General features: G+C 40.9%; 2 protein-coding genes across 2 annotated transcripts in view; one reads left to right on the top strand and one right to left on the bottom strand.

Annotated features, from left to right (window-relative positions):
- Nucleotides 1–17,875, top strand: part of WDFY4 (WDFY family member 4) — a 121,151-nt gene extending 103,276 nt beyond the window's left edge. Inside the window, exons 52-60 of the mRNA XM_017839592.1 lie at nt 2,583–2,795; nt 3,322–3,469; nt 4,267–4,424; nt 6,104–6,262; nt 10,117–10,296; nt 13,166–13,348; nt 13,965–14,052; nt 16,251–16,362; nt 17,330–17,875. Of these exons, the coding sequence (XP_017695081.1) occupies nt 2,583–2,795; nt 3,322–3,469; nt 4,267–4,424; nt 6,104–6,262; nt 10,117–10,296; nt 13,166–13,348; nt 13,965–14,052; nt 16,251–16,362; nt 17,330–17,396 (1,308 nt within the window). The 3' untranslated portion in view covers nt 17,397–17,875. The remainder of the gene's footprint in view (nt 1–2,582; nt 2,796–3,321; nt 3,470–4,266; nt 4,425–6,103; nt 6,263–10,116; nt 10,297–13,165; nt 13,349–13,964; nt 14,053–16,250; nt 16,363–17,329) is intronic.
- An 8,834-nt stretch (nt 17,876–26,709) lies between these two features.
- On the bottom strand, nt 26,710–64,043 carry VSTM4 (V-set and transmembrane domain containing 4). Its single transcript, XM_017804211.1, has 8 exons — nt 63,954–64,043; nt 58,102–58,500; nt 51,897–51,965; nt 50,153–50,260; nt 45,925–45,958; nt 40,826–40,938; nt 39,911–39,972; nt 26,710–29,283 (listed from the first exon to the last, which is right to left on the bottom strand). The coding sequence occupies exons 1-8, from the start codon at nt 64,006–64,008 to the stop codon at nt 29,158–29,160; spliced, it is 966 nt and encodes a 321-aa protein (XP_017659700.1). The 5' UTR covers nt 64,009–64,043; the 3' UTR covers nt 26,710–29,157.
- Nucleotides 64,044–71,829: the final 7,786 nt, after the last annotated feature.

Genomic DNA, 71,829 nt, shown 5'->3' with positions numbered 1-71,829 from the left:
CACTAGTATTTTTTAAAACATAGGGAGAAATGCTATTTCTTCTGTTGTGACTTGTTTGAAGAGTAAAGTACCGAGCTGTGCTCCTTACTGCTTGTGTAATGGTGAGCACTGCAAAGGCACTTGGATACGATGGAGAAATCTGCTTTTGCCTTGTACTTTGGAGTAACGGTGCAGTTTGGAAATGAATCTATAGTCATCCCTCCATAGCATGTCACTGTCGAGTGATCTCAGATTGTGTGAACTAGATTTGTTTTGGACGAAACGAAACAAAAGCTGCACTCCAGTTGTGCACTCCAGATGCTGATGGCATTCAGCCTGCGGGAGCAGACTAGGTTTAGTTGGAAGTAAAGCCCCCACAGTGCATGTAATGTGGATACTGGGCCCTCTCTACCATTTGTCTACAGAACTGCTTCCACTGAGCTGCGCTATTTAATAACATTGGCACAGCTGATAAACAGATTAATTCAAATCTCAGATAGGAGCAGCTTAGCAAATGAATGATTTGTGTTAACACATTTGTGTTCTTAATAATTTGCCAGACCTGATCAAACTTCACACATACTCAGGGCAATATCCTCTCTTCGACCATAGCTGGTATTAGGTATTACACAGGAGAATGCAAAAAATCTTGCTGTGGGAAATTGATTAGTCTGCCTGGGAAAGTTTGTCTAACCCTTAAGTGAAGAGTCAGAGATCTTGAATTCTGAAACATGAGGGTTTCTGTCTCCTCTGAAATCAACCACAAGGCTGAAAGTAGTACTTACTGATACCATGCCATTTTTAGGAGGCTTCACAATGAGTTTGGTGCATTAAAGGGATCCAGGTTCACACTGTTCTAAGGTTTGGCTATTGCTTTAAAGAATATGAGAGCAAAGAATTGTTCTTGACATAAAACTCTGAGTAGCTTCCTGTTTCATGTTTAATAAGTTAGGAATCTAGTCTACTAAATAAATATATTTACTTCCTCCCTAGACTACAAGTTCTCCCTCCCTGGTGGGGCTTGTCATAGTGCTCAGTGAAATACTGAGAGGCTGCACAGTTGCAGCTCTGTTGGTTGCTTTGTTTTGCTTTGGCAGTGATGCCAGAAAAAATTTACAGTTTGTAATTCATGGACTAACTGCTTTTATTAATAAGGATGAGTTCCGAGTCTGTTCATAAGTGTTTTCCCGTTGTTTGCAGGGGACAGATTGTACACTGTGCTTGTTCTCTGAGCTGCCCTGTGATCATTATAGCTGTGGGCAGGGTCATTTACACCAGCTGCACTGGGCTAACTGTCTGCTCTGTGAAATGAGCCATTGTTCTGGATCCCATTAGCTTGTTTATTTCTGCTGTGCTTTGGGTGGGATGGTCTGCTTGGGAGACTTTTCACTGAGCATCAGGGAGTATTATACAGTCAAATGATTTGGAGATAGGAAAGTACTTTTAATAATGCTTAACACTGCTGCTTGAGTCATTGGCCAAGACTATTTGGGAATGCACAAAAATTTGGTGAGGCAGGTGATGGCAGGAGCAGTAGCTTTTAGTGAAGCCTCATGGGTAAGACTCTCTAACCTGGTGGTGGGCAAAAGTTCAAGTTGAACTTGTGTCCACTGCTTGTGAACTTGCTGTCTGGGTCTTCCAAGCACAGGTTTTCCTCCATGATTACATTGAGCTTTCTAGGGAGCCCACATTTGGGTGGTCCCATTAATCCACGTGCCAGTCAGTATGGTGGCAAACCTAATCAAAGTCAAACATTTTTTGGGGGGGAAAAACGTTTAGACCCTGAATTTTTCAAGGATGAGGAAGTATGGTGCTGTGATTCTCTGCTTAAGCCCTGGAAGGGTAGCAAAATGTTTGCTGGTCAAACCCAGGCAGTCTTGAAACTTCTGTCATACAGCTGCCTTGATGGGCCCCAACTCTGCTACTGCAGCTATCGCATAACCCCTTCTCTGTCTTGGCTTGCAGCACCCTTTGCCATTTCACTACAAGCTCTACATTCTCTTTGCTGGTTCATGGCATGCAGCCTTTCCTGTTGTATCCTTCGGACTCAAAGCCCCTCTTCTAGTCGTCTCCCTTTCTAATCTATTTTTATATGTATTTTCTCAAATAAAAATCTCTGCTACTCAGTGTGACTCACAGCTGAGGTGTATGTCTACAAATAGAAATTCACCTGTGGTTTCTCTGTAAGGTGGTGGTACAAAAAGCTAACAAATGCTTTGCTTGTTTAAACCATCTCATGGCAGTAACACTGTTGGTGAAGACATGATAGCACAGACTTCAATGTGTGCTGAAAGCTGGAGGATGTGCCAAGGTCTGTGGAATGCTTTCACTTTGCTGTGTGAGCCCTACCTGTGTTGTCTCTGAGGATATTGCTCCTGGTGTCTGTTAAATCAAACATGCTGCACTCTGACCCTTCATTTCCCGTGGGGATCCACTTTGGTCTCTTTTGGTCTTTTGTGAGGATGTGCTGAGAATGGTGGTACCAGAGGAACTGAAAGTGTGAAGATTCTGTTGCAGAGAAGTCTCCAGCAAGGACTGGAAAACAGTAATGCATTTGTAATGGATACAGTCTAGTGAATTAAGTAATTTTCTTTTGGTTTCAGGCACTGGAAAGTGACTATGTCAGTGCACACCTTCATCACTGGATAGATCTTATTTTTGGCCACAAGCAGCATGGCTCAGCTGCTGTGGAGGCAGTTAACACCTATCATCCTTACTTCTATGGAGACAAGATGAACCTCAACAACATTAAAGATCCTCTGATTAAAAGCACTATCCTGGGATTTATCAGCAACTTTGGACAGATACCAAAGCAGGTACCACTTTACCATGAGACTAAAGAGCATAATTTATTTTGATCTTACAGTATTTAACAAGAAAGCAATGATAGTAACTGAAATCAGAAACATATTCTGATTTAAATCTGCTGAAAGATGGGCTATAGACTTTTCCAGGTTGTGTACTACACCAGTATGCAACCTCACTTTCTAACCATGCTGTTCCTGTTGTATGCCATAGAGATGCAGCATCAGCCCTGGGTTCTGCTCCTTCAGTACAGTCACATGAGAGACCACTAGTCTGGGAATGGGTATAGTCAAATAAAACCCAGCTCAAAGTCTCACCTATAGTTTTCTTTCTTGTCCAGAATTGCTGGGATTAGCTTTCTGCCTCTGTGAGGAAGGGATGTAGTTTGATTAAAATGTAATAAGGATAAGATTTTATTTTAATTAAGAGATTTATGTATGGTAGTTCTGGAGTCCGTGATTAAGGATTTAAATTACTGTTTCTCCTGCGTGATCTTGCAAATAGAGATTTTTTTTCAATGCCATTCCTTTGTTCTAGCTCTTCACAAAACCGCATCCATCCAGGAATGCCCAAGGGAAAAGCTCATCAGGAAGAGAGACTATGCTGTTCCATCACTCAGGTGGAATTCTTCCTCCTTTTATGAGCAGCCTGCAAAATCTGAAGCTCTCTCCAGTTACTCTAAAAGGTGCTGTACCTAATAAGTACATAATTCTTGGATAGGATGAATCTGGATTTTCAAGAGCACAAAAGTAGTCACACAGCTTTGTATGAGTTGGTTCAATCAAGATGCCTTCTGCCAATTGTTTTTTGTGTTTGTGTGTATTAGCAATAGACACTGAAAACACTCAAACATCTGTTGTAGAGTTCAGCATAGATTTTTTTTTATAAGACACCAGAATAATTTCTGCCTTCTACAGTCTGAATATTTTAAATTGAAACCTAAAGTTCATTGTCTTCCATTTGCATTCCCTCTTTTTATATTCAACAGCAAAGTAAGTACTGTCTGTCTTTCCCCACCTCTCAACCTTCAAATCTTTTTCTTAGTCTGCTACTTTTCTTACTATGAAGAAGCCTGGAACATTTCAGTGTGTCTATTTTTTCATCTCACAGCAGTGTTTTTTGTATCACACATCTTTGTGGGGACATTAGGCTCCCGTGGTTGTATTACAGAGGCTGTTGGTGACAATGCCTGTCATCCTCTGTAGTGCATGGCATAAGGCAGTCTGCCAGTGAAAAAGAACTTTATAACACTGCTGTTGAAGCAGTGAAACATGTCACTCCCTCTGCATGGATTTATGTGGTCCATTGGAGAGGAGTGTTTCCACTATTCTGTCTGGAATCTCCGTTTTAGAGTGGATTTTTGTCTGTGGGCCTGACCCAGATGTGGGACTTGCCAGCCTCACCACACAAACTGTGCAAGGAGGAAAGTTAGCATAAGTACCTTAAAACCAACAGAATTAAATGTTTTCTCTGTCTTGTCAGACTATCCCAAGGGAGCTATTGGGCATATTGTTCATACAGAGAAAGGCATTCTGGCTGTTGAAAAAAATAAAATTTTGATTCCTCCTCTTTGGAGCAAAACATTTTGCTGGGGATTTGAGGACTTCACCTGCTGCTTTGGCAACTATGGATCTGAGAAGGTAAATAAGAAAAAGTCTAAGAATTCCAAAAATGAATGATATGTTGTGGTCTTTGACTGATTTGGGCACCCATTTCCCAGAGGTGGCTGGGAAGCTGATTTCAGAGGATGTTTACAGGACTTTCTCATAGTTGAGTTTCTTGAGGAATCCCAAGTTGGATATCCCAAGATAATACAAAGTCATTCTACACTGCTCAAAACTGTGGCATTTTCCTCTAGATTATCTCAAGTTTTCCATCCAGTGATTGTGTTGTCCATCAAAATGAAGGAGAAAGCCCATTTCATAGGTTGTAAGGACAACAGAAGGTCTCCTGGTCTCTGATTAGAAATTTCGTTGTGCAGAAATTTCTTCTGGAATTAAGACAACCATCTGTCAATTCCTGTCTGGCTCCCAAGCATAGTCCAGTGCATTCATTCAAAATAGTAATGTCTTTTGTTGTAGAAAGTTAATACTCTTACTTCTTTGCTGGTAAAAATAAATGGTCTGTATCATCACACTGCTTGTTAGCACACTTGACAGATCCAGTTTCTTCCTCTACCACAAACACACTGATTTTTGGATGTGTTTGGGACAATACTATGATATGCAAAGACTTCTGAGTTAGCTTGGGTACCAGAATAGCATAACATGTAATTCAGCAAGATACTGACCTGAGTATTATTTGTGCAAGTGGCAAGGTTATGTTTTTACAGACCTACTCATAGTCAAAGGAAATGAAAAAGCCATGAAATGTATTTTACTTTCTACTCCCTGTATACAATTATTGAGAGTTCTCACCATTGATTTCAATTAAAATCAGTGCTTAGCAATTCAAAGTGTTGCTGCAGGCACAAATGATTTGGTTTGTCTCTTCAAAAGTCAGTGACACTGAGCGTAGTGAGTGTGATTACACAGACACTGAGAGTAGTGGTTGGGAGTCCAGCTTGAGTTTTCTCTGAGTCAACAGTGCCTCTGGACATGAGTCTATAAGAGATATTTGTCCTCGTTGTAAGTAGGTAAAGGTCTGTTCTGTCTGTGGTAGGGTTTTTGTAGCAGTGCCATCCAGCTCCACCAGAATCATTAGCACCATAGTATTGTCCCAGTTGTGTGGAAGAGAGCTAATGCAGAATGTGAGCAGGAGGATGTTTGTGATGTAATTGTAGCAATATGTAATAGACCTGACATTGCTTTAGTCTGGTTTGGGTGCTGCTCATGGAGCTGTTGGCACAGAATGAAATTTAGTGCTTTATCTTTTAGCTTTTCAATCCAAGTAAGAGGAGGGTTGCAGAGCCTGGCACTAACTGTTAGCAGTGGCTGTCACAACCTGAGCTTACTATTAAATTTACATTGAACGTTTGCATTCTGTTACTATGTGGTGGTCGAATGAGCTTTCCCAAAGTTATGTAGGAAGTGTGGCCCAAGAAGAATTGAGACTCAGGTCTTCTAAGACATAAGACAGTGACCTTTGTTCAGCCTTCTTGTTTGGCCCCTGGAAGATTGCACAGCCACATGCAGCCACAGCCTGTGCATGTCCATATGTTCACAGCTGTGCTTACACAGAGACTGGTTAAGATGATCTTTTTTTTCCTAGATTTGATGAAATGGAGACTCAGTTTTGAAAACCGAATCTGCAATTTGCTATTAATAAATGTATGGTATCACTAGATAAGCATTTGACTTAAAGATGCTTTCTTGTACAGAATGTGACTACATTTGAGTGCATGGCAGACTGGGGAAAGTGCCTCTGTGCTGTGTGTCCTTCAGCGACTACCATAATCACATCTGGAACAAGCTCGGTTGTGTGTGTCTGGGAACTTTCCTTGGTCAAAGACAAAGTGAAGTGTTTAAACCTGAGACAGGTACGTGCTGTGGCTCTTCTGCTATGGAAACTTAATGAAATCCAGAAGATTAGGTTTTATGTCTCAGATGACTGGCAGAAGAAACGCCTTTGGGTGAATCAAGAAAGCAGAAAAAACTCAATAATCAGCAGTATCATGTGACAGCCTGTTATCAGGTCAAGAGCTGATAATATGCCTTATACCAACAGCTTATAGTTATGAATGGCACTTGGTAGTTTTTTTCACTTTTGGCAGCATTGCCAAAGTTTATAATGATAAAAGAAACAGTGAAAATAAGGTACATGTTCTCCTCTCTTGAAGTGCAGCCAGCCCTTGGGTTATTTTCAAAAACAAGTATCACCTGAAGGTGCTTAGAATTTGTTTTGGGCTGCTATAGCAATGGACAGAATCTCCCAAACATCCTACGGACTTAGCTGATGGAGATGAAGGCTTAGCCAGGCAAAGTTCTTGATTCTTTTTTTCTCAACCCGAATTCAGAATACAAAAGATTTATCTGTCACTCCATAAAGTAGGGGTGCAACCTATAAGATTGATATGGTTTTTGTGTTCTCATTATCCAAAGCCCTTTAGTCGTTGATTGGAGATCATCTATAGTCATCAACCAGCTGTATATATGCTATTTCATTTTAAAAAAGTGGATTCTTATGCAAAATTCAGCTATGGTGAGTTCTCAGCCTTACAAGTAAAGCTAGAGTACACCACTGTCATATCTGAAAGGCAGCAGATTTCTTTCCCTGAAGAAATCAAGAGACCTAAATAACTCTGGTATTTAGCCAAACTATCAAAGGGTTAATTGATCAGCAAGGTCTCCAAGTGTTAAAAGCTTCTCTATTCATTTGTTCTGGAGGGATATTCAGATGATATTTCTGTGCTTTCCATACCCTAAGCTAAAACATATTTTGTTTGTAATTAAATGATGTGAAAACTTCACTGTCTGATGGGATGCCAGAGAAGTATTTAGTTTTTCATTTATCTCAAATTCTTGTGTGTTGAAACACACAAGAAACTGCGTGGGGAGCAGGGAAACTGTGTTTAGAGCAGTTTCCTGCTGTAGAAGACAGGAATATGAGATAAGATCTTCAGTGATGACCATTTAATGCAGCTAGTTATCACTCCAAATCAGGACCTGGACATAGAAATGGAAGAAATAGCAGTAGAGAAAAGCATAAGCAGTAATTTTCATCAATATCCAAACAATACTAGTCAGAGAGTCAGTTTGAGTTTCAGGCAACTGAAAAGGCTGTTTTTTATCTGCAATATAATGCCTTTCTCTTTAGCAATGTAAAATCAGCTTTGCTGATGTGTTCTTCTATGATTAATTTGGTATTACCCAAAATCCACAAAGTGGTATGAGATCATGCAATGACAAATTCTGTATTTTTTCCTTCACTTTGCTAGCAGAGGCTTTTTTTTTTTTTATGACTGTCTGGCATGGATGTAAACTTGAACTATGGTTCTAAATGTCTTCCAGTGAATTACTTGCTGCTTTCATGTAGCTCACTGTTTCATGGTGGCTGCTTTTTCTGCTGAACAAAAAAATTTCCTGAGAGAGTGAGCTTTGCTTAAGAAAAACTGATGTGCTATAAAGTGGATGCTGTTCACTTATCAGCTGTCTCATGGGACCTACACATTCTGGTTTGGAATGTAGTAAAGTACAGAAACTATATTTCAGCAGAAAAAGTAGCTTTTTCCTTCTCTAGTGGGATCTGCTTCCACAGTTTTGTGGAACACTAAAGATTGAGCATAATAGCCTCAGTATTGATCCATGCAATTTACTAGTTCCCTCAGTATTCACGAGCAGAGTGGATCCAGTCCCCAGAATTTCTGGACCAAGCGAAACACTAGACTGGGATAAGCATCTGGGCAAGATGTGCTGTCTGCCTCACAGACCTCTCAGGAAGTTGTCGAGGATAGCTGTGAAGTTTGCGTTCCTGTCAGCCACTTAATTTGAATGGTCAAACTTGGTTTATGTTTTCATGGACTAAACATTCCTGCAGTGAAGCTAGTCTTCTTTTTTGTGTTTTGATATTTGTTAAAATACTTTGGAGATAGGCCTCACAGTTCCTTCTGCAAATATGTTGCAGGATATTTCCCATAAGGGAAAACCTGTCAGTCTTTGCAGAGAGATGAGAAGATGGTAGAGAGCCAAAAGCATGTGGCTTTTTTTCATGAATATACATTGAGACACTGGTGGATTGAAGTTGATATTATAATTGGGTTCAGGTCTATTCCTCTCTTCCACACTCAGCTTGTATTTCAAGTGCTTCACTGCTGGGTAGGATCTTTATGGGTTAAAAAAAGAGAAAAGGGTTTTATTAAAACTTGTGCAGGAGCTTAGCTTGGCTTGACTTGGCAATTTGGATGCTTTCACAGTGGGTATGTTTTCTTTCATGCTTTGGAAGAAGGAAAGAAAGTTTTGAGCCCTTGAACCTGTCTTGTCACAGCCTCTTTTGCAGCAGTCTTGTGCAGTTCCCAAGTACAGGCACTTGGTTATGCCCAGTCCTTTGTAAAGAGCCTGTTCTACAACCAGTCCAAAGTTACTGCTAAACCTCCTTTTCCATGCTTAGGTGGGACTGTTTCTGACCTCTGAAAACCACTGTTAGAGACCTAATTTTGTGCCAGTATTTTTAGTTGGCAGTTCTTGGGAATGGAATAAATCACAAGCTGAAATTCATCCCTCGCAGTTGCAGGTCATAGTACATAGCCTGCTGCATCTCAGCTTCTTCACATTGGATTAATGTTTGAATACTCTTGTCCTGATGACCTTGGCAAATGGCAGCACGTTAGCCAGCAAAAGTTCAGTCTCACGCTGGAAGAGACGATAAGATATGTCTACAAACATCATGTGGGAAATGTAGCTCCCCTGCATCATGCTGAACTGAGATAGACCCTAATATCACAGAAAGAAAGCCAGTAGGGAATATGCATTTGCTGTTAAAATTAATATTAAAACTGGTGGGTCTGATTTTTTCCAAGTAAGGCAGCTAAAAAGTCAGCCCTTAAAGGCTTTGCAGGAAAGCTGTGAAGGACTTTTTCTCTGTTGCCATGCCAGCTTTACTGTTGTTGATGGTTATGCAGCAGGTGGTTATGCACTGCTGTCACTTGAGAATGCTGCATTAAACGATTGTCAGCAGCATACTTCAATCCATGCCTTCTATCTATGCTATTAAATTGCCTAAAGTGTATAGTATTTTTTTAAGAAACTGTTTAAATAAGGCAAAGTTAAACTGGGCACTCCTTAAGTCTCTGGAACTATAAAACAACAACAACAAAAAGAATGTTGTGTAATGATGAAAGAGAAAGGAATTCCTATATGGCTTTAAAGCCAAAAATCTCCACAAATGCTGTTTCTCTTCTTAACCAATATTAGAAATATTTTAGTATTTGTTCAGATAAACAGAATGATAAGACTGAGAAGGTCACTGTAATACATCCTGATAAGTTTCATTTCAAAAAGTTTTTTAAATATTGAGAAATAGCTTTTTAAATATTGAGAAATTTCCAAGCGTATATTTTAGTTAAAACTACATGGACTGAAGGAAAAATTATTTTTTGTTGCTGAGCATAAAGCACTGTCTTAGAGTCTGAAATGTAGGCCAAGGACCCTGAATCACTGTGCAACTTGTGCAAGTCATAAGATCTCTTGAACCCTCAACTTTGTTCAACAATGAGTTGAGGACAAAGGTGCTTCTCTGTAAGATCCTTTGGTATTTTTCCCTCATACCTACCCTTTTCAGTTCTCCAAAGAATGACTGGGTTGCTTGTTCTTGCTAAGCACATGACAGTAAGACTGTAGTTCCCTAGTAAATCAGCCTTCCTCTGCTGTGGTTTATTAGTTGGTTTTTCCCCACCAGGCTTTGTATGGACACACTCAGGCAGTGACCTGCCTTGCTGCATCTGTAACCTACAGCATCTTTGTGAGTGGATCTGATGACAGAACCTGCATCATTTGGGACCTGAACCAGCTGACGTACATAAACCAACTTCCTGCCCACGAGGCAAGCCTCTGTTCTGTTGCCATCAACAACTCAACAGTAAGATCTTCATTTATCATTTTTCTTCTGATGCATCCATGAACATTTCATGATAATTTAATGGGTGCTTTTCCCAACATAAAAACATCCTGAGAGTCTGATACATTGATTTTTTTTCTTTCTACAGAGATTGCTAATAGTGTTCTTAATGATGAGAGGCGAGCACTAAAAGCAACATCTTAGACTGAGTAGCTAAGTAGAAGCATCTTTGGATGGATAGATAGCAGGATTAAACAACTTTTAGTTTATGGAGAATGAAGTATTACCTTGGTACCTCCTGGACTTGGCTCACCCATAACCTTATTGCCCCTTTTATTTCATTAATTTCTCCTGACATTCATGCAGTAGAGCCACATCAGCTGAGACATGTTAGGCTGCAGTCTGCCACCTCAGCTGACAACACCTTACACCTTTGTGGGGACAGTGTTGGCATTTTTCTTTCTCTTCTACACCCAGGTGCAGAGGAAGCTCTTAATAACAGGGGGTATAAATCTGTTGAGGTCTGTGCCTGGCCAGAATTGCATGTGCATTGATAGGAAAATATTCTGCATTGGATTTTACTGTAAACACCCTGGATGAGATTTTTTTCCCAATCTTCTACCTCCCCAAAATGTTGCTTTAATATTTGTATTTTCTCTCTCTGTTAATACACTAGAGCAGGGTTACAGCTGCTTATACAATTCAAGGTTGGATCCAGTACTGGAGATTGTACAAAGGCAAAATTTAGTTCATAGCAGGAAGAAACCGGGCAGATATTCTCTACTTAGTCTGTGCCAAAACAGTCATCTCGTATCAGAGCTTTATTAACCATGCAGTCTGATGGCTAGCAATTTGAGGATGGGAATTAACTGGTCTGTTCAGTGCCAGCTCAGCTCCCAGCTCCAGGGGTCCTGGTTTGTGTAAAATGGCCAGTGGCTTCAGCAGGCCAGTTTAGAATATCCTGGGAGTCCCTTATGAAGTCAGCTGAAGCAGTGCCAAGCCTTCAGAAAATGAGTGGATGGGCTGGCACAGAGCATGGACTTGAGATCCCAAGTGGATGGAGTCCTCTTCTTTCTATGTACCAGCCAGTACATTGGCCTTGTCAGTTGGTATCTACTCTTCTGGAGCTGTCCAAAAATGAGATGGTCTGTGCCATGAACAGTCTGGTGACCAATCCAAGTGCAGTTCTCCATTTTATTAGAGTGCAAATGGTTAAACTGTTTGGATAATAGTCTACAGAAAGGTTCATTTAAAAGAGGAAAAACCTTAGGAAAGTATGACTGAAGCTTCAAGGAAAAAAAAGATGAAGAGATCTATCTCTTGTGGATGCAAAAATTCTTTTTGATGTTGGCAGAACAGAATACTTCTGAAATGCATTTTTGTTTCATTCTTCTCTATGTATTTATGTACTGTAATGTGAAGATAGAAACAAAATGTTTCCATTTTGCTACATTATTTTGACTGACATGAAATTACATGTTTGGTAACAACAGTTTTTTCCTGAAAAATTCAGAATTATTCAAAGCAAAGTTCTGAAGGGAATAAATTTCTGAACCACATACTTTTCTGTGAAATAAGAACCCTGTATAGCTCTACCTTATGTGATTGTTGTGTTTTGTATTTGCTTGAGCATCTAGAAGCTCCATCTGTAGATCCAAACCTCATGGTGTTTGTGTCACGTAGACACAAAATAAGAAGGCTATCCTTTATAAGCTAAGGAGGATTGTAAAAGTTTGAACTAACTAATGATTTCAGTTAGTTTTAAATCCCTTGTCTAGACCTGAAAAGCACGGTAGATCATTACCAAATGCTTGGACATTATGTACTCTCATGCAGATAAGGTAGCTGAAATTTAATCTCTTGAATTATTAGCAACTCTGTTTCGAACACGCCATCATTTTTTATCTGCAGAATTCTGCCCTGCAGTGTGAAGAGCCCTGGCTGCAAATGAGGCAGGGGTGAAGCAAGGTGTTAGTTGACTCAAACCAGATGCATGCTGCTAATTTAAGAGCACACTATCCTTTACCAGAATCAGATGACTTTGCCGATGGGGTTCTATTTAGCTGATTCTTAGTATGGATCAAGAGTGGAAAGGTTAGGTAGAATTTCAATTAATAATCAAAATGCACTTTTGATAAGATCATTTACACTTGCAGCTTTGGCTCTTGGTTCTATGTGTTTCTTGCCCCTAAGAAATTACCTCTGTATTTGCTCCTTACATGCAGTCTCTTGATAAGACTGCACCTGCATGGAATGGAGAGGAGAGATTCAGTTACAGAGGATGTTTCTGCATCAGAAGTGCAGGTCACTGAATGCAGAGCTGGTCACTGGTCAAACGCAAAACGCAGCGTAAAAATGCGATGACAGTGAGCTCCCTGCGAGGGGCAGAGGAGGATTGTGAAATCACCAAAGGCTTCCCAGCTAAGCAGGTGAACACCATGTCCTTGTTTAAGAGAAAGCTTATTTGCAAAATTTATAAGAGCACTAGTTCTAGCCCAGAACCTGTGCTAGACACTGCCTGTGCCCAGTCCCTGTCTCTGACAAGGTCAGTCTGTCAATCTGCTTTTTTACTAAAAGCCTGAATTTTACAGAAAATAGAAAGGGAATATTTAATTAAATGTTTTCATCTAAAAATGTAAAAAACTTTGTTTCTGCATGATCTTGCTAAATCTGAGACAGTTGTTTCAGGTTTCTGTTATGGAAAAATTTCAGAATTTTTCATGAGGAAAAAAAGCAATTTTTACTTTTTCTGGTTTGTATCATCTGCCCAGAAGAAAAACAGTGGTGAGAATTTAAGTCAGAGCAACTCTACAATTTCTAATCAGCACTTAAGATTTGTGAGGAGGATGAGTGTATGATTTTGAGACATTTCCTCTTTGCTGTGTTACAGGGTGATATTATCTCTTGTGCTGGATCTTACCTGTATCTCTGGACAGTCAATGGCCATCTTCTTGCAAGCATCAACACAGCCTGCAGCCCTACCTGCCGTACTGTTTGCTGCTGCTTTGCTGAAGTGATGGACTGGGACATAAGCAGCATCATCATCACAGGAAGCACAGATGGAGTGGTGAGGGTAGGTGGATGGAAGCAAGGAAGAGGGAATTCTGATTCATATCGTAGACCAGAGGCAGAGTTCTGAACTGTAAATGGAGGGACGGAGCTGCTAAAAAACCCATGTCACTTTCTTGACAGGGCAGAAAATGAAATCGGGGTAAAATACTTGCTTCCTATCAACTTTTATTCTCCTGAATGGAGGAGTCTTTACCGTTCAGGGATATTTTTGAAAATGTGCTTTCAATTCTGGAGTCGTTCTGAAAGGAAAAATTCTATCACCCATTGGAAATACGTTGAAGTCTGGTTTCTGAGAGTTGATTCACAGCTCTGTTTATTAAGTCATACTTTCTCGTGAGTTCTGGTGGTTCTGCCTCTAGTCTGGTAGGAGAGCTTCCTGGGTTACTAGGATCCTCAGCAGCATGTCAGCCTTGCAACCTCATCAGCTCCCTGCATACATTTCTCCAGTGTGACGCTCTGCAGCACAGTGGCAGAGAAACACAACTGCAAAATTGTGTTCTGGTGTCAGAAGCCAAATTTCCACCCCTTGCTGGGAAGTGTAATCAAAGCAGGAGCTGCATCTCTCTCTCATTGTTATAATTCATGCTTTTTTCATTTTTACCTCCTCACTGGCACAGCTGTGGAAGGCTGAATACACCAATAACCCAGACCAAGCTGCTGGAGTCAGACCACAGAAAGGTGTGATGGAAGAGCCAGGCAGCACAGGTATGAGCACAGGGTGGGCTGTGAACTGCAGTGTGACTGTGTGCTGCAAACCTTGTTTGGTTGTGAGGAAGAAGAGGGTCTGTGAGCCCAGTGGTGTGAAGGGAAGGTGATGTGGTGCAGCGTTACAATAACCAGCAGCAGCAGGGGTGGGTAGCAATTGCCCTACATTAGAGAGCATTCCTGAGTCAACCATCTCATGGAGACATCCTGCCTGGATGAAGCTGAAAGCTTCTTCATAGGCTCTGTCATGGGTTCTATCAACCTTGGTAGACCACCTCTCTGCATAAACCTGTGAAGCCCATTCCCTTGGCACCTCTGCTGATGGCTTGTGATGAAGTATCCTGGCATAATGTCAAAGTGGGCAGCGCCAGATCCTGCTCTGGGCTGGAACAGGGAAGTTTGTTGTCTTTGCTACCTTAAAAGTGGTCAGAGGTCCATCAAATTGGTGGGAGGCCAGAAGCAGGCACTAGTGCTTAGAGCTGCTTATTCAAGGCTATGTGAAGCTGAAGTTGAAAGCCCGGAGTTCTTGCAGAGCTGAGGTTAAAAAGACCATGGCTCTACAGTGCCAACTGGTACTAAAAACAGCTCAAGCTCACTTCTCTGTTTTGACAAATACAAGAGCTGAAACCTGCCAGGAAGCTTTAAAGGCACATCCTAAATAGCACAGCTTTCTTCTTTTCCCAGTGCTTTTTATAAGAGAAAGGAATTGTGGTGTTAGTATGTATAATTTACACCACTTATTTGCTGTGCTCCTCATTACAAACATTCTCTATTACTTCAATTTTAGGCATGCAATTTGCATAAATATAGAGCTATAGATGTAACATCTGCAAAAAAGAAAAAAAAGATATTATACAGTAATTGGGCATTACCACTGAGATCTTCAGAAATGCTGTTCATGGAACTTGGCAAGAACATTACTTAGATTGCTATGTGAAAATATTTCCAATATGCTTCTGTATATATAACTGCCAAACCAGATGCCTATCCAACCTTTTGTCATGTCTCAGAGTAGCCAGAGCCTGATGCTTCTAGGGAAGGTGCAAGAACACCCAAGATGCCAGATGTGAGATAGTCTGGCTATGGTATCTTCATATTTGATTTCGTTGTCATCTCTAATCAAAGATTGCTGTAAGTCAAAGCAAAAGATTTAACATTCTTTCCAAAATTGCTGTAGTGTTCTGTAGTCATTGTGTGGATTCTTTTTACATGTAGAAAAGTCTAATTTGTTTTAAGAATTTCCTGAGATCTTGTCCATAACTTCCCATGGTAAGTCTTTCCAGGTTCTATTTACTCAGGTACAATTGCATACACGTCTTTGAACAGCTTGAGATTTTAGCTATTCATAAGATGTATATCTTAAATAATTTTCTAAATAAGGACATAAAAGCTGTCAATGGGAGCACAACAGAACACTCTTGTTTGTGCCTTTTTCAAGGAGGATCATAGAAGACATGTGCTGACCCCAGTCACCTGTTGAAGTGTAGACACACACACCTGTTTGCACATGAACATAGGAGTGCATGTTTTCAGATGCATAGAGGAACAGCATTCTTTAATAAAGAGTTGAGAAGTGTAATCAAAGCAGTGTCGTACTCAACCTATTCAGATGATTTCAGAGTTATTTTAAATGACCAAATATTCCCACATCTCCTTCTGTACACTAAAGAAAATGAAATTAATACAAAACATAGTCATTAAAAAGACCGAAGTAACTGTGATTGAGTTATGTTGTTAGCTGTGTGTGTATGTATATATGTGTATGTGAAATGTTCACAGCATTTAATTATTGGTTCTGTTATGAGCAGATTTAGATAAGTTGATAATACCAGGGCTTTATGTAATTTCTTTTTACTAGGCAATTATGGGCTGTATTATATCCTGGCAGCAAGGTATTGTGGGGCATCTTATTAAGCATAGAGCCAGTGAAAACTGATGAACAATTTTGCTGAACTAGGCATGCAATTTAGAAAGCAATAATACACAAATCCAATTTAGCACACAATTGATACAGCCGCACGTCAGCACATGTAACTATCATAGCCACAAATTAAATTGGGATGGGCCTATTTTGCAACAGCACAGGCCAAGATTAAATATATTTGTTCTCAACTTAACAACTTGCTGACCGTAAATAATAACAATCCCATCCCTGCAGCCCCCAGACACTTTCTAAATATTTATTTTTAAACCGACAGGTAACAAGTGTGGAAAACATCTTGTTCTCTGTCGGGAACTGAATCCCAGCCTTGCCCTGACCGGCAAAGCGGGTCGGACGAGCGCGGCGGTGACGGCGCTCGCCGTGTCCAGGTACGGGCCGGGCGCTGCAGGCGGGCGGTGCTTCCCCCACGGAGGGGCCCGGGATGGGCTGGGCCGGGCTCAGCTGGGCGGGGCTGGGCTGGGCTGGGCTGGGCATGGGGACTGGGGTCCCTCTCTTGGTTCGGTTTGGGACAACTCAGGAGAAATAGCAGGTTTGGGCCAGAATAACTGTAGAGCTCAGCAGCTGCTACACCGTCTCTGAAACACAGAGATAACTCCTGTCCTAGGAGTTACTGGAGATACTATCTCCTTAAAATGTAAGCAGGAAGCTTTTGGCCAAAGGACAGCTTTGTTGTTCAACTTCCCTCGGTTTGCACACCCAGCAGTATTTTAGTATTTTAGTTTACTCGATCGCCCTCCTGCACTTTCATCTGGCTGCAATATTTGTTGTTGTCTCCTTCTCCAGGATGTTACAATGTACTGTAAAACAGTTCCTGCCTTTTTCTCCAAAAGTGTTGGCATTTTGATATTGACTAAAATGTTCCGATGTCCTGCATACTCACCTTTAGAGCACATAATGTGATGTTTATATGCTTTGAAAGTGGGAAAGTTTGGGGAGAAGGTTGGTTTCATTAGTGTTAGTGGCACTGCCTGCAACAGAGATTTCAGTGGCTGAAGCCATGACATTATGTGCTAACAAGATTCAGAATTCTGAATCTGGGCAGCAGATTATTTAACATCCATAGTGTAAGAGTTTCTGATCTAGCTGGAGTGTCCACAACTAACTCACGGAACTCCAGAAAAGTTTGGACCCAGTTCTAAGCTCAGTCTTTGAAGTACCAATCTTTGTCTATTCTATGTCATTGTTCTTCCAATTTAATATTCCCCTGAATATTACATCCTCCTAATTGCTGCACATGCAGGAAACAGCCTTGATCCTATTTATGTCTTGTTCTTAAACATGGTTTTCTTTTTTCTTTTTTTCTTTCTTTCTTTCTTCCTTTCTTTCTTTCTCAAGAAATTCCTCCAAGCTCCTAGTTGGTGATGACTGGGGAAGAGTCTGCTGCTGGTCTGTGGATGGGTAGGAAGAAATAGCCAAGATCTCCTGTTTTTTCAACCTTTGGATGGAGAGAAAAATTACCCTTCGGAGCATGAAAGAATCAGAGAAACTGGAAGCCTGTGGTTGGGGACTGAATCTCAAAGGAGTTATGGGACTGACCTTGCAGTCAAGTTTGATTTAAATTAGACAATGGACTCCAAAGTTGTGAGAGACACTGACAGACGTGCACATAGACAATTAGATTTTATAGTATTTTTCTGGGGAAAACTTTTGTATTTTAAATGTTATTTTCGTTATTAAATTTTACATAATACGTTGGATTTCACAAATATTAGCTAGCAAATAAAACTGCCTTGATTATGCCAAAGAGCAGTGTAGCTTAATAAAATGAACATGTTCTATTTTTAATATCATGAGATAAAAAAATATTGAGGTTTCAAAGAGAGGTTAAGTGAGTTTGTTGCAGTATTTTCATTCTTATTAGTACGCAAGGATGTTAGTATCTCTATTCCTACACTTCCTTCTTCCTTGATTCTGTAAAAAAATGTATGCATACCTTCTGAAAAGCTATTTTTTTTTTGCAAAGTGAAGCTTGGAATTCTCAGGTTGACGCTGGTGCCTTTATCCAGCCCCAGTGTGAACAAGTGTTATGGTGCAATGTTTCCTAATTTCTGACTATTTTTTTATAGTGAGTAAGGCAGGCAAAATGTATGGAATGGGTGAAGATGAAGATCTGATACAACTGGTCATATTCTTTTATTTTCCTCCTTCCCTTCCCTCTTTCCTACCCTTGTCCCTGTACTATCTGGANATACTTCAGGATTTACGTTCACAATCATCCTTCATGGTAGAAGTGAGTATTTGTAGTGTAAGGAGCCTGAGACTATAGGGTAATAGATTTAAGTGCCATTTGTGTACCTAGTGGAAATGGAAAAACTGTGAAAAATTAAATTGGGATGTGCCTGTTTTGCAACAGCACAGGCCAAGATTAAATACATTTGTTCTCAACAAGTTGCTGACCGTAAATAATAACAATCCCATCCCTGTTGCCCCCCAGACACTTCCTAAATATTTATTTTTAAACCGCACAACAGGTAACAAGTGTGGAAAACATCTTGTTTCTCTGTCGGGAACTGAATCCCAGCCTTGCCCTGACTGGCAAAGGGGGTCAGACGAGCCCAGCGGTGTCCAGGTACGGGCCGGGCGCTGCAGGCAGGGGGCGCTTAACATTTTAGGATAATTTGAAGGAGCTAAATTGATAACTCCCTCTCCCCAGTGGTCCTCCTTGACCTGGTAAGGAAATTGAGTATCTTATCTTACATACAGAAGGGCGAATAGCCACTTGGGCAGAGCAGCTTTCTGAGCACCACAGACTGGATCAGGGCAGTGCCAGGAAGAACACAAAGGACATTATGGCCATTAAGACCCTTTCGTTCATGCTGCTAAACACACCCTTGAACAGACAGATCCAGGAGACTTCCCTGATTTCCAGTGCACTGGGACTGTTCAGCACTGCAGTAGTGATGCCCCATGGGTGCTGTACTGGAAAGATGCTTGATAGCCCTGAGGAACATGAGGAACATGAGATTTGTCAGCATCATTAGGAAGGATCTGGAGTAGAAGACAGGTTTTTACCAGTCTTCCTTTAACTACACGATCAACTTTCTTCTTCTTGTAGGACACTGCTTTGCTAATAACTCCTTTGAATTACATTGCTGAATGAGCAAATCTTCCTATGGCAAACAGCCTCCTTCCCTACAGAATGCTGAGACATGTCCCCAGCCCACCCCACACCTCTAACCTCTGTAGTGAGTGAGGTAATTGCTTGTGGAAAACAAGCAATAGTAATTAGAGGCCAGCTCATGATGCATTATGTCTACACAGATGACCTGCCTGGTTATACGTTCTAACCTCCAAGTGCATGACTTGATGAGTCAAATACTAATCTTTCTGTGCTCAGGGGAACATACACTGAAAAGAGGCCAAAATACACCAATGTTTGGTAATCAAAGTAACCCTGTGGAGCAAATGTGCCTGTCTTTTCCTGAGGAATGGGGAAAGGTCAATTGTCAACAAAAGTATACTCTGCTTTCCTCTTCCCTCTGCACATTCCTTAAAAATAAGCTGTGATTTGGATACATGGACAGCAAGACTTGGACTCCTGTCCACTGAATACGACTTTACTGAACCACGATAAAGGTGATTAAGAGCTGTGAAAGTAGGTCACTACCTGTGTTTTCATTTATCTAGTAGTCATCTTCAATAGCTTGCTAATTATCTCCTCCTTTAGCCTTTTCATGTAACCTGTCTTTGCCAATAGCAGATGCTCCCTTTTCTAGAGCTGGCACTGGCACCCAGCAGCCTGGGCAGCTGCACTAATGGCTCCGATACTCTAGGCATCAACATGGCTTTGGTGTAAGAAGAGGCCAGCTGTAGGCTGGCTGTGCATGGATTTGACAGGCTCAGCTCCTTGTGCCTAACATCAATTTTCTTAAATCTTCAAGAGTTGCATCAGCAACTTCAGCCTTGAATCACAGAGAACAGATCTGGAGTGTGCATGTCTGAATGGAAGTCAGCAGGTTAAGAGTAAATGTGTTCCTGAGTCAAGCTTGTTCTCATCTTTAGGGAGTTGTAATTTGGGAGAACATAAAAGGCCAATTAATAGAAGTGGTTTGCAATTTCATCCTGGTAAAAAATTTGATTAGGAAAGATTTGCTGGACAACAGTGTTTGGTTGAGAAAGTTTTGGTTTCTTCTCTAGTTCTAGAGGATTTTTTTCCCTGGTGTCATAAGTCACGGAAAGAAATGCATCCTGTAAGTACCAAAAGCACTGCTCCTTGTTTACAGAGTTAAGGCACAAATGTAAAAATGCTGCAGTCCTCAGATTACGCAGGCCTGATACACCCAGTGTGTGCGACAGTGGTAGAGTGCTACCTGGTCATTTTTTCTGCAGGTAAGTCTCTGGGACATGAAGGTTTTGCTCAAAATTTGTAATATGTGGTTGAATGATCAGCTGAAATTAACCCTCTTATAAATATCTACTTCTATGTTTTGGTCTGCTACGTTTTTGGTAAATGATGAATGTCCATGAAAATGTCCAGGAGATTCCATTGGCTCTGGATGTGGAGGTAGCTTTCACTGACACATAGACAAGATTTGGTGCTAGTTCAGGGGCAGTAGTGGTGCCTACCTAGTGAATATCCTGATGTGATACACACATAGGATGTAGGGATAGCAGATCTAGAATATGCTTGAAAAATTAAAAAAGTAGAGCAGTTCTACAGCAAATACTTTTAGCATAACTCCATTGTTACTGTAAGTGGAACAGCGTGAACATCAATGGAGTATTGTAATTATCTCAGAACCAACTTTTGCAAGGGGTAAGTAGCTCAGGGTGAGAACTACCCTTAAAAAAAATCCAATCCTATTAGGATAAGAAAAGCGGAAATAAGGCACAGTTTTAACTTTGCCCTGTAGGGAAACCAAGAAGAGAAACATGGAACAGCACAACCTTTATGTGACTTTTAAAATCAGTTTAATCAAGTACCATAAGCCCTAGAATGCCTTAATTACACTTATTTGGTTATTGCACAGACTATCTTGCTTCCTTGTTCAGCAACAGAAGTCTTATAAATGTTACAGTGAGCATTAAGTGGTGTCTGATCTGTGGCATTCTCCTGGCTAGTAAACGCTAGTGAAGCTATATTTGCAGAGCTGCCAGTGCACTGCAGGGCCTTTGCATCCTCATAAAAAAGAATTTAAAGATTTTTTGAGAAATCTGTGCAAAGCAATCTGTAATTCCCACTGGAAAATTTTCCCTGTGATTCTCACCATGTGCTACTGTTACCAAGTCCTTTTTATACAGTATTCTCAAAATTTATTACAAGAGGATATTGGTAAGAAGATCATGTCATTCGTGATTGCCTATGCCTGTCACAAGGGAAGTTACCTGAGAGCCATGTAAGCTAAAATAATTTGCAAGAATATGCTCCCTTCTGCATGAAAATGCAACCTATTGTGCTTTTCTCTCATCTTTCAGGAGGGACATCCCAAGGAAGTTGAAAAAGAAGCCCAGGAAAGCTCTGGACCTGATCTCAGCTCTCTTGTCTCCTCCTACTTGGTACTAAGCACCTCCAAGCCAGGTAGCTGAAGTGATTTATTTCCTTATGGTCACACATATCACTCTGGGATCAGTTGTTGCATTGCTGGTGTCACTGTTCAGACATGTGCATGGCACTTACTGTCATTGAAGTCATCCAGGCTGATGGGGGAGTGTGAGAGAGTACAGGGCTGGTGGAGGACTGCCAACCCTCCCTATATTTTTTGCCTTATAGACATGTTGTCATCAGAGCTCTTCCCCAGTGTCAGGATGCTCATGCAAATTCACCACTTGAAGTTTTTGAAGGGGCTTGCTGTCATTGCCTGCACTAGAGTTGAGTGTCTTATGGTTAAATGTCTTAAATATCTGGTAACCAGAACCAGGCAGCCTTCAGCAGTACATCAGAATATTAGTGACCATGAATAATACTTGCTGTAATGAGTACTGAGCAAATGTAGTCCTCCTGATGGGGACAGCAGTGCCTCTGTTCAGTGATCACTCAATGTGTTTCATAATCAAGTGTTGTAACCCCATGCATGTGGAGGCTGTTGGTGCAGGGCAGTCACTGGGGGAGCAGTGGTGAGTGTGCTGGCTGAGTGGCTGGAGCTGAGGATGTCAGGTGAGTCCAGTGGTGGAAAGAACATCGTGAGATCTTACTGATGGGGGAGAAGTTGTCCCTGGGGATGACTGCAACAACAGTATAGGAACTTCCCCTATTGTCTCCTTGTTCAGTTTGGACAGGAGGCTCTCAGGACTTTGCTTCTCCCTTATACATCTGTTCCCTGGCCAGGAGGGACAACAAAAACTCATGCTCCCATATCTAATCCAGTTTTGGTGGGATGCTCACTCTTCTATGGAGAGTAAGCCACAGGAATGAACGCTGAGAATGCTCTTTGGCCACTCCTGTGTTCAGTCCATTCCCTACCATCTCCTGGCTGTGGCAGTCTCCAGTGGAGAAGTGGTAGCAAGTTACATCTCCTCTGCCAGTGTCTGTGTCTTTATACTCCTTATTTTACTGTCTCTGCTGGACTAACCAAAATAAAATGCAGTTAAGGTGCAGTCATTTAAGTTCCCACCTTTGACTGTCACAGTTGCAGATAACAGATCTGGTAAGCAAGCAAAAAGGCATATCTTTATGTGACAGTGGGACCATGAATGTTGTAAATAAGGAATTCCAGTAGTGTTATTGAAATAAGTAGAGTTCCTGACAGACTATGAGATTACTTGTTTGGGAAGGTGAAATCCTGATTTCCTTCAAAGCCTTCGTCTGCCTGGCAGGCTGGCTTCTGCCTACAGCTTGGCATTTGTTGATTTTAGTTGTGTAAGGACTCATTTGCCACCTTGCTGGGTGTAGCAGCCTGTGGTGTTCCTGTTGCAAGCTCTGGGCAGCTCTTGGCTCTTCAGAGCCTGATTATGAGCTGAATATATACTCCATATCTGGGCTGTATATTTACAGGCCCTTCCCTGTGGCAGTGCTGGGCCTGTGATAAGTGGGAGGAGGCCCACTGGAAATCTACTGAAGCAGATCTAATTGTACCAAATAGAGCAGCTCAGTAGAGTAGAAAATAGTCCTTATATATCTACCCGAAGAAGATAATGACCTTTTAAATAACAGAAGCAATTTTATTTCAATGCCCCAATTATTCTGAACTCTCAAATGTCAAAGTGCCAAGCACTTTCAAAATAACTTAATTTAGACATTTATAGCACTTAGACACTGCTAGTTTCTTATCTAAACTAATTATGGGTTGTACCGGAAATTGCAAAGCATCCCAATTAATGTTATTTTTTATAGTGATACATAGGAGTGGCCTTTGCCATTTGCCATCATCATGTGCACAGTGATTTACTAATTTTGGCTTTTGAATTAGTTCCCTGGCAGGATAGAGCTCTTCTATCCTCTGGTTGCTCTTTGAGAGCAAGCAAGGAGGAAGTAGAGGTAGAAGTGAGAATAGCCATGTTTGCCTGAGGGAGTTGAAGGGCATATTTTCCTGTGAGAGCAGAGTTCAGTTGCAAAGCAGGACCATTTAAGATGAAGAGGTGCCATGTAGAATAATAGTGGCTGGCTGGGAAAATTGTTGATCTTCCTCTGATCTGGGTACCTAGACCAGGATTCTTGTTGTGTTTCCCATGGGACTAGTTCAGGGGAAAGAGATGTGTAAAGCTGCTTAACTGGATGCCTGAAAAATCCCTTCATAGACAGTGCTGAGCAGTTTCCTTTCTAATTCCTATGCACAGCAGTCAGAATCAGAGGTGGAGGAAATGTTGCAGCACCACTGAGGAATATCCAGTGACTTCTTGTTTGCTTTCATGGTAAAGGGAGGACATGCGTCCAGTTACTGTGTTTGAAAGTGATAGCTGTTGCCCATCCCCGTGTGCTTTTTGCTCTGTATATTTTATGTGAAGTCTTTGTTCTGTGCTGTGCTCCCCCACCCTCCCCAGTGTCAGGAGAGACACTCTTAGCAGTCAGAGAAGTTCCTGTAGTCCTCTTCTTTTCTGAGGATGACGTGGGGTTGTGGGTAGCTATGTACTGAAGCTGCTGTCAACTGTGCCCAAGACAATGCCAGCCTGGAACAGGAAGGCAAAAGTCCCTGAAGGTGATCTTGTCTTGTGCTGCTCCATGTACAGAGCCCTAATGCACTGTTGTGTTCTCATTCACTTCCTTATGGTAAAATATTGCTGCAGACAAATAGGTAGGATTTTAACATGGCTTAATTCAAATGAAATCCATGAGGGGAAGTTTGTGTTTGACTCAAAAGCTTACATTGGAGAGGGGCACAGGGAACAGGCATGTAGGGAGGTGAGAATGTTTTTCCCTCGTGTTCCCCAATGTTTTTCCCTAGCCAGGACCACAACCCAAGTGAGATTGCATGGATACTGTGCATGTGACCTCCTACTTCCCTGGTGTGAGATATAAGAGAGTCTCGGATCCTCACAACAAGAAGAAATGCAATTGCAGTAACTAGCTCTCTTATGTACTAAAATGAAAACCTGAGAGGGTCTCAGCTGGGGCCTCAAAAAGGGTTGGCAAAACATTTCTGACCAGAGTGGTTGAAGACTCTTGTGGGGTTTGCAAACAGCCCAGCAACTCTGGTAAGGAACAAGAGAGACAAAATATGGTGCCAAGACTAGCAGGATTCCTGCCCTACCTAGTGTTATGCAGTCAGTGTAAGTTGCTTCACCATGTAGCTTCTGAGAGGAAATGCTGGAATATGAAACTGCTACAAAGTTTACTGTAAGAGCTGGGGCAGCCAGGGAGAGGAGTTGTTTGAGATCGACATGTAGGAACAATGGTGTTTTTTGTGCAGGTGTTTCAGCCTGGGCTGTGCTCAGAATGGTATCTGGGAAGCCAGCTCAGAACTCAACCTAATGATTCCCTAAATTTTCAGGGCTATTTTCTCTGGAATAACTTGTTAGTCTTTTCCAGAGAAGAATGCTGGGAATAATTTGTTCTTTACAGAACTGAGGTAGTTAATTCCTTTTTCAACCTTCCCTTCAATACTCTTAAACTATGGATAAGGCTGCTAAGACAAAAGGGAGATGTTCTGTATGTCTACTGGGTAAAAGACAGAAAGATAAAGTCTACATACTAGGAAACATTTTGAATGATTAGGGCTGTGGAAATGGATGGTGATGAGAATATGGAATCTTATCACTGTTAGTTTCTAAGAAGACGTTAGAGCAGCTTCTACCAAGGTAAGCTGGGCTGAGTTGGTCCAAGATCATGTAATAGGTTAGCTGTCATCTCAAAATCTGTCCTATCTCCACTTTCTCTTTTTGTTCTGAGAGGAATAACACAAGCTCAAGTATCTTCTATTGACATCCAGTCTTTCAATCTACCTTGCCTCCCAGCCGAGGTAGTAAAGTGGAATCAAACCAGCTGATGGAAGAAAGCACATGGAATGAGTATATTGCAGATTAGTGCAGAAAACCCAGAAGAGAAATTGTTATGCAGCAGAATTTAGGAATCTTCTGTTTTACCCTGCTAGGTTAGACTGAAGCCCAAAAGGATCTTTGCACCTTGATGTCACTCACCAGAAGTGTTTTGGAGAAGCCCCCAAAAACAGAATTTAGCCTACAAATTAAACATCAAATGCAACCTTATCTGGATTGAGTCCTGCTATGCCAGCAGAACCTGGCCAAACCCTGGCTAAGGACACAAGTTTACTGAACTTCTTAATGAAGAGAACCCCCAATTATGTTACAGTTATACTAAAACAAATAATTTGCTTGTAATTACAGAGATAATGACATGCTGACCACACCTACCAATTAGAAAGTTGTAATAAAGGGTAATAAAATACCTTTTCCTTGGGCTGCAGGATCAACCCCCACACAGCCTGTGACACTAATATGATTTACTCCTATTTGCTGATGGAGGATTCTAGTAATAAAATTTAATGTGGAGGAACAAGGTGCATTTAACCAAAGTTGTAAACATACCTAATTCTATTTAAAGCTATAGGGTGCAGTACATTAGCATTTAACAATCTAATACTAAATTGATGTGAAGCTAATAGAGCTGTATTTGTTAAAATTACAGCACTAGACCATGTTTTACCAATGACAACAGAAGGAGTAACCAAAATAGTATGACTCAGCAGACTCCAGCTGCTGCTTAATAAGGTATTAAGAGTCTTCATGGGAGCTCCTGTCATAAAAGAACAGTGGACTGCATTCAGCTCCACTGCTGTTCTCCTGAAGCCAGAGGAAGTTAGACCAGGGATTAATTTGCCCTTGCAGTTCCTCTTAGAAGGAGCTAAATCCATTTATTCTACAATTCTCACACTAAAGCATATTATACTCAGTGAAATTTTCTTCTCTGTAGTCTTTCAAGTAAATTGCTTTGATATTTAAAGATGGGCAATTAATTGCAAGGTAGATTATGATTTTTTCTTTCTCCAATGATATGATCTGTCATTATTAAATCTAGGTGAACACTGAATAAGAAAAGGCATAGGAAATGTCTGCTCAGAAAGATGAGTGTTCTCCCAAGTAATATTTCTGGCCTTGTTTCACTCAGCTGGTCTTTTGCCTTTCAGGATCTTGCTGTCATCAAGTTGTTTACAAATGGAAAACATTTGAAAAGCCTGGAGTTTTCTGAAGAATGAAGAATTTAATTCCAAATACTGGGATTTTCTAAATGCTGAGTAAGAGATAAACACATCCCTGAATCATTCTCTAGGAAACAATAAATCCTACACAGACTGAAAGAACATATCTTACAAAAAAGGGTAATTTATTCAGCTCAATTAACTATTACTTTTGGGAATTAGATATTAAACATAAACAAGAATATATAGGATATTAATACATAAAGAATGGTATTCATTAACATGCTGGGCATCAATATACAGTAGAGAATTCTTCTGAACAATGGGTACAATGGCCAGTTGTATGTAAAAGGAATGTTTATAGCCAAACTTGAAAGCTTTCACAACTAAATGGTTAAATCACTTACGTGTTAGCATTTTATTTTTAATTCCAAAGGAACAACTAATAAATTCTATACCTTTTAAAGGCCTTTTGAACAGCTGTATGTATAAGAGATGTCCTCTCTGAATAGTTAATCAAACTCTGGCTGTTCCAAAACTGATCCCTGATTGTTGGATCACACTTTAGCACCAGTTTGGTTTTGGTCAATGAGTTGATTGCTGTTGTCACTGCAAGTCCAGTACCCAATCAGAGAACAAGGAAAGATGCCATGCCCTTTTGGTGGGTGATGAACTCCTGGGATGGTGAAACAATAATTTTCTTGACAGCTCACAAATGGAAACATTAAAAATGCAAATAAGTATTAGCAAACCTATTGATAAAAGCTGGCCTTAGTTTGGAAAGAACTGTTTCACTGAAGGACTAGAACTGGAGTTAGTACTGTACATAATGATCAGCCTAAAAGCTTTTCTTAATTCTTTTTCATAGAAGAGATTTTTATGTAATGCGGAAGCAGGGGACTGCATTTTATGTTTGCAGATCCTGGCTAGGCAGTAACAGATTACGTGTGCTGCCTAATCTCTACCTCTGTTCATAACAGTTAAAAAGCAGTTTACATAAACTCACTTATTTTGGTGAAACCCTACAAAAGGCAGTGATGTGCTTTCTCCCTTGGTTGCATGTCCCCATCCTTGTATTGTTGCCCCTGCCCTCCTCTCCTGTACTCCCATGCAGTAACAGGAACAAGGGAATGAGTGTTCCTGTGATGATTCCCAGCTGTGCTCTGAGCCCTGGTGCGAAGTTGTGCTATCACTAAAAATGCATGACCTATAAGGAAGGAAGCAACCTGGACAACCTTAGTTAGGATTCCAAAACCCAAGGCCTGAAAGTGCTACTCCAAAATCCACATAAAATACTGCTGAATGAGTGGCATGTCACGGGGCTCCACCCCAGACCTGGAGAAGACCTGGCACATGCCAAGTATCAGATCTCCGTGACCTGATGGTGAGCTAAAGAATCCATGCTTTAACCTCTCCATGAACTCCACAGTTACTCGAGGGCTAAAGCTTCCCAAGGGCTGAAAGGTGTCGGGTATCAGACTTTCCCTGAGCTTTGGTGAAATTTGGACACTGGAGATACATGAGCTTGAAAACATCAGACCAACTATGCTTCATGACTGAAATGCCCAAGAAGCTAATTTGCCATGAATGTGTATCAAAGGTAAAGGAAGAATGCCTTCTCAGTTATCAAGGGGTAAAGAAAGAGAAAGGTAACTTTGTGTCCTCACATTGGACTCATTTCCCTATTTCATGAGCTCTGGTCTTTCCAAAGAAATAGCTCCAAAGTCAGCAGGGTGTTATAGAGTCTGCTCCATACTAAAGGAAAAACTGTGTGATTTTTCCTCTAAATCAGCAGCTCAGTAATGCAGGCCACAGGAGGAACCTTTTGCAAGTTTGGTAGCACCAAACTAAACCAAGGCCAAAAGCAGTGTCCTGGTTCTGCCAGTCTTTTACTCACTATCATGTTTTTCCTATTCCCAATCAGAATTAAAAAAGATCAACTGCTGGAAAATGTTCCCAAGCTATAAATATTCTTCCTTAAATCACTGCAGTTTAAGTGATTCCTTTGGATTATTTTTTAATATTTTATTTCAAGCACCTTACTAAAAGTAACATAAGTTTTTAAAGACAATGTCATTTAGGAATGGAATTTGAAAACATAGAAGACAAACCTTTTTAACTATTTCTGGAGGGGGGAGGAAAGCTGAAAAAGTAATTTAAGCTTTTCCTTTGCTGTAGAAAAGAGTCTCAGCTTTACTGAGTTAATATTTTCTGATGGGATAAAATGCATTAAAGTGGCCATTTTCCTAGCCAGTGGTCTTTGCCTTCAGGAGCAGGCTGATGGGCAGGATCCTGCCACTAGTCCTCCTGAGGCTTGTTAAGATGTTGATGTTTGCAGCTGGACTCTTCCCATTACCATTAAAGAAGGAATAATGTTTAGTGTGAAAAATGCCCCAAGTGGAACTTAGTTCATTTACAACAGGGATATAGAACTCTACAAAGGCTATCACTTGTAGACCAGCTGCTTTTTCTATGATTACTTTCACCTACATAGTGTTTAGAAGTCTCACAGAAAAATAGAAGTGCATGAATGGAAATAAAAAAATAAGGACATCTGTATGATTTTTATAAATAAACAGTACAGCAAGAATTAAATAGAACACAGACATAAGACATTTATACAGGCATGAACTATTACAGCTTGTTCTCCTCAAAGAGTATCTGTGCGTAGACTGTCGTACTGGGAATGCCTTTGGCTTCCTGAATCGGCTTCATAAGTTCAAGTTCAGCATATGTTAAATTCTCCTCTGCGATTTTTGGCTAGAAAACAGAACCAACAAATTAATTATAATGTCATTACCACTGAATGTAGATATTCTCTACAATGGGCTATATTTCTTCTCGCACCCATGCTAATTCTACTATGCTGTTAAATTCTGTCTACGCTGTTAATCAGTTTACTCTGCATTACAGTTAGTTCATAGAAGGTGAAATAAAAGTAAATAACATTAAAAAGAAGAAAGAAGAATAAGTAGGCTTTTCAGGTTCATTTCTAATTTCTCCTTGTTTCAAAAACACTGAACATTTTGACAATTCAAATATTGCATATTTGAAAGATGTATGTTAGCAAAATGTTCAGCCTCCTTAATACTAAATTTCCTGATTCTATTTATGGCAGATTTCACAGTTTGAAAGATATATGCCAGATTTACTTCCCAGCTGTAAACCTTGAACCAGTTACATCTCTAATCACAGTCACTCACAGTGCCTCTCAGTATGTTTCTTAAGAGAACAAAAGACGTTAAAAATACACAGAAGGCAGGAAAAAAAATTGACAGAATTACTGCCATTCCAATGGAATTTCACCCCTTTTGCCAAGCTATAGATGAGTTCAGAGTTTAGCACAAAGGCCATAGCACCGAAGCTGTCTGCTGTGTTACAGTGGTTGAGTTTTAGACTTAAAACTATAAAATTTAGCTAAGAGAGATGTCTATAAAAATGTACCAAACAAATTTCACATGCATGGCAGAAGCTGCCTATTGCTATTGGAGACTTCATCCAGGCTCAGGTGGCTTAGAGGAGGAAAATCTTTTCTTGTGCTCCTGTGCTTGACAGCTGCTCACACTCAGCGTTTCAGGTTGTTTCCCAGAGCTTGGAAAAGTTTATGCTTTTCCAGCATTAATTTGACCTTATTCCTTCTCTGCAGGTCAGATCCTCAAATACTTTATCTGTTTGCAGGGCTGACCTTCTGCAGGACTGGCATCTCTGCACTTCATTATTCTCATGGTCTTCCCTCCCTCCCCCACTTGCATAGGTAGTGCTATTTGATCTCAGCTTCTGGTCCTCATTCATGATGAAATGCTTCACTGTTGACAACACAGAAAATTTCCTGCTTTCATTGAATTCTCTGATGTAACGACATAAAAGGAATTCCTGTGGATTGCAGACAGATCTTGACTGTAACAGAAATAAAATCACACATAGCTTTTCGTTGTTAGTGTGTTAGGGCTGAACTGAACCGCAGTGTTTAGAAAGACATCTGCCCTACCCTGGCCTTGACTTAAAGAGTTAGAAAAAACTCTTGGTCAGCTGCTGTGATGCTTAATTAATTTTTATATTCCCTCTTCTTTCTATCCTGAAAGTATTAGCCTGTGTTTCCAGGCACTTAAGTTGTTTTTTGCTTTTTTATATGTTAAAGATTCCTTTTGAGATTTCAAAACTATATATGCTCATCTATTCAGTAAGTAGCACAGAGGCTAAATGCAGGAGTTGATTTTATTCTCAGTGTATGATAGCATATCTAGTTTCTGTCTGAAGGTATTGGGAGTTTTGCTGCCAGCTTCACTGGTTGTCACATCAGACCCTCAATACATAATGATACACTGCATGTGAAAAGCCACCTAAAAATGAATGTGATAAAACTTTACAAACAAACTCTTGGTCACTGCCAGAGTAAAACTCTACATTTCTAAGACTGACAAAGAGCATCTGTTGAGGTAGAAATGTTTTCATTGTTCCGTAGGAATCAGTTGCTCAGGGCAAGCCAAATCTGTATATGCTTTCCTCTTTGCTGTTTAATCATATTTCTTACATTTCCATTTAGAAAATGCTGCTTGTCCTAAAATAGCCACCCCAACACCCAGCTCATGTAAATTTTAGAAGTAAGATTTATGAAATCATATTGTCCAGGTGTTTTATTATATTATCTCAAAATTGCATTGTTTTCCAGTGTAGATTATCTTTTTATTCTTACTTTATTCTATTATGTTTGGATATGAAAAATAACACTAGGTTCCCCAAAACAAGTCATTGGGCAGTAGTGGCTGATGTGTTGCTTTCATACATTTTTATGATGTTCCTATAGTAAACATAATTTAATAAAGCCAAAACACACTAAATAAATAATTGCATCTAGAAAAGCAATAAAACCAAATAAAATTAGTACTTTCATAAGTGGAAAAGGTACTTCAATTACTGCTACAAGCAACAGCACACCATAAAATGTGTAGAATAATTTCCCTTATGCATATTTCTAGTATGTAATAATTTGATTGAAAATATGAGGAAACACACAGGAGGTTCAAAATTGTGAAAGGTATACAGTTTTCAGCAAAGGATGTGTAATAACAGTGCATGGAAGCCAACACTACTCTAAGTACCTATGGTAGCCAGGGTTTTATTCCATACACTCTTCTGCACTTCATTTATCAACCACGTGTTTAATTTAATTTCGCTGGATTGTTTGTCCAAAACCAATTTTTTTTTTTTGAGCAGAGAGGGAAAGAAAACTAATTCTACCATTTCATCTCTCATTTGGACTGGATCATGTTTTGGCAGTGTAAACCTGGAACCATGCCACCAGCTCCTTTTTGGAACAATCGTGTGACTTCAATAACTGACGTTACCGGTGGCACGGATGGTAGGGCAGAAGAGGAAGAGGCAGTGAATGACTGGCCATACAGCGTTTATCTTGTATGTCTGTTTTCTCATCTTGGGATCACACACTTTGCCACAATTAAGAAGAGTCATGATTTTCCAGTGTATCTTCTGGCAAATGCAAAAGATTCCTCTTCCAGATTTCTTCTATTTTAATTTTAGTTTATTCCAGTCACAGGGCTTCTCATGGGCAACTACTCAAAAGAGTTCACTTATAGGAACACTTTTCTTATTGAACTATCTGCAAGGTTTATCATGTGAATATTTAAAAGAAACTAAAGCATGTGTATATCTAGTTTTGGTTTTTATTGAGTTTGTCTATTTTGTGTTAGAAATTAATTAGAAGAGTTGGGTTTTGAATCAAAATTATTGTGATTTTTATGTCATAATTACCAGGAATGTCAATTTTGCTCTTCCTAGGCTTAGCTAGTTTGTTTCTTGGTAGCCTCAAGGATGTTTACTGATTTAACTAAGAGTACTTTTATCCAGATTTGTAATCAGGTATGAAGAAAACAAGCAAGTAAAAACCTCATATATTTAACTTGTCTGGAAAAACAACTGATGCCAACTTGCACTTACAGATTACTCTAACCTCACTGTTCCATGACTACCCTAGTTATCATGAAGTTGACAAAAAAAAAGTGAATTTCTAATTATAAAAGAAAAAATCCTTGATTCTATTTTACTATTAAAAACAAGCAGAAAAGGCCTGGCTTCCCAGTTCCTTTCAATCTTAAATATTTTAGAGACTAGTGCTGCAGACATTTGCCTTCAAATTCAGTGTCTGTATGCAATGCAGTTTTTGTTTAGGATATGATACAGAATGACTTTTACAAAGGGCCAGGGGGAAAAAAAAAAAACAAAAACAAACTATTGATGATACTGAATTTTCAGGTCTGAATTTTCTGGATTTGACAAGCATCTGTCCAAGTTGTGTCCCTGCCCATGGAAGGGAGGTTGGAACTAAAGACGATCTATAAGGTCCCTTCCAACCCAAGCCATTCTGTGATTCTATGAAATTCCAGTTAGAGCTTCACAGTATTTTTAGTAACTCCGATTTCCTGCAGGAACACTTGAAAATGAAATTCCACCCTCACAGGCGTGCCCTGCACTCATGGGTGAACGGGTTAGGTCAGCAAGGACAAACCTTGACAATTCTGCATATGTTTGCTGGTGTGATTGCCAGTACATGGCAAATTGCCACCTCTGGCCTGGCCATGCTGTCCTGTTGGGAGCACACTGCGGTGCCGGGGGATGCTGTAGGAAGTGCAGATGGGAAAGGCACAGAGTCAAGAGGTGGTGCTAAGGCTTGTTTGATAAATTTCTCTAGAAACTGTACTTCTCTCTAGGTTACTCCACAGCACAAAGAAAGCAGCCTTGCCCCAGTGCTATTAACTAGCTCTTTCTTAGCAAGCACATCCTGGAACTATGATTTTTCTCTCTCCCTTTCTATTGCAAAATCCAAACTTGAATCTTTGGCCTTCTTCCTTTCATGTTTGAGAAACATCCTGTTTTGTAGTCAGTCAGTAAAGAGCTCCACAGAAAAAATGCAGATACTGTCCAGATGGCACAGCTCAGGAGCATCCTGTGTCACAGCCTGAGCACACTGCATCAGAAAGGGTCTAGACAGGACTCTCCAGGCCAACTGCATGGGCTTTGACCACAGGAACAGATTGTTGGTTCTCTCTGCCTGAATGCCCAGAAGGGAGGAAACTGCATGCTGTATGCAGCCTAAGGAAAAGGGGATAGCCCATCTTCTCCTCTGCATATCTGCTTTTCAAAAGCATCTGTTTTTTGAAGCTGTGGGAGGGGATGGCATATGGCTGCCAGCTTGGCCATCACTGGAGGGTTAGTCATGGAGGTGAAGGTGAGGGTGGATTGAAATAAAGATCCAGCATGTTTGGTGGACAGGCTGAGCCACCAGGACCAGGGCAGAGAGCACATGCTAGCAGTGGGGTTAAGCACTGTAGCTTCAGAGACAAAAGTCTCTGGACAGTCCTATTTTTAAATATACACCAGAAAACCACTCTATAATCTGTAGTCTTTCTTGTGCTGAAATCAGTAGTGTTCCCGAGGGTCATAGATACACTTTATGCTCAAAACCTATGAACTTCAGTGGGATGACTCTCTCATTAAGGTAATACTTTAACTCAGGAGTCAGAAAGAGATTTTCTTTTTTTTTTTAAGATCTTCAACTCTTTACTGATGTCAGTGACTTAATTGCAGCCAGAAAGCCAGAGATTCCCCTAGAAACAGAGGAGCTTCAAAAATTACTTCTGCAGAAGTTCTGAAGCTAGATCTGCAAAATGAGTTATCCTCTAGAAATGCAACTACTGGCCAGTAAGAGTGCTGAAATATCAAGAGAGGCATTCAGTACCAAAATTAAGAAATACGATATTGGAAAATATGGAGATTAGGAAGTATGACTTCTAGTGGCACTATCAAGTTAAAAAGGACATTTTTTTTCCATTGAGATGCCTACTTTTTACTCCCTAAAGTATAAAATATTTCCCATACTCCCTGGGAACAATATCTACAACAGTTTGTGAAGGCTCTTTCAGCATTGCTTCTAAATTTTGCTGTTGAATCCCACAGAAGTTATGATAACAAAGTTGGGGACAAAGATGATTTAATAAGTCCCATTGAATGAGTTTTGAGGGAAGAGCATCCTCACCTTTGCTAAAACTCTATTCCTTTTACAGTTGCAGTTATTCCTAGATTCTAAGCCAACACTGCTGGAAATCAGGCTGATTTCTTCCTATCTTTCAAAAAAAAGCCAAGGAAGTAATTAAAAGTTTTCACTTCACTGGTGACACTTTTATCACACAAACAACATCTGAAGTAGGATTTTGTAAATACACAAGTCTCTGCCCAATTCCAAGAAGAAATTTTATGTATTTATACAAATTATTCCTACTTGGATGTGAAGATAGCAACCTCTGATCAGAATGGGAAAGCAGGCATAACTCAGTAGTTTTGATTATGTGGTGTTCTGAGTGTCAACCTGAATGTGCAAATGATATTCATGTCCTGTGGACATCTCACATCCTAAGGAGAGCCTGTAAAAAAAAAAAAGGATTATTCATCTTGCAGAGAGAGGAATTATGAGGACTGGATGGAAATTTTAAAGGATCCCAGGGAGTCAGGGGAAAAACTGTTCATCACTCCTTTGTATGTCATATGTACGGTGTCTTTGGAGATCAGTGCCTTAAGAAACTGGGAGCTTAAATCATCACCTATTGTTACATGTGGAGGAAAGAGGGTGGCACAGCTTTTAATTTAAAATCATCCAGAAGAAAGGAAGACCTGATTAATCCGAGATCCAGAATCACAAATTACTGAGCAGATGTATTTCACTTCCTTTTTCTTTCTCAAAGAAAGGACCAATTAAGTTAAGACTACTGCGGAATCCTACTAGTTGTGCAAAATACTGACAAGCCTACCTTTCCTAGCTAGCTTGATGCATATAGTATGACTGGCTAGAATGATGTAGTGCTTAAATGTAAGATGAAAAAGAAGACAAGAAAAAAATCAACTCCTTCATCAAGTACAACCTTGCAATGTGTAAATTTGCTCCCAGGTTGCTATGAGGGTGAAGCTGCAGGACAGCAAGCTGGAGCACTGCTTAGAAGGCACAAATTTCCCAGCAATGAGAAACTTAAAGCAGTTCTTTACATTTCACAGCTCTGACGTGGTAATCAGACTGCAGATTATTCACTTGCACATCTAAACCCCTTTCACAAAAGAACCCTAGGCTCACTGGTTCTAATATACAGTGGATCTGGTTGGTTCGTTTTTCAATGGGAAGTGCACGCCTGAAACCTCATAGTCAAAGGTTTTTCTTCAGGTGAAGGAAACCTAAGCTTCTGGGCAGCTTTAGGGGCACCTGTCTTCATTGCTTGATCCAGGAGTACACACTGATGTAGAGCTTGATTTTGCTGAGTACAAACAGATGAGACCAAGTCACAGCCTTCTCAGTTCCACAGGTATCAAACCTGTGTCAAGTTCCGGCTCGAAACAACACCCTTCTGCTTTGTGGACATGGCAGGAGCAGGACATGGCATTTCCTTTGAATGAATACTTATAAATTCCAGACTTTCAAACATATTGCTCACTACAGAGTAAGCACTTTCAGTGCAGGGACTGTCCTGACTTGGACTGGCTGGCACTCAGCACATTCTCAGCACTTAGCCTATAATGATAAATAAAGCTGCAGAAAGAAATGTAACCTTACCATTCCTGTTACATCTGTAAAAACCTGAGAATTCAGATCTCTGAGCTGGCTTTGCAAATGTCACCATAAAATTTATAAGTGGTGCCTGAAAAAGGCAAGTGGGTAGAATGGGTGCCAAAGATTACGCTTTCACTCTAAGTTAACAAAATTACTTCTAGAAATTTCCCTCAGTCTTAGATAACCATAATCCCTTCCTATTTCTCAAGTAGCTTTAACATCATCATCAAAGGAGATCTCAGTAATGGTGTAGCACTGAGCCATTGGTGATCCAATCCATGCTGAAATAAACCATGCTGTCTATGCTGTATGAGCTGAAGGCAGCAGGATGCTTCTCTTAAATAACTCAGCTATGGTGAAAGCACTCTGCTTCAGAAGTCACATAGGAACAATATGTATTCTGTGGCAGGGAACGAGAGAAGCCAGATACACTCCAATAAAGAGGTTATTCAAGAATTTAGTCAGTGTAGGAACAGCAGAAACCAACTCTTGTGTACATTTGAAGAACTAAGACCAAGGGGATCATTTGTAATACAGGATATATTTACCTGATTTCAAAGTGTTATGATTGTACGATTTAGGAGAGTGCACTAAAGTCAGCAGCAGAATCAGGAAGATTCCCTACAACCTGTCTTATCTATGCAGGTATCCCTACCCTTAAAATTTAGTGTGAAAATGAAGTCAACAGTAATTTTGCATAAGTAAAGATTTCAGGGTTTGGTCTAACCTGAAGTCACATCCTTTGCATTGGTTGTAGTGAATCTCATAGGAGCTCCTCAGCTTGGTGGTTCAAACCTTCATGTAAAGACACTAAAGCCTTTTCATTTAGATGGTATTCTATAACTGACACTCTTGGGCTATGACAGCTAATCTCTAGGAGGCAATAAATGCTTACCAGAAAATTTGGTTGAGGAAGTATAAGATTTATCTCTACCAACTCAAAGGGCTAAGTACTTAAGGCTATAGCAGAACAGCCCTTAGAGAGGAGTTTGTGGGTCCCTAGAATTTTCTTCTTTCTAATGACTCTCTGTGCTTCTTGCATGCTATAAAAAACATCCCTTTTTGCATTGCAGCATCTCTATTTCCTTTGATCTGTAGACATTTCTCATTGATGCTAATAGAGAATGACACTGATGGGGAATATTTTTGCAACAGAGGGAGCATAGAATTGTTATTCTGGCTCAAGCAAAAGCAATATGACTTAAGCAGAGTATTTAAAAGGCTTTACTCAAGGCTGTGCAATTGAACATGATATTAGGCTTTCTCTCTCTTTTTTTTTAATTTTCATTGAGATTATGTCCATATTTTATCCAGATTATTGTGTTCTTGTAAAATTATACTGCAACCCACTCTAGCACGTTAACAACAAAAGAAATTCTCTAGCTTATTATAAACATCTTTCAAGAAACCAGAAGCACATGTCCTCTGGAAATAATTTTGCTGGTATTTAGGTTATTACAAAAAAATTTCCCAAAACACTGGAATTATTTCGTAATGTTCCTTTATACTCTAGCTTGTTATCTTAGGTTTTCTAGAATATTCTCCTGGTGCCCCAGTACGGTACCTTCCTTGGGTTGCACAAGGAAGCTGCAGAAGTAGTCCAGAAGCTCAGCAATTTGTGTCTGCCTCTGCAGTGATGATTACCTAGTAACTGTGTACCATTCAGTGAAAAAAAGACCTAGTGTAGACATCAGCTGTGCAATACTTATAGTTTGAGAAAAAAGTTATTTTATCCTACTGAGATTTGGCAGAATGATGATAATACTTCTTTGCCTCAAAGCAGACAAAAAAATTAAAATCTGAGAGATTTTTGACAATTAAAAAAATGGAGTGACAAGTTTGCTGAAAATAAATAAAATGTTTCATTTAGATAAATTTTATATGTCTTTTTCTCTGTATTTAATAACATTTTTTATCTTTCTTGAAACTTCTTTTACTTCAATTAATTTTCTCACTGAAAAAATACTTTAAAAGCAGAAAAAATGGATGGTTTTCTTTTTTTTTTTTGTCCTGAGAATACTAAAACATAGAGAACTGTGTAGTAAAGGGAGGCGAGAGGAACAGAAATGGGAAACTGCTCTGAGGAGTATCCTGCTCAACTTCTGAATGTGCCTTATAGACTGACTTGTGTTTACTTTACTTTGTTCTTTATTGCACTTTATTGCTAGGTTACTTTTTGACTTTAACTCATATCCATAGATTGTGTGTTTTCTGAGGGCTGCTATGTCTCTCCAGGTGCACTCTGAGGTGAAATATGAAAGGGAAAAGAGCAACATATGGAAACAACTGCCAGAGTAAAGTCCAACAGCAAGGCATTAAACCAGAGTCTGCTGTGTGCGTGCGACAGGGAAGACAAAGCTGATTTCATTGTTTGGAAAGGCCTTATTCCTGCTCACCTTCAAAGTGTTTGAACCTTGACTGGGGTTGCACAGCAAGACGGGAAGAGCCAACAGCTATTTGAGGCCTATCCTTGGAATTATTCCAGAAAGAAAAAGCATCTGGAAACAGATTTACTTCAAGTTCAGCATGTGTTGATGTGCTTTATTGACCTGCAGAAAGAGTCTGAGTGCTTTAACGGGTGAGAGCTTTTCCTAAGAGGGCTGAAGACTAACTGATGTGCCTGGGCACAGGGATTAATGCAGCATGCACAGCAAAGGGTGGCTGTCACCCCTGGTCCCAAGTGCTCTCATCTGTGTCTTTGTCCTCTTAGCACAATTTTGGCCTGCCACTATTACCTACCTGGACATAAGGCTTTTGTCATGGACTTTTAAAACTCTACCTTTTCCTCTACTGAAACCTGACCTGTATTAGCAGAGTCTGGCCAGGGGGAAATCCCTGCAGGACCAGCAGAGGAGAGATGAGCTCCATACCCAAGCAGAAGAATTGCCTAGGATAGCTGAGCTATTCTGAAGCCACCTGGCATTACGACCAGTTATTCCAGTGGCCTAATTTTAGGCACCCACCTTCACCTAAGTTAGAGAGTTAGTCTCTCTGGGCTCTCTCTCTATTACCAGAGAAGGGAGAAAGGAATCCCAAAAGGCAATTCAGAGCAGTAGTCTGAATTACTGAGAGCATCAGGCTCCTACTCTAACTCGTGTCTCTTTCTATTGACTATACAGGGAGCCGAAGTTAGTTGGAGTAAAACTGTCTCTCTCTGCTACTGCTGGATGTCTGGTCCATGTACTGCTTTGTTATAAAAGCAGAGAAACATCTCACCATCTGTCTGGTTTGTCTGGCATGTATCTGCAGGGGTATTTTTCAAACAGAAACTCATATCCAAGAGAAACTGTCATATGAGGGTTTTTTTCCTTAGTATGAGCTATACAAATACATCATATTCCTGCAATTCAAGTTATTCCTGACTTACACCAGTGTAGTGCAGAATCAGGCTTGCTGTTTCTGACTTGAAAAGTCTCAAAAGCAGTTTGTATAATCATAACCAGTAGAGTTATGATTCTGTCAGTAACTAGTACTTTTTCCAAAGCACCAGCTGCCAGGAGCATGTGAGACTCAATAGCAGGTTTCATTTAAGAACAGGCTAAATATGTAGACACGACAACTGCTACAAAGCTGGAAAACATAATCCAGTGTAACGTAATGCTCAAAATGAAAAGAGCCAAGATAATTCCTAACTTGAAAAAATATTACTTAAAAAAAAATAGAACCTGTATGATTTTTAAGCCAATTTATAGTTTCTGCATCTAGAGTTCTGGCAACATTACAGCATTTGTGTTGAGAGAGAAGAATATGCAGAAAATGATGTCATAGAAAATTACTTACCAGGATCAGTTTTCTTTGAGGTTTCAAGAGCTTGGGCTTAGGGAAATTATTGGCAATTGGAGCTATAAAAATAAATGTTAAGGGGTCATTTCATATTATTATCATTCCCTGTAATTTTTAGTATATATATTAGCAATCTGTAAATTACAGATTAATAGCAAATAAGAAGCAAATACATGTATTTATACCAGAGATAAACTGTATTTCAGGTAACATATTTTACAATGAAGCATAATGCTCATGAATTAGAAAAATTCATAAGATTAAAGAATCTGATACACAAGACATGCTGTTTGCGTGCAAATGATACAGCAAATATACCCATTGAGAACTGATCACTTGTGATCTAACCCACAGTAAACCTTCAGGTCCTTTCCCTCCTGTCTCCCACTGGCTTAGCATTGGCAGTGGTGCTCTGAAAGTACACCCAAGAGTTTGCGAGACTGGCCCCAGAGTCACAAATCCTCTTTGAAAGCAAGGTCCCCAAAGGGGCTGGTCTTTATGTCCAGCTTGCTTGACTTTCCAAGTGCACCTGCAATTTTAAGTGTGCAATTTGCTGCCTTCCCTCAGAATACCCCCAACACGTAATTTCAACTTGCCTAATTTTAATCTTCTCTTTGAGAAGGGTGAATATTGCTACAGAGGTTTCTCTCTCTCTCCTCTGGTTAGTGGGAGCTGAGATCTCTTGCTTGGACTCAGTGAGTAGCTTCTCACGATGGCTAAAGCTGAAGGGAGATGAGTGCCTGGTCCCTGCAGCAGGCACAGGCCATTTTTTACCCACTGATGGGAGCAAGCACAGTTCACCTCACAGGCAAAGTCAGTGGCAGAGTGCAGGAATCCTGACATCCCATACTTTCCTGTTCCTCCATGGTTGTGCCCAGGACTTGAAATACCTTTGTGTCTCTGTTTTCATACCTTTTGCTGGAATGGCTGGTGGCTGCTCCAGTTTCTCTTTCTCTTTCTTTTTCTTTACCTTCTTAGGCTGTAGAGGAGACAGGCTTGTCACACTGGTAACTGTTTCCCCGGAACTGCAAAGCACAGGCTCATAAGTGGGGGGAAAATGAAGGCAATGGAGGCAAAGATGATTTGTCCTAGTGAGTTCATGCAAACACACCACCTTCCACTTGTGAGAATCCCTGCCCAATAACCTGGATTGTGATCTGGGGATATAATGAAAAACCTCTTATGAGGGTTTGAAATGCCCTGGGTCTTACATTTTTTCAGCTATACAGTGTGGCTGAGAAACTCATTGAGTTTGATTCATCCTGGCACAGAAAATGCAAACTGTCAGGTTCAAGCAACATTCATTTCATAGCACCTATTCCTTAGAAAGATGTATGACCCCACTGCTGCACTCAGGATGAACTTTTACCTGCCTGCCCTTGAGGGCCAGAGGCACAGACAGGTTAGGTGACTTGCATAAGCTCTCATGGAGAGTGTACAGCAAAGCAAAATCTTCAGTGCAGATTCTGGGCCAAGACTGGCTGGAGAGCATGTAGCATGTTTTCAGGCAGCTCACAAACCCACATTTGCAAATGCTAGCTTCTTCAAAGGGGCCAGCATGCTCAGGAAACACAAAATGGAGAAACTGTGCCCCAGTCTCTAACTCGGGCATTCTCCAATACATCTATGCTGAAAAAGTGCTAGTTGCTATGAGGGAAGAGTACAAGTTATATTTCAACAGATTCCTATCCAAGAGAGCTTCTGTGTTTGGACTATTACAGTCTAAAACCCTCTAGGTCTGGATTTTTTACCCTTATCATCTCCCAAAGCCTGAGGTCGTAAATCCTGCTTTGAATATTTAGGGCTTGGATATGCAGTCGGGTTGCAGCAATTGTGTCACCGTGTGTCAGCTGAGCTCTGCTAACTGACTGTGCAGGGGCTGCCAGCTTGCAGCTAAAGGGAGATAAAATTGTATTGGCTTAATTGGTAATGAAAGAAATTCTAACTTACAGCTGGAGTGGGAAGAGAATGTAAACCAGTTAGTTATGATGACTACAGTGATGGAGGTGACTTGGTAAGCAGTTGTTGCTCAGCTGGAACTGACCCTGGGCTCACCCTGGGAAACATTAATGCAGTAGGGTTGTGGGGACCTTTCTATTCTGTGCTGGTGAGTTCCACCACACAATGAGATCCAACCAAAGTCTCCATAGTCATAACACTGACAACACTGATTTCACTGAATTTTAAATAATTTGTCCCAAGTTGCTGTTCCTCTCCAGGTTCTTTTGCATAATGAAACATTCTCTCTATATTAATAGAATAAAATATTCAAATTGGGCCAAAGACGTAACGAAAAGTTAGATGTCTCAGCTATTGCCCACACAAGAACACCAAAATAACAGATATTACCATTTTACACAGTTGTAAATCCAAATGAATGTCACTTCCATTGGTAAAATCACTCTGATTACACTTGTGTAGATTACAAAAAGACTCTGGTTTGCTGATTTTCCTGAGTTTTGTCTCATGCATTCAGTGAAAAACATAGGTTTGCTGCCAAACTTTCTAAAATGTGTTTAAAAAGTAAAATATGTTCACAATTTATAAACAACTCACACCAGTTATGTAAACTAAGGACTGCACTGAACCAATTTCAAAGTCTGCCTGCACTATTATGAACTTATCCCACAACAACGGTTTCTGTATTAAAATCAAGATATAAAATGGTTTAAAACCAGCAGGAAATTAAACTGTCCTGCCTGGGTCCTTTGCCCAAACAGCAAGCTGCAAAGAAAGGACACCAAAAAGGGGTGAGAATGATTTTTTTTAAATGTTTTGGGGTTTAATAATCCAAGGTCATTCAGGCAGATGCATAGCTTAAAGATACTATTGTTCTGATACAGCTACTTTAAGCACAATAGATGAAAAGGTGTAGTGTCAATTCATTGCATTAGTTATTATTTGTGTGTTGCCAATAAAAAAGTGAAGCTACAGAAAAATTTATTTGTGACTTTTGTGTTTCTTTTAAATGCCAGGGCCATACAGGGTTAACTAACTCTGGGAGATACAATAACTATACTTGCCATCTTAGAACTGAGCTCCTCAAACCAAACAAGGAGGCTCAGAAAAGACTCCTTGGCTCTGAAACACTGCCTCTTTGTGAGCTTGTCTTGTTCTGTGTCTAAAAGGAAATTTAGTTTTTTATCTTCAGCTCCTCCTCCAGCCTCCTGGTTTCCATTTCAACAGTGTCACGTTGTGCATTTCTTGAAGGATCTAATGAGTATTTAGAGAGCAAGAAAAATACAAGAGTTTGTGAGAATAACCTGTGAAAGGTATCTAATAATCATGGAACCAAACCAGCAGTTTCCCTGGAGGTCACGGCTGTTCCAAGAGCTGGGAAACTACTAGAATTTTGGCTATACTATCCTTATTAGAGTATAGGATTTGGAACTTTTCTTGTTGTCATCAAAATCGGCTATTTTCCCGTGTCAGAAGTCTGCAGGGGGATGACAAAAAACTCACTTGAGTGGACTAGAAGCTGCTTAGATATTTTCCAGATAGGGGAGGTGTGTGAAAAGGTGGCAGGGATGGATTGGGTACGTGGTTCTAGTTTGTTCTGGCGAATTTGTTCCCATAATGTCAGACTGGCACTGTGGAACCAAGGTGTCAAGGTGGACAGCTTTCTGAGGTGAGCACTTTATTCACTTCAAATTATAAATTATTTGTCTCCAGAATAGCAGTCACTGAAGGACTAGAGAGTTCAGGCCAAAACAAATATAAAGGAAAGAAAAAAAAAAATCCTGTTTTCAAAGCTACACCTCCTGGTGGTTTCTGGAGTTGAAAACTGACAAAACGATCCAATAGCAAGAAAAATAATAATAAGGAGGATATTTAAAGAAAAGAAAACACCAGAAAATGGAATTAGGTGGTTTGGAAAACCAAAAATAACTTTTTTTTATTTAGATAGTTATTTTTAAAATGTGGTAAAGAAATGGGTTTTGGTTAACTCATTTTTTCCCCTTAATTTGTTATTGGTCAAGTAGCAAACCGAAACCTAACATTTGCTTTGTTCTACTCAGGAAATCTGGATTTAATTTTCTTTTCTGCCACTGCCATTTTGTGAGACCTGGCACAAATTGCTTAGCCTGTTGTGCTTCAGATTCCAATTAAAAGTAAAAATACCATTCTGATGTCAAGACATGAAATATTTTAAGATGCTTAGGTATTACTGCAGTGGGATTACAGACATTTCTTAGACACCAGACTATTAATGTAATTTTGAAACTGGATTCTGCTCTGTGTTTGAAATATCACTAAGGGAGTTTGAGTTGAGCCTCTCTAATCAAGGCTGAATTTTGCACAGCGAAGTAATTTTAAACTGCAAGAATCTCATTCAAATTAGTTAATCAGTTTGGCCTAGTGGGTATTTAGACACTGAGTTTTGGGTCTAAATATGTTGGAATAAGTTCCAAGACAAGGAATGTGCAGGTGAAGAGCAATGAGTTCAAAGGAATTAATGGTTTGCGTTTTGAGCAAAGGGTAGAAAATAAATGGTACCATGTGTGAAACATAATAAAAAATATTATATTGGTATAACTTTCATAGCTATTTAATTTTAATAAGTCAATGCATTTTATCCTTGCATTTGTGTGATCAAGGATTTCATTAGCATATCTTGTCACACTGAAATACATGAAACTGTATTTTTATCCATACAGAGTCATGCATTTCTTTCACTTCTGGAGAGTCTGTTTTACAGTGAAGAAATCACATTGGCTTGTTTTCTCCCTGCTATTCAGTCTCCTAATTGTAGTGTTTGCAGTAGTATCACTGCTGCATCTTCTATTCCCAGATAGGCAGATTTTGTAGTACGAGCCTTTTTATCTGACTGCCATGCTCCATTTTTTCAACCAGGTCTTATTTTTCTTCTCTTTTTGTGTTCTCTATCAATTTACTTTGATTTCCTCCCCCTCGCCATTCTTTTTTTGTTTGTTTGTTTTTATAACTACAACTTTGTCCCAGAAGCTAATAAAGAAGGGGGAAAGAGAAAACATCCAGGGGAAAACGAAAACTGCTGAGCTGTCTCTGTAAATTTTTAGTGTGTTGCAATGGCTGGTCAGGGTCACAGAACAAAGATCTTTCCATGAATAACATGAAAGTTTCAGTTTGTACTGGCCTCTCCTGAAATCTGTGTAGCTTTTTTGTGACTTCACTTCCATCTGAGTGTCAGTTAGATTGAATTCAGTGATAATCTCATGAGAATACACTAAAAATCATACTCTTGGAGGATCTACTGTGTGCTATACTTGGCATCAAATCCTGTAGTATCTAGAGATACTATGAGAAACAGTATGTGATACCAAGATGTATTGGATTTAAACTACAAGGCTAGAAACACATGGTTTATGTCACTGAAAACTGGGAAACAGCTGTGCTTCTGTGTTGTTATGAGGCACCCCTCTTCCATCTTTTTTGTTTGTAAAATACTTGTCATATTTTTTTACTGCAGTTCCAGCACAATGTATATCTCAGGAAAATCATGCAATAGAAACCAGTTTTATAGCACCACATCATCAAAAACTTTTGGCAGCTGGTGGTATTTAAAGGGACGGTGATTAATGACTGCGGCAGAAGTAGAATTTTTCCTATCACTTGGAGTCTTCATCTGGGAATAAGACTATGGGCCTTGAAAACCATCTTTAGTCCCGCTCCCTGTTCCTGGGTGTGGGAATCACTGGGTGACATTGAGATTTGTTCTATTTATGTGGATGGTGTAAGTCATTACCATCCGGTGAGGTGCTGGGAAACCCTAGGAAGCCACACAAGATGAGTTGGCTTCTTCAATAAGCAAATCAGAGTGTCAAGGGGAGGCTTGTCACTAAAGCACCTTCAGGACCTACAGCTAGCCCAGTAGATCTCCCTTTTCATACATAGCAGGCACATTCATGAGTCATGGACCTGGGACTCTATCTTTCTGTAAACATTTTGGAAAACACTTGTTCAGCACACTTAGCAAAACAAAACCAGAACTGGTGCCTTTGGTTACAGTAAAGAGATGTATAATCTCCTACCTGTTCTGGGGGCATTTCACGAGGTAATGCTTCACTGTTAAAGAAAAGAAAAACAGAAAGAAGATGTGGCTTCATATCAACACAGTTTATGAGTTACAAATGGGCACTGCAGATAGACCTGTGTTGCTGAGACTGTGAAGTTGCCAGATGGTTACGCTGGGAGAGCTACTGATCCTCACCATACATTACATTGTGCATTAAAACATAATCTGACTCAAAGACAATAGCTAGGCTTGGGAGAGGGGAATGTATCAAACAACAACAAAAATCTGCTGTGGAAGTCCTGGGCAACACACATTCCAGTGGTCAGCCCAGCCAAAAGACAGCTTGCTAAGGAAAAGCACAGCAGACCAGTAATTTTACTTTGAAGACTTTGATTTCCCTTGTGGTGCCTGTATTTATTTCCAGAAGCCTGAAATAAACCATTCACCCACAGGAGCCACTGCTATTCCTAATGTAAGTTAGATTGTGGCCACAGGCATAAAGGGTTTGCCTCCTGGGATCAGATCAGAGGTCCAGTCCAGCCACTATCCTGTCTCTGACAGCTGTGTGTGTGAGCAGTGTAAATCCTTCTACTTCATATTCCTTTGAGTCAGTAGTCCTGAGCAAGGGCAGCTGCCCCCGCTGCAGCCTTTTAGGAGCCAGGGTTATTAAGATGCTCTTTTGTGGCTTTGTGACTTCTATGCTTCTCTCAGAGGACAGACTCTGGCTCTTCTGGTCGACCTACTGCCAACTTATTTCTCAGAAGGATGAGAGGGTGCACCCCTGGGCCATGATGTGAAGTTGAATACAACATAGACAGGCCCCTCCCTTCTTGTTCTCTGTCCTTTCAAGGACCACGAAAACCAGAGAGCAGTATGCTCACATGACTATCCCCCTCTCTACAGGAAAGTTTTTGTATTTGGTCTTACCTAAATGCTCCCATTCCAAGGGAGCTACACAGCTCCTAGGAGGTGCATTTTGGTCCTAAGGAAAGGGGAGCTGGGAACACTAGGAGCTGGGGCTAACACAAGAGCCATGCCTAAGCCAAGCAAGGCAATGCTTCCATCTACTTGTCAGGCCTTTTTTAAACATACAGGAGAACAGTAGGCCTGATCTTTTGGGAGTAAGGGAAAGCTCACGCACAGTGTTGACACACTTTTGAGCATCACTAGGTATATGTTATTTTTTTTGCCCTGCAGTAAATACTGCAGTCCTTTGAACCAGGAATTAAGAAGAGCAATCACTCCTGTAACAAATGGGCAAAGGCTTCTACCAGAACCACAGAGGGACTGCCAGCTGCAACTGTTGCTGCTTCCCACAGCATCCCATAGCTCCCTGTGCTACAGGCCGGCCCCAGATGCAGTGCCAACCTAGTCAAACTGAGAGAGCTCCCTCGATGAGGAACTGGGTTCAGTGTCACCCTTCTCCTGTCAGAACCCTGATATGAGCCAGGATCTTCTCAGGTTTCATTCCAGAGGGATCACAGAATCATTTAGGTTTAAATGATATTATGTTAGAGGTAAAAGACCTCTAAGATCATTGAGTTCAGCCCTTAACCCTGACAATGCCAAGTCCACCACTAAACCATGTCCTTAAGTGCTACATCTATGTGTCTTTTCAATGCCTCCAGGGATGGCAACTCAACCACTCTCCAGCTTCATCTATGGCGAATTCCAACTGTTAGTTCAGGTATGAGTTCCACTATGTTCCAGATCAGGCCAGGTTGTTCTTGTAGAGGGTTGGGCAGTTTTCCCTCTTCTCCCTGTGCTTGGGCATCTGCCTCCACTCTGTCTGTGTGGGGCTGGGATGGGGCAGGGCACGTTATCCTCCTTGTTCTGTTTTGGCTGAGGAACTGGGGAGGGGAAGCTGGAACGGTGGGAGAGGGAAGGGAAGCTGTTGGTGTCTCTGTGGCAGGAGTGGGGGAACTATAGAGGTTCAGGGAGAAGCTCTGATGGAAATTTGCCCAGTGAGGTGAAGAAAGGAGACAGTTTTGATTGTCCTGACTTGGTCTCAAATGGAAGAGCAGAGTGAGGCTTGTCTTTTAGGGCTACTGAGGAAGTTGATGTGGCAATGCCTCATTACAGGTGGAAGAAGGCTGTACCTGGAGCCTGCTGAGAGGCTTAGGGTTATGCAGAGGGAGGACTGCTTTGCTGACCCTGTCTTTTCTCCTTTTCTCAGAGAAGGATAGACTTCATGATTTCACTGCAGGCTCTTTTCACATGAATACTTGCACCTGTCTAGCCCTGCCTAGATTGGAGGTACAGAGTACTGACAGTGGAGAGGAGATAAGTCATGGTTTTTAAGGAATAATGCCTTGTGCTAACAGACTGAATGACAGCACTGCTATTGTCTGTTGTGGTCAAATTGCAACCCCTGGAAGGTGCTTCTGGAGGTGGTAGAGCACTTGTAAAGGAAGAGGGGGCTCTCTGTGCCCCATGCCCATGTGCTGAGTGAAAACAGCAGCTCTCAGGGAAGTGCTGCTCTGTGGGTCAGAGGCTCAGGGCTGAGCTTGCTTCCATGTCCCAGAAGCTGTGGGGAGAAAAAGCAGTGTGGGCTGGTGGAAACTATGTCCATCACTGGCATTCTTTCAATGCTGCCTCAGAAATTTTAATACCCTGATTCTTGACTAGGTGCTGAGCCAATTATTGTGGCTCTGGAAAATACTCTGATCAGGTGGTCCCAGCTGAACAACTTGCCTGAAAATCTTGTAATTGTGTATGACTGGCTAAATTTTCTTCTGCAATATTTTCATTGAATCTGTAAATTTAATGCTGCCAGTGTTTACTGAATAATATTCAACACCTAAATAAAAATTCGGTGAAGCCTGCAATTATTCAGATATTAGTGTAACGAAGAAAAGTTTTAGTAGTTCAGAAAAAATTACTTTTTATTTGTTGTACACGCTTATTCTACATTGTATATTATTTCTATATTTAACTGGTGTTGGTTCAATGTAAAGAGGCATTTCCTCCAAGCTGCTTGTACGCTTACACCGATGTCAGCGGACAGAAACAGAAGCAAGAATTCTAACCCAAGAATTGGGTCTGCTAAAGAAAAACTAGGATGCATCAGTCTAGTGCTTGTGGCTTCAGAGTGACTCACCATGACCAACATACTTAAGTGTGGGTACTCCCCTGGCACAAAACCTTTGTCATCACTTAACAGGGTAGGAAGAATAACATCGATCTTGCTCCTTCCTCTTGGCAAGCAGAGTTGTTGGGTTCAGTTAGAATCAGAGTTACTCTACTAAGCGCATTACCAGGAAGATGCAGCCACAGGCTGAAATGTGTTTGTGGTCAGGCAAAGGCTTCTCTATACATCTATTTTTGGTTTACATGTCTTCTCATTTGTATATCTGAGTCACTCATTCCTTTGTGGTATGTGTGTAGTGCTGCAGAGGCACTAAAGTCATGATTCTCTCCTGTCATTAATAAGACAAATCACTAACCAAGCTCCTTCTGAAACCTTCTGTTCAGAGGTGGTCCTTATGCTCTCCTCTAACATGGTGGCTGCTAAGCATGCTGGTGTCTCATCCTTGAAGCTTGTGTGAGGTCTCCAAACAAACCACTTTTGAACCAAAATGAAGGTAGAGCCTGCACAGACTACTCCACAGATCAGAAACAGCACTTTTGTTTACAACAGGACTGCTTGGATGTAGATGCAGCCTCTTTGAGAAACCCTCTCTGAGGAAGAGAAGAATGAGACAATGATCCTTGACCTTGAAAGATTATTATGAAAAGGCAGACTTGAATATTGAAATGATACCTTAGTTTCAAAAAAGGCTACAAATGAGGGTGTACTGATAAAAATCCTCATATTCCCAAGAATATTGACAGCTACTCAGGAAGAGAGAATAAAACAGAATAGAGCAAGACTGCTTTGAAACCCCTCAACACATGTGCAGAAATGTGACTCATGCAAAATGATAGATTCTGGTCAGAATGTAACTTAATGATACAGCACTTGGTCTGCTTTGAAATAAGTTCCAACAACCTTCAATTTACATTTGTGCAAAGGTGAAAGATTTTTGAAAAAAATTAAAGTGAAATAGCTATTCAAAGGGAGGAAAATTACTTTGTTCTAGTTTGGTTGGCAGAATTTTTTCCTACCATTTTGTTTTTTTAAATTACAATCAAGCCAAGGAAATATTTATTTTTCCTGCTTCTTCTGCATTCTCTTCTCCCCCACCCCCTGCCCCACTTTTTGATAAGGACTTTACAGTCATCAAGAATGACATCTCACTCACCTGTGGATCTCCTCTTGTTCAGAAGTGACTGACAGAGAATGACAAGTGTAAAAAGGAGGACGCTGATGATTCCTATGGAACACACAAACACTGCATACACATATAGGTCTGAAAACCAAGCACAGATGACAGTCAGTGTTACAGCTGTATTCTTCATGATGACAGGATAGAAAAAATTTACATTTACAAGATCTAAATAGACTCTGGCCCTAAAGATGTAGGATTAGAGTTCAGAAATAGTTTAACTCACTTGAAACTTTCCTACAATATCCTGCTTAGTTTAAAATTTGTTTGAAATCTCCATAAATGCAAATAGGTGTAACTACACCTATGAGATCTGACTTTCAGGAGTAAGCAATGAACTGGTTTGGGTTGTTCCTTTTCTTATTTTTTTTTTTTTTTGAATGGCAACCCAAAAACCAAAAGGACTTCAGTTGGATTATTTCCCAGTTCAAACAGCTGTACCTTTTTTTTTTTAAACAAAAAAGAAAAAAACAAACATCCAAACAATAAAACATGAAAAGTGGCAGTGGGGGACTGCTGAGTGGCTGGGGAAGAAGCAAGAAGATCTGCAGTTGCTTTTTCTGCTGGCAACACTGGCTTGAATTTTTGTATTTTTTTTTCCCTTTTTAAAACTACAGCCTCAGTCTCCCTTTATGGCTTTCATTCAGGTGCTGTATCACATTCCCAGTGGAGCTGACAGGAGTTGTACTATGGCAGATCAAGATGAAGTATTTTGTTCAGAAGGAGAAGAAATCTTTAATCACTTATTTCTGCTTTTACTAGAACTCTTTTTAGATGCTCTACCCATTAATGTCTTGAAACGTCCTTAGGGGGGAATATTGGCTTCTTTCCTGCTTCACAGAGAGGAAACTAAGCCTCAGAGGTCAAGTGTTCTTGCAGAAAATAGCATTGCTGGAACTGTACCCCTGACCTGGAGTTCTGTGTTTCATTCCCCTTACGCAGTGCAACACTATAGTTTATAAATTACGGTTTAAAAAGCAAGGCTCTCCACAGAATCAGGGCCATCCTGCAAGCGAGCACTCCTGCCTGGCAGGAAGCACAGCAGTTGTAAGTGCTGTGCTGGCACTTCACTAGTGCTCTGGATTGTGGGGGGGAGGAGGAGGGAATCCTAACTGCATGCAAATTCTGGATTACAGACTCTTGGAACAGTTGTCCACTAATCTAAACAGAAAATATTGCTTGCCTTGAAACTCAATGGAACTTCAAGCTGCTCTTGCAGTGTAAAGTATGCTTACTGAGCAGTTTCTAAGGCCAGTAGAAGTGTAGAGTACATGGTACCTCTGCAGACATGCTGAACACCTTCCTGAATAAGGGTCTGCATTTGCATTTTGTGATTAGCCAGGCATGGGCTGCTGACCCTGAGATGAGCTCAGCTGGTTAGAGCGTGGTGCTGATAACACCAAGGTTGGGTTGTAGGTTTGATCCCTGTATAGGCCATTCATTTAAGTTGGACTCAATGATCCTTGTGGCTTCCTTCCAGCTTGGAGTATTCTGTGAAATTCCCATTGACCATAACAGATACACGAGAAACTGGAGCTGGACTCTTCCATTCTCTTTTGTCCAGCACACCTGTACTGTGGGGGATGGATTCTCAGGCAAGGGTCGGGTTTGCACAGAAACTAGCAAAATTGGTCCTGATTTGGAGCACTTCACTTGTCCTGTAGCATTGGACAAAACTAGCACTGTGTATAGAAGCAGTAGCAGTTAGATGCATCTTTACCTTCAAAAAATTTCCAAGCTTCATGATTTGTCTTGAAAATGGGATGATCAGAAGATTTTGATGAAATCACTGAAAAAAAAAAGCAACAAGAGTTGAAAAATTGTGTGGCATAAAAAGTTTGGACTTCTTGAAGTAAATGTATTCTGCTTTAGACTTCAGCACCAAGATCTCAAGATTGCTTTATCTCACAGGATAATTACCTTTCAATGAAACAATTTACACAACAGCATTATAGACATGTGTTCCAGCAAATCTTATATGGCTTGACACAGTCCACAAGAGCCGTATGGCTTGAGACTGCCTCCCTGTTGTCCTCTTATTCTGGGAAAGATGCAGTGTGTGACTCTTCAATCAAAAGTTAATTGCAGTGAAGAATAGGAAGAGAACTGAAATATGCATTAGAAGAGCCTAGGCCTTGGAATAGAGTGGTGATGTGCTTGTAAGGTCTGTAATGGCTTTGCAGGGTTGATCTGAGTACTCCAGGGGAAAAGCTGCCATTAATGCCGTATGTAGCTGGTTTTATTCTGCCTCTATGTTTCTGCTACTCAGAACTCGTACCTCTAGGGTTGCAGGTTGTGTTTCTGGACCGAACCATACTAATTCTGAGAGAGGAGATGAACAACTTACGCTCAAGAGAATAAGAATTTATTTTCCCTTACAATTACAAATAAGAAGTTTTAACACTGTAGTGTATTTCTAAGTCTTAGAAGTTAAGTTAAAAAATAATGGGAAGAACAGCAACTTTACTGAAGGACATAGATCTGAAGACTTCCTGAGAACTGACTGGGAGCCAGCCACATCAGGGACAGCTCTTTCGGAAAAACATGGAAGTTGTTCTAGGAATGTTTGGCACTGAAGTAAACTCTACCAACATGCTGATGACACAAAGCTGAGAGAAGTGGCTGATACCCCTGAGTGCTGCACAGGACCTTGACAGGTCTCCAACCATCTTAAATTCAAGAAAGGCAAATTCAGGGTCCTGTACCCGGGGAAGAAAAACACCATGAATCAATGCAGTGCTGTGTCCAGTTCTGGGCTCCTCAGGACATGAGACATGGAGCTCATGGAGCGGGTTTGTTGCCCCAGCAGAGGGCAACAAAGATGGTTGAAGGACTGGAGCATCTCTCTCACAAGGAAAGGCTGAGGGACCTGTGCCTGTTCAGCCTCAAGAAGAGATCTGAGAGGGGACCTCGTCAATGTCTGTAAGTATCTGAAGGGAGGGTGCCAAAAGGATAGAGCCAGGCTCTAATCAGTGGCACCAAGCAATAGGACAAGAGACAACAGGCAGAAACTGATGCACAGGATGTTCCACCTGAATATGAGGAAGAACTTCACTGTGCAGGTGACTGAGCACTGGAACAGATTGCAGAGAGAGGTTGTGGAGTCTCCCTCACAGGAGATATTAAAGAACTGGCTGGACAAAATCCTGTGCGATGTGTTCTAGGATGACGCTGCTTGAGCAGTGAAGTTGGACCACATGGCCCATTGTGATACCTTCCAACCAAACCCATTATATGATTCTGTGATTCTGTGATGGCATTTCCCCAGCTTCAGGACTGACTCTGTAGGCCCTGATCTTGCCCAACTTGCCTTCCCTCCAAAGCTCTTGTGGATGTCCCTTAGCAGGTCGAACTGCTCTGCAATTCCTACAACAGCACCCAAATAACACAGTGAGAGACCCAAAGTAAGAGCACTACTCAAAAGTTCTTTTTCTTTTTACTTTCCTCAAAAGTCAGCTTCCATGCTGTGCCTTTTAAAGATACATGGCTACGATACCTGCCTATCTGAAAAAAATGCACCCATGCATGCATGAACTTTTTGAAACTGTCCAAATGCTTCAGAAATTGCATACCTGAGCTGTAAAGCAGAACACACCTACTTACCCTCAGTGTCGTTGGCTCAGATGTAGGAACAGAGTAGGCTGAACATCTTAACTAATATAAAATGCTCTGTCATTGCTGTATCAATGGCCATTCACCCTTGAGTGCAGAACAGCTCAAGTTCTCAGCCAGCATAATTCCCCTGCCTATATGTGGCAGTTTTTTCCTGAGAATAAAGATTGCATGCCCACAAGTTGTACCAGCTCATCTTTGTAGCCTAGAAAAAGGGCTGACCGAATGACAATGTTCTAGCTCAATTAAGAGGGAAAATAGCTGTCAAGTTTGCACAGAATTGTCCTCTCTCTTTCAGGAGGATGGATGACTATCAATATCAAAACAGTTGTACAGCCTAGCACTAGAATACAAATGTTCTGAATGCTGGATCAGTGTTCAAAACCCTCTCTGCTCTCCTCAGCCAGATTGTTTATGCATGCTGATATTTTTTATGACATCAGATTAGATGATGTTCCTTATGTTAATCCATGGTTTTTCTTCTGCTAGCAATCGCTGTAATACAGTGGAAGTCTGGTGATGTCCTCCAGCTTGCCAGTGATGTCTGAACTTCTCAAAAGAGTTTCATGTGGCAAGTCATTAAAGAACTAGTATCTTACTGGAAAGGGAATTCATTAAGGAGTGCCCTGTAGGGATGTGAGGTGTAGGGCTAACTCAGTGGATATAAAACTTTTAGGACTAATGAAATCTGTTCAGTTGTGATGGGAAGCTCATCCTGAATATTTGAACAAATCTATTAATTTGTTTCATGGAAGCATCACATGTGTAGATTTTTGGCAAGTATTTCAGAATAACTTCCCTGGAAAAAAAAAGGGGGGTTTGTTCATTTTGAGGAAAAAAATCTTGCATTCCTACATTTTACCACATTTTTACTGTTAGAAAATGTCACATAAAACTAATATTTAACAGAACTCAGACTTTCTTCTATGGCAAATTCTGACACATAAACTTCCCAACAAGACAGATTGTTGTGATCATCTCTACTTGTTTCTGTTGTCCATGACAATAAGATTATAGTTGGACTGTCTAATTTTCTATGTTTTTCTCCCCAACAGGAGTAGTCTCTTCTCTTGGATTGTAAACCATTTGGAATATGTATTACTCTTCCTATGAGATGTGCAGTACCTTGAGGAATTACCTGATTATAAATGATGATTTGGAGGTGCTGCATGTTGTTCTGAGAAGGCTACTGACTATTTTGAATTTTCCAATAGGAAGGGAGTAGGAGAACATTTTTCTGATGCCTCCTTTTTCATTATTATTTTTCGTCTCAGATAAACTGTTTTCTGGTGCATTCTGTACTATAATGAAGACCACTAACTTGGTGTTAGGCTAACATTGACCACACAAGCCCAGGAAAGGAAACGACGCCTTTGATAAGAGGATGAGGGGAGGGGGAAAGGTTCGCCTCAGCTTAGACAGATGTTGCTGAGGCTGAAGAGGCTGAAATAGGAAACACTTCTTGGCAACATCAGCACATGGATTTCTCCTGGGTTTACTAACAAGATTTAACAATAGCCTTTTTATAAATCCTATTCGATGTCTTGTATTCCCCACATCTAAAGGGGCAAACTGCAACAGTTCAAATTTCAGCTGGACCTACTGAAAACACAGCAAACTCACTGTAGTTGACTGCATCTCCATCAGTGAGGCTTCTTTTCTGAAGAAATGTATTCTGGCCCTAAAGTAGAAGTCAGATATGTAGCTAAACTTTTAACTGCCATCATTAGACATTAAGGAAATATAGCCTGTAACTCAATTATTTTTCCACAACTCCAATATGTGTATTTGTATAAATTTATGTGTTTCAACAAAATATATTTGCAACTTCTTAATGGCCTACACAAATTTATGCCTGCAAACTTGCTAGCAAATAACAAAATCTCAATATAAATTAATAGCAGTAGATACAACAGATCCAGCTATCAGCTTGCTTCCAGAGCAAGTTACATTTTGAAGAATCAGAATGACTCTTTTCTCTCTGGAAATGTCTGTCTTCCACAGTGACCTCCTCTTCCTGTGTGAACTAAAAAGAAAAGGGTTTATGCTATTTCTACATCCACTTGATGTGCAAAGTCTTGAGAAATTTGCCTGGTGCTTTAGCATAAAGATACTATTTTGAATTTGGGGTAACTGCAAACATATTAACTGGAACAAAATGTTAGGCAACGCAGTAACTGTGATGTGTTGGAACACTGTTACCTTATTTGATAAAGCACAAGCAGTACAATTTAAGTATCCAAATGCTTCAGGCAATTTGTATTGCTCCTTTTGTTGCATCCTGGATCTAACTGTAATATAAGAAAATCCCTTTGCAATAAAAAGTATAACTGATCATAATATAAAATACAAAATGTGTTTGGAATAAAATTTCCTTGAAAAGCCTTTTCCCTGTCGGGAAAATTGGAAACTTTATCACTACTTGGAAAAGACTTGCCTTCCCTCCCAAGTGTAGCAAGTTCTGTACACTGAGAGTGCATTAGCAGAATGCTAGTAAAGACAGTCCTTTGTTTCCAGTAAAGTGGCTTTAAGCAGTAAAACAGTTGCTATGGCATTTAAAGATATGTCATTTTTCCAATAGCATTTGGTATCTTTAATTTGGATTTAGAATTAGAATAAATGCCTCACAGGGCATACTGTCGGTGTAGTTTACAGGTTGGCCAGCCTTCTCCCTTGACTCAGGCTTCCTGCTCTGCTTTGGGTCACATTTGAAGCAGAGAGAAGTACTACAGCTGAGAAGACAATGTGAAAATGATGAAGTCATGAGTCTCAAATCCCTACCCTGATTATGTATTCATAATTCATACTAGAAATTGGGGGCAAAGTAATATTTAAGGACTGGACTGAAAAGTTACAAATTTCCTTCTTTGCAATGACTAAATCGATCCAAACCCCACACTTTAGCTATGAAGAGCAATGAGATGTTTCGACATTAGCAATGGCCTGAGAAGCTATGAAAGATGCAGAGTAGCTTTTTGTGATAAGAGGTATGACAAGGGGTGTAACAACATTTTATATTGTTTTTTCTTCTGCTGCCACTTACTTGGAACATGCCATTCCCTTTCCAAGCACTCCTGACAAATCCATGTGTTTCACTATAGGCACTTAAGAACTTATTCAGTGAATGAGAAAACACTCTTAACTGCTTTCTGGCATTATCTCTAGAGCTGACCCTTTGGGAAATCAACCTTTCTGTTTATAAAGCCACAAGTGAGAGGTAGTTTGCCAGCTAACACTAATGGCCTGGAGTCTGTTCTCTAAATCCAGTTTCACCCATCTCTAAAAGTGTGGGTGTGGTGACATAAGATTTGAGCTGACCCATCCCAAAGAGATGGATCATTTTCAACTTGGTTCACATCCATCACTCATTGCTGGTAATTTTATCCCAAGTTCAATACCAGTAGGCTGGTCAGTGCTTTCCTAGCTCTGCTTTCTGGCTACAAGTGGTATAAACAATAGTACAGAAGTGATACTAGAAGTGCTACTTACCAACTGCTGCTAGACTAGAACTAAGAGCAAGGGAAACAGCAAGAGAGAGAGGCAAACCATAGATCTAAAATATAATGCTTCTATTTCTGACAGACTCACTGCATATTCTTCAGAAAACAAGTTAATTTCTCTCCTATTTCTGTCTCTTTGTATTTAAATAACAGTGGCCAGGACAGCTGACCCAAACTGATCAAAGGGATTCCCTACCATGTGATGTCTGCTCAGCAATAAAAGCTAAGAAGGGATGGGGAGGAGGGCAGTCATTATTGTGGCATTTGTCTTCTGGAGCAACCACTATGCATGCTGAAACCCTGCTTCCCACGAAGTTGCTGGACATCACCTGCTGATGGGAAATTCTTTTGTTTTCCTGTGCTTCTGTGCACGGCCTTTGCTTTTGCTTTATTAAACTGCTTTTCTCTAAACCTGTGAACTGTTTTTTTCCATCTTATTTTCTCCCCTTCCCGTCCTGCTGAGGAGGGGAGTGATGGAGTGGCTTGGTGGGCACCTGGTGTCCAGCCAAGGTCGACCCACCAGAGACCTGTAGCTGAATGGAAAGGAGTTTTAATTACTGCTATTCTGATAAAAGGCAATGGAAATAGACTATCTTCTACCAACCTTCTCACTTCTTTACATTTTATTATGGGCTGAATAATGTTTAAATTGTAATGAGTAAGTAAAGAAGTTGAGTATTAGATTTTCTTCTCATACCCACAGCTTACACTTAAAAATAACATAAGTTCAAATGTCTTATGGATGAACTTGCAAGAAAAAAAGGGATCGCAGGACAAGAAAAAATGATAGACTTGAAATCCGTAGTCTCTCACCTCTTATTTCAGTAGCTGCTGTGCCATTTGACCATGCTGTCCACTTATTCCTGTGTTTGCCAATTTCCTGGACTTTACATATATACCGTCCTTGATCTGTTTGCTGGAGACTTAAAATAAGAAATTTGTACATAGTTCCATGTTTCTCCTTAAGAAGATGAAGTCTTTGCTTGTGGAAATGATGAGTATAATTTCCATAATACTGGACAGATCCAAACTTGGTCATTTTGATCATCAGATGCTCCTGGGTAGGTGATGCAGCGAAGACCCACCGCACAGCCAACAAATTGTCTGTCTTTCTCTTTTGAGAAATGTGGCAGTAAAGAGTAGCATTATCTCCCTCGAAGTATCGCACTGTTGGTCCAGGAGAGACTGTCACATTTAAAGCCTCACAAACATCTGTAAAGAAAAGAAAAGATGATGAGAATCCTCCATACTGGCACAACAGCACCATAATCTGCCCCAGTGTGCAAGCCCACAGCAGATAAACTGATTGAATCTGTTTAGTGTGCAGCAACTTAATGAGCTTGTATAACTTGAAATCATCTGCTCCTCTGTGAATATTAAAGGTGGTATGAGGCCCTCCTTCAGAGAGTCTGCTCTAGTATTCTTGCTGTTGCTAGCCAATAATGCAGGGCTCATGTGGAGACCTTGCTGCCATCATAGGATCAACTTCATGCAATCTTTCATCAGCCTGAACAAATGTTGATCTAAAACTCACTTGGAGAAAGAGCCAAGAATGGCTTTTGGAAAGCTGTTCCATGACCAGCTCTTCTGACAACTTGCATCCTTCTTAGGGCTTCCAGGCTAAATGGCAGAATCACAGAATATGCTGAGTTGGAAGGGACCCACAAGAATGGCTTCAATAGCCAGTTTGTGCCCATTTGTTCCTGTGCCAACTTTAAGTTGAAACAGTGTTTTCTTCTCTCAGCTTGCTTCCTGACTCTATATAGAAAGCAATTATCTGGTGTCTCAGCCTTCCTTTGCTTTGTTGAGCTGAAGAAGCCAAGCTCTGTTAGTCTCTTCTAGTAAGCAGTGTCTTCATTTCCCTATTCACCTTAGCAGCCCTTCTCTGCATTGGTTACAGTTTAAATTTTGGGGTTGATTGTAATAATTTTAATTTTTTTAATGTAATTGACTGTAATTATAGTCAGTGTCTGGAAAGAAGCTTTCCAATGTCCTGTGGAATACTCACAGTATTTCTCAGATTTGACTGGGATATACCTTGCCTGCTATATCCTAGAATTATGGTGTACTTTTTCATGACACTTCCGCATGTGATTATATGCCAGTTTATAAATAAATAGCATACTTGCATGTTTTCTCTTCTTTGTCATTTGTGGTTCAGTCTCTAATGTATCAAAGAAATTCTTACTAATCCTCAAGTACGTGACTTTGCTTTACTAACTCCATTCCTGTGTCCGTCCTCAGTTTTTCCTACGTGCTATCTTTGTCTTTTGCTGATTTGACAAGGTCACAATTTCAACGTGCATGCTTCCATCTACTTCTTTTAGACATCATTTGTGCAAAACTTAAATCATACTGTTCCACAGATGGTCACTGAAAGACCAATGAACCCCCTATTATGCTACAGTTCCCCACGTCCTCTGTTTTAAGTAATATTCTCCTTGTCATAATTAAATGGTCATTTGAAACCTGGGCTAAATCTGTCAGATTAGTCCTTCTGACTACAATTCAAGTTAATCTGACATTATTTGCATGATAAAATATGACATGAGATCATATTGGGACAAATGATTATTTCATTGTTCCATTAATTTCTGATTCTTGTCTTTAATATTCTCCATCATGAACCTCACTTAGACCAATTGTTTGCCTCTTGTTTTACTTCTAACAACAGGTGAAGGTTGAAAGAAGTGTCCATAGCTGTTCATTAGAGGAAGATTTTCCTTTCCTGACCTAACTGATTTATACTGGACTGCTTTTTTTCTGAGCCATGGGAATCAACATTCATTTTATTTCCTTCCTAATGTACATCAAGAATGTCCTTATTAGTCATATCAGAGACTGATCTATTTTTGACCAATGGGGTATTGTGGCAATGTGTTCCCTACGTGATTTGTAATGTGTAATCTGCTAGTCTGAGGGCATCCAATAGAGAGAGAACCACATTTCAGCAGTGAGCAAGCACTCCCTGCAATGCACTCTGCAAAGCATGAAATGTCCTCCAAACTGTGAACATTAAGCTTCCTGTTATGTGAATACTGTACTGTACTCAAATACTGATGAGAATTTCAACTCTGAGAGAATGATATTTTCATTTTTGGACACTTTTCTAGCACATCAGCAAGCAACATTTTAACAAAGGGGATGTGCATTTTGGCAGAAACTCTTGTCTGACATCAGCTCCTGAAACACAAACACATATTTATCTTCAAAATAAGCAAGTAAAGTATTTCCATTCTATTTCTGAAGGAGTGCTGGAGGCAGAGATACTGGTTTTATGGCCCCAGTGAAGCTGTGAAATGAAGCAGTGAATTGTATCACCTTACTTAAAGTAAATTCACTAAATTAAAGAAGTTATATTGCAACCGTTTGAGAACTCTCTGAAAATGAATAGTATAATAATTATTTTTGTGTCATTTCAATAGAAAGCTCTACTGAAGAGTGTGTATTTTCTAAGTAGACATTATTTTTTTATTTATGAAGGAGAAAATAAGTTGTATAACAAAGTGGTTTAGGTTTTTTTAAAAAATCTCTTTAGGAAACTACAGCTAAGCATGGCTGAGATTATTGACAAAATTATCTCTCCTTGATGTTTCTGTCTGCAATTCATGCAAATGTCAAAGAAAGAGGTCATTTTGGATTGTAGAAATCACACAGGTAGAACACAATGCTGAAATTTAAAATTAAGGTTGAATCCCACCAAAAACTTTCTAGGCACGAAACTTCCATTACTACTCGCTGGAGTTACCTGACCTTAGTTCTTCACTGGCAGATGTGAAGCCCATAAATGGCTGCCTTTGCCATGAAAATAAGATTAAATTTTGAAGGTTGTGCTGCTTAGTAAATAAGGAGTAAGTTTAGAATTTCAACACTTTTTGGAGTCCTTAGGCAATAAATGTTTAATAAATCATTTATAAAATTATGGTTTGGGGAAATGAAAAACACAGACCTTTTTCCACTGAAAGTATGAACATGTCATGAAAACTGTAAAGAAAAACAATTATGTCATTTTCCTGACATGTGAACTTCTGGTTTGAAAAAGCTGGCTAGGAGTAATTGTGAAATAGAGTCCCAAAATAAAAGGCAAAAGAATCATTGTTTAATTTGAAACTAGGTGGAACATAGTGCCAAAAAGTACCCAAGAGAAAATACAGAGGAAGTCAGATATAGTGATGATGGAAGCCTCTGCAAGAAGATAAAGCAGCATTGTATGTGGAGTCTCTGACCCCCTTCTAGCTGTTTACACTCATACAAACATCGGTATTTTATATCTAAGTCTTCTACTTTTCCTCTGGGGACATGCCTTTCTATAAGCACATATCAAATTTTGCATCCTTCATGTTGTCTGATCAGTGGGACCCCATCTCCTTATCTTCCTTCTGTGGCTGCTATTGGTGCAGTTGCACAAATGCAGCAATGGGGAGAGTTTTGGAAATCCCCTGATGCTTTTACCATGATATCAGCTCATGTTGAACAGGGTCAAGTGATGCTTTATATAAAACAGAAAAACAGTATCCATTTGACTTAATCCTCCCACTGCCACTGAAGCAGGAACAGTGGTGGATTTAGGAGGAAAGAGTTTGTATACCTCTTATGTGGAAAGGAAAACCCTCTTCAGGACTCCCAGACACTAGTGGATATATTTCTCCTGTCCTTAGCAGGCACTGGATCAGTTTCAACATGAGGATTACCCTTGCAATGGGCTCCTTGCCAAAAATAGGAGACTTCTCCACAACTTGAGAGCAGGCTTGTGTGCCAACAGAGCACTGAATTTCTAGATTTCGGATTGCTATTTCAAATGAGGAATCGCTGTTTTCCTTCTCTTGCCTTCCCAATATAGCATGATGTAGCTGCTCAGGTGGAGCTCACCACAAGAGCTGTAGTTTTGTTTCTGCTTGGAAAGGGAAACTATTTATAGAAAGGGGGAGGAGAGTGAGTCAAAGATTTGAGGATTCCTTTGCAGTGCGCTTAATCATCAAACATGTCTCTGCTTTTCTCAAGCAGCTCACTTAGCTGCCCCCATCCAACCTTTTAGCTGTTTGCTTCTTTGATACCCTCCACCTGCATTTCTCACTAGCTTGTGGGGAGTCAGGAAAGGTGACTGCTGACTAAGCTCTGTTTTAAAGAATCCTACTATTTTGCAAATTGTCCACTTCTGCTTAGACCAGTTCAATTCCAAGAATTAGCTAGGTCCGGACTTTGCTGTCTGCCATATCACATAGCAAAACATTTTCACAGCACTGTCAGGAGTGCCAAACTATACTTCTAGCAGCCAGAAACTTGTTTCTGGGGCTAGACAGAGGGCTATCCCCTCTGTCTGTGCTAGAGCAGTGGCAAAGGCCTTACAGTCACTGCTTGGTCCTTACATGTGGTGAGCAGTTTCAGCATGGCTGTGTTTCTGTGGGACAACTCCAGTTACTTCAAGTGGAGATACAGGTGGAGCTGCTCCTGTGCACAACTGTTCACAGTTCGGGTTTAGTGTTGTACATAGGCCACTCTTCCTTCCTCCATGGAGACCAACAGGCAGAATCTACAACCAACCCTTCAGGACTGGGAGGACTGATAGATAGCTGGGGGACTAGAGAAGCATGCCACCGGGATGGTTACCTTCTGATCTCAAATTTGCATGACCACAAGCATATGGGATGGGTTTTATCTGTGTTGTAGTTTGTTCTAGGAAACTATGCTACTGTCAAAGCCTGCTTTATTTTGATTTCTCTACAATTAAAAAGAGCAGATGAGCCAGGAAGAAGTAAAGCTCTTTGTTTAAATGAAAATAATTAGGAGCTGGTTAGCAACAGCACCAAAAAGCAACCAGCTGTTTTCAGTTAACAGATCTGTCTTCGAGTTTCACAAGTCAGAGACTCCCTCTCGCAGAAAGCTTCTGCATTGACTAAAGATGGGCTTGAACCAAACATCTGTCTCCACCATCTCCTGCCCTTTTGTGGTGAAGATTTACATTCAACTCTTTCATTAACCTTGAAGGACTAGGGCTTCCCCACTCCTCTAACCTCACTGCATCTGGAAGTTCAGATACAGACTCTGTGTCCGTTTTGCAGCTTCAGGACACACAAGCTGTCCAATGCAAGTTTGGTTTTGGAGGCATAAAGGTCTTAAATGGAGGAGGCTTTTTACAAGTGGCCTACGGGTTGCATTTCCACCTGATGCCTATGGGATCAAGGCACCTGTGGAAAAAAACAATCTCAAACCTCCCTTTGTCTCGGCTTTGCCTGACACAGAAGACCGATGGCCGAGGACCCATCTCCATGATCGTCTGCATGGAAAGGGTTTTCTTTTCTAAAAAGGACCGGGTCGCTGTGCAGAAGCGCTGCTGCCGGGAGCCCGGGAAAGCAGCGGCGGAGCGGGGTCGGGACCGGCGGAGGGCCGCCCCTCCTGGCCGTGCTGCCGGGCTCCCCCGGTCCCGCTAAGCCCTTGTCCCGCCGCCCGAGCCCCAGCGCTGCCCCAGCGCCTCCCCGGTGCGGGCGGCGGGGGGATCTGGACCCGGACCCCGACCCGGAGCCGGACCGCGCTCCGCGGCGCGCAGGGGCGGCGGCGGCCCGAGGGGAACCCGGGGGCTCTCCGGGGGCCCAGGGGAGGCTGCCCCGTCCCGGGCGGGGGTTGCCGGGGCTGAGCACCCGCCGATGAGCACCCGCGGTGCCGCTTACCTGGGGCCGGGGCCGTGGCCAGCAGGGCGGCCAGCGCCGTGGCCAGGAGGCGCATGGCCCGCGGGGCACTGGGTCCGGTCCCGTCCCGTCCCTCTCTGACAAGCTGCCTCCCTCTTCTCCTCCCGGGCCTCTCGCCTCTCCCCCGCCCGGTCCTCCCTTCTCCCCTTGCTTTTCATCTCCTCCCCTTTCTCCTCCTTTTTTTTTTTTTTTCGCTTTCTTCCTTCTCTCTGTACTCCTTTATGCTTCCCACTGTCCTGCCCCCCATTCAACTCCCCCTCTTTTCCTCGCCTGCTTTCCCTGCCGTTTCTCTCCACCCCATGCCTGTGGGGTGGCACTAGGGCTAGACAGGGATGCTCCATCTCTAGTCTCCACGATCCCCCCCATGCAAAAACACATCTTGCCCAAAAGACACGGATCTGCGTCGATGGGAAGCAGCAACTCCCTCCCTCCCGGAGCACAGAAAGCTTCTCTACGAGCAGGTGAGGCAGCCCAGTAGCTGGAGGCTGTGGGATACAGTGCTGGGACGGGAAGGCTGTTTTGGGCATCCTCTCAGCTTTCCTCGAGGTGTTGAAAATTTTGCAAGCCCTCATGTCGGTTCCACTCATCCCAGTCCTTAACTGGAATAGGACCACCATTCCCTCACTGTTTTAATTAATGCTGTCTCCCTGTCCGTAGGCTCTGTTGGTGGGAGCATGGCCAGCAGGCATGAGGAAGAATGCTGTAGAGCGTTTAAGACACCTATGCCAGGACATTGTGCTCAGGGCTCTGGTGTTTGCCCTGTGCTGTGACATCACATTTACTGACCACTGGTATTTACTCTCTCTCTCTAAAGAAGTCTAAACAATTTGATATAGCACCTTAAGGTGCATCACCCCAAGGTTATTGTCCTTGTCTTGCCAAATGGTCCCACACTGCTAGGCCAGAAGGGACAAGGGAAGTTGTCACCTTGCAGCATTTCCCCTGTGCTGCTTTTGAAGTGTTTATCACTTGAAAGCCTACATGCCCAGAGACATGGATTTAATACTTTTACCAGCATGTATGATGGGTTAAGACTGATTATATATTAGGGTTGCATCAAGTGTGGATGATACAAACACTTTGGCATTCCTGCTTCCCTGGATAGGGCAATTAGTACGGATTTAGCTACTCCACCCCTCTTCTAGTAATCACTTAGGCAGGATAATACATGTCTGCTTTTAAGCATCACAGATAATTTAGCATGTGCTAAATCTGATCCTTATGAGACTGAACACTGCCTTTAAAATGTTACAATTTGTTTCCTCCAGGGACAGACTTCTGTGTCCACACAGCAAAGACTTTTCACAAGAGAATGACAGGTCTGGATTATGCACAGAGCAACCAGCAGCTTTGAGGAAGCAGAAGGAGTTGTTAGAAGTTATACTGCCTGGGGAGCTAATTAAAATTTATAGATTTGAATCTACTCCTTTAATACAGCAAAGGGAAATCCTATCAAAGAAATCCTATTTGAAAACAAACAGACATATTCACCAAAAAACTCTACCAGCAATTATTTAGTTTGATGGTCCTGATGGAAACTCCCTTTCAGGAAGTTCTTGGACTGCTGATTGAGAGGAAACAGGGGATGACTGATTTTGCATACTCTTTTTCAAAGTATCTGCTGCTTGACATTGTTTGAGAAAAGATATTAGGCTGGATGGATGTTTTATTCCTTCTCATGTAATTCTGCTAGGCTCAGTCATGCCTCACTCTATGTGTCTCATAAATGCCTTCAGTTTGCTAACCTCTTAATGGGGTGTACAAAATTCTGGTGTAAAGGTATCAGTAAGGGCTGCCTAAGCTCTCATGTAAGTGCCTAGACCCTACAGAGCTGAAAGATCCACTATGAGAATCAGTATCAATGTTTGTTGTTGTTTGTCAGTTACTGTTTGCACTAACAGTTCCTTTAATTACATCAAGAACCCTAATGAGCTTCGGGACAGAGCTAGATCAATTAAATGGTGAGAAGATTTCATAGAATCTATTTGCCTATGATAGAAGATAAGAGTCAGAGGCATACCTGGACTTCTGAAATCTCTTATGCCTGAGAGTTTACTGAAAACATATTCTTTCTGTTTTGCAGCTTGTGTTCTCTGTACTTTTGACAGTTCCCTGTGTGTTCAGGGTTTTTGTGTAGAATTATTTTGTTTATTTCTCCCATTCTGAAAGTTCTTCAATAACATAAGAACATAAAAAGTCATTCTTATTCTCAAAGGGATATTTATTCTAAAGTTTCGAATGTACCTTTAAAAGTGGCTTGGGCTGAAAATCTTTTTGACTTTTCATTTCATAAATAAGCTCAGGTGAAGCTGCCCTTTTAGATTTTTCACCAAGGGAGAGATTTTCTTCGCACAGCTTGGAACAGGACTGTAAGCTGCTGTGCATAGGTCTTCATTCTGTCACTAAAATGTACTGCTAGCAGCATTCATTAGGCAACCCAGCACCTAACATACCTAATAAATCTACATTTTGCCAATCTCTTGGAATATACTCATGAGCCAAACAGCACTAGGCGAGTGAGTTGTGGAGAAACATAGACTTTTGACCTCTCATCTTCCCAGATTCAATGCTGACTTGGATGATTTTATGCAACAAGTGATTTTATGCAGAGGTTGTAACCTCTGTGCTGCAGATGGGTGATCTGTAACCTTCCTTTGTGCCTGGATTGGAAGGGTTTGCTAACGGAACTGGGGCAGCCAGTATCAAGGGTTGCATCTGCATGATTTGCATTACTTCACTGTTAAAATCTTCCCTCCCTTCCACCCACTTGTTGCAGCTGAGATATTTCTGCTTTTGTAAAATGTTTATTCAAGACTTTTCGTGCCTCTTACCTGACATCCTGACAGTTTTACCCATGTACCAAAAATCCCAAAGGCCAAATGAACATGCCTTTTTCTCCCACAGGCTGGGCGCACAGCTCTCTCTGTAAACCAGTGCACCTCCCTTAGCTGCTCTGGAAGTACGCTGACGCACGCGAGCGGAGCCTCTGACCCGCAGGATATGGCTTTCTCAGCTCTGGCAGCACGTATGTGGCCTCATTTCCTGCTGAATGGGTCTGCTCTGACGAGGAAAGTGCCTAATCAGCACTCTGGTGCAGCTGACACAGCTCAGACTGACTGTTTGCTAGAGCCTGGAGCCCCTCGCTCCCTGGGGCAGTGTTATTGAAATCATCAGCCTCAGTCGCTCTGGGTGAGACCTGCTGTGCAAATTCCCTTTGCCTCTCTGCAAAGTCACATCTGTCAGGAGAGGTAACCACAGCCTCTTGGCTTTTGCTTCCTGTCCTCCCTCCCTGGCTATTCTTAACCTGCCTTCTTTCTTTGAAAGGTCTTACTTGCACCCGCAAATCTGCCTCCAGAATCTGCTGCAGGATTCCTGTGAGTGGAATTGTGTCTTTCCCTTACAGCAGCATTGCAGTGTGGCAGAGAGACACAGTGGCACCCACTGCAACTCACACAGGTCTGCTTTGGCTGTGCTCTAGCACTGAGAAAAAGGTCTTTGCAAGGCTGCAACTCTCGCCATGTGTTGATGGGCTGGGGTGGGCCTGCTTTCATACCTGGGATGCTGTTAAGAAGAGTTATGCTTGTTCTGAGTGATGTATGGGAGTTTGCTACCCACCTGTAGCAGTAAACTGTGTCTCTGAACTTTTCATCTTTACTTGGACGGATCAGGGCAACTACAGCTTATCACCCTCCCACACCTCATCCAGGCAGCATGCAAAGATGCTACCTTGCCTGCCTGAAACTTGTAATTGGAGACATAAGTTATGACTGAGTCTTCTTCAGAATCCAGCAGCTGGTAGCTCCCATGGCCCAAGGAATCCTAACTAAAAATTAATGTTTGCGATTAGAGATGAATAAGATCCAAACTGATTCATGTTGCCAAGCATGGAGGGTGTTTGGATCTGTATCCAAACTTTCCCATTCATTTAATGGGCAAAGTTACCTTTCAACTGTAACAGTCCAGAGCTTCTGAACAATATGGTTTAGGATTAAAAATTCTGTCCCTGTATTTTTCCATGGCTATTTTGTGGACTGACATGTCAGAAATATTGTTTTGTGGATCCAGCTCCATGTCAACAGGAAAAACACATTAGATCTTTCAAAATGTAAGCATCATGCTTTTTAGGTCTCTGAATGTCATGCAGTGTTCACACCGTGTTTGGGGCTATGGTGCTATTGCCATTTGTTTCTGACTCACTGGCAAATTGCTGGATAGGGTGATGTTGTTAACTGCAGATTTCCTTTCCCCCAGTGTAAGGTGTCCTTCTTCCATTCTCTTTTTCTTTAAGGGTTATGAATGAATGATATATCTGTGTAGGACCTGAGGTTTTGTGGCTGTGGTGCAGCCATACTTTCATGAATAAGTGAAATCCTTATTATCGATGCTATATTGTATTTTTTGTTTTCTCTTTCTTCAAATGAGAGCACTTTTTTTTGTTCAGAAAACTTGCTTTTGTTACTACTTTTATGATTATGTTTGGGACTGCACAAAAGCATAGGGGATTTAGTATGTTTTTCTTAGCTTTTGCTTGAAGTTTGGTTGTTCCAATTTTCAGGGTGCTGCTAATCCTGAAAAAAATGAGATTTGTAGATGTTTTGCAAGAGTATTTGGAGACTAACTTGCATAGTTAGGTGTGTGTAAGAGTTGAAACCTTATTAAGTCTTGCTGCACATTATCATGTACAAAGACATAGCTTCAGCTTCATCTAGGCGTATATAGCAGTGTCATTTGAGGACCACTAAAAAGTCCATTGCTGCTCCAGTTCTCCAAAAATATTAAAATGTCACTTTTAGCTGGCCTTATGTCTGGCAGTAGGTGAGCAAATGTCATGCTAAGATGGATTTCTAAGGCTTTTCAGTGCATTAGTATGTTCTGGCTATGCATTCTCATTAGGCACCTGTCCCAGTTAAAACATTACTGACAGTACTTTGCTCAGCTACCCACTGTGAGCCTGCTGATCCCACTGTGCCCAGCTCAGAGAGGGCATGGACTGCAGAACCTCATGGTCAGTGAGAGTTGCCCTGACAATGCACGGTGCCATCACTTGTTTTGGCTTGCCTCCCTCCCCAGATAAGTATTGCAGCCAGGTTTGGGGAAGAACAAGTCTCTTCTGAAGACCACACGGTTGTGGTTTGTCTGTGAAGTCTCCTGTTTCATGGAATTTGGTCTGTGCTTTCCACACAGCCTGTGCCGGCATCGTATTTAAAACTTTGTATCCATAACTTGTCTCTGGATCTTCAGTCTAAGAGACTGACTGATATAAGAATTACTCTGCTGAGACAAGGCAATGATCCCTCTAGTTCAGTGTCCTCTTTCTGACTGTGGCAGTTGGCAAATACTTAAGGACAGGGCAAACACACAGTACTGTGTTCCCAGGAGACTTTTCCAGCTTCATATGGTTTGCAGCATGCGCTGCCTCAGCAAGATGTATTTCAGAGCCTCACTGATCAGACCCACATTATGTGCTCCTTTGTCACCTTGTTCTGGGCTAAAGAGACAGATGTTTGCCTGTGCATTCCTCCTTCGTGGAGAGGGTGACTGCATGGCTCCCATGGTACTGGATGTGGCCCTTATAGGAATAAAACTTGGTGGTTACAGAAGGAGAACCTTTTAAGACGAAGCTTCTCATGAAACAGTCACTGCACCCACACAGGGACACTCAGCTACTGCTGTCAGCTCGTGGTACATGGCTCTTGGAAAGTCACACTACAAAAAGCAGTGAACTAAAATCAGAAGGTATAGTGTACTTGTCTCACATTTGTCGGGTTATGTTTGGATTTATTAAGTTTTCAAACGTCTCTTCAACAAATTTTCCAAATTAGCAAATTTAGTGTTGCTGTATCTTAAGAATAAAGGCTTCCACATAAATTCCTTTGACCTATGTGCTTCTGTTCAAACCAGAGATGTTACAAGAAATGCACCCCTTGCCTGCACCTTGTATTCCTGATCTGCTCTTACCCAGTCACCTGGACTGAGAAAGACAGAGATAGTTTCTAAGCAGAGAAATTAATGGTTCTGGAATGCAGGATTTCCATGAAGGTGAATTAAGGGGAAGATGTGGATGAGATATGAACCAAAACTTCTCAGGTATTGCTCCTAACTGATATTACATGTTTTATTCCCATGCATTAGTTATCCCTACATGTACAACTTGCCTTCTCCAAAAAGTCTGTTTGAAAAATTTACTGTGAAGCTTGTACTAACTCTGTTACTTAACAAGCAGAACCAAATTAATCTCTGCACTTTAAAAACTAAATTGCTAGCTCACCTTTGGAAAGAGCTGAAGTACACATCTGGAACACAACTACAAACTGGTAAAAACATATGCACCAACAGTGGGGATACATTGAAAAACTGGGCTTACTCAGTAAGGCCTGGGAAGTGTAATAAATCTCCAGGTATTGTAAGGCTCTTGCAAAGAAAGGGAATAAACCATCTGTGTCCACTGACATTAGAATGGGAAACTGCAGATCTGTACTGCAGGAAGCAAGATTAGATATTAAAAAGTGCTTTCTAATCATGAGGTTCGTTAAGGGCTGGAATAGGGAGGTGAGGGCCCTCCTTATGAGGAGTTTAAAAATATAGATTAGACAAATATTTGTCAGAAATGCTCTAAGTGTATCAGGTCAGATTTTCAGAGGATGTTAGGCTAAATGAGATCTGAAGAGCTCTTCTAGCCTTGTTTTCTTTGAGACTGTTTTATGCTCTCTGTATATTGTCTCCCTTAGTAGAAATACTAAATCCTTGAACATGACACAGAAAAGACATTTAAGCTCTTCATATCCCAAGGAATAACAACATTTTATATCTGACCTATTTTGTCCTTCTCAGACATAGATAGCATCTTGCCCTCTTATCTCCATTTTCTACCATGTCTCCCAGGACTTTTTTCTGTTTCTGCTTTTCTTAAGCTTGGATAATAAATCCTATGACTCTGTACTTTGCATTTTTTAAAAAGTTCCATGCTGAAAACAAAGTACCCACACACATACAACACAGAGTTTGCTGTCAGAAAAGCAGGGAATCCTTCCCTAACCTCAGGAATGTCCCTGGAAGATGTGCTTGCCTTTTGCTCTGTTGTCAGGAATGGTGGTGTTATACTTCGGCAGCTGCTGACTTTTAAATGGATTCTTTAAACTTAAAAATAGAAGTAAAAGCCTACTGTTTCTTAAGGAATTCTTTCAGTAAAGATCTTTACCAGAGACAGTTTAATCAGGAAACTTTGGTTAAATTTTGTATGCTGTATATGTTTGAGTAGTGGCTGAACTTTGACCTCTGAGCTTCAGGAGGAGTTATGGATGAGACAAGTTCTTATGTTTCCTGCAGAGCGGTGAAATAATGAACAAATATATATCCAACAGGTCTGTGAACTGCTTAAAAAGTTACCTCACTTGTGTTTCTAAGATGATCTCTCTGACGAATTTTTGTCCCAGTTTTGAATAACAAACTATATGACTTTCATGTTCTTCAAATATTGAGTATTTTAGAAAAGATTATCTTTCATGTTGTAGATGATGACATGTGTGCCTCAATAATGCACTTAAGTGAAAAATAGGCTGATACTATAGCAACTTAAAGGCACTTCTTTCATGTAGCTGTCAGGTACTGCATATTGTGTTCTTCATCTTCTTTCCTTTAAAGGTAAAAATAAGGAGTGAAAGAAGTGCTTTATCTGTTCTTTTTTGAAGTACAGAAGTTCAGGTGCCATTTATTAAATGATTATTTGCAAAGAATATGAAAGAAGCCACATCTCACATGCTGTACATACCATATGCTTGGGTGGATCCCTTAACCAAACACAGACATTTTTCTTAGCAGTGTTGTGGCCATGTGGATAAGATGTAGGGTTGCCGTATCA

Source organism: Lepidothrix coronata, unplaced genomic scaffold (genome assembly GCF_001604755.1).
Source record: "Lepidothrix coronata isolate B3197 unplaced genomic scaffold, Lepidothrix_coronata-1.0 Scaffold8, whole genome shotgun sequence".
Lineage (NCBI taxonomy): Eukaryota > Metazoa > Chordata > Aves > Passeriformes > Pipridae > Lepidothrix > Lepidothrix coronata.
Note: the sequence above shows the minus strand (reverse complement) of the source record. Positions and strands in the feature narration are given on the sequence as shown.

Excerpts from the sequence above, each read along its gene's own strand:
- VSTM4 (XM_017804211.1), bottom strand. The coding sequence starts at position 64,008 with ATGCGCCTCCTGGCCACGGCGCTGGCCGCCCTGCTGGCCACGGCCCCG. Across the intron at positions 45,959-50,152 it reads GAACAAGAGGAGATCCACAG|TGAAGCATTACCTCGTGAAA; the intron begins GTGAGTGAGATG and ends TTTCTTTAACAG. Across the intron at positions 29,284-39,910 it reads CTCAAAGAAAACTGATCCTG|CCAAAAATCGCAGAGGAGAA; the intron begins GTAAGTAATTTT and ends TCTGTTTTCTAG.